Below are 72,089 nucleotides of genomic sequence, written 5' to 3'. Positions count from 1 at the left end.
CAGTCTATGGTACACTTTATGCTGTTTTATTTTAACACTAGTCTATTATTCTAGGGATCTTGCTGAATCTGCCACAGTTCTTTTTTTGCCAATAATCTCTGATCTCGGTTTATAATCTAATATGTTACTTCCTTTACTGACTTACTGGAATTAAACAACAAATTCTAAATAAAATAGTGTGCCGAAGACTTTTTTTTTTACTTTATATTTCAGCTCCATCCTATTCCAGTTTTCTTAAAACTTGAGAACATGTTCTGACTGATACTGTCCATGAGATGTCAAATTAATGACCTTACAAAGATTGAACATATACTCTTGGTGGTAGGTTTGATTAGTTCAGTTAACTCTCGTAACCTCCTTTGCTCCACTAGATGCCCTGGACTTGATGCCTGTCTCAGGGGTCAATAGGTTGAGTTTCTTTTTAAGCCAGGCATTTAGCATCTGCCAAAGTATTTATCAGTTTTGTCAGTTCTTGAGTAATAGCAGCTCTCCTTTACAGGGGGAATTTATAGGCTGCCATACCTGTACTGCTATCCCTGCCTAAACAAAGATAGATATCTCCTCTGGGGCAATATCAAACATATTATTTTTACAGAAAGGAAAAAAAAAGTTACTGACTTTGGTGATAAAACTGGATTCCGCAAAGGCACTGGAACTAAATACTGCTATATTGACTCCAAACTATTGTAAAACCCAGTGGAACTGAAAACACACTCTGGGCGAATTTACGATGGTATCTACTGTTTACTGAGGTACATGGTACCTTTAAGTACCTGATTTTAAGATTTTATTTCCAAACATATGGAAGGTTTATGTAGGTCTAATACTAGAAAAATATACGGGGTTTTTTTGGTGTGATGAAATTTCTATGATTCAGACTCACACTCTGTGACTGCCTAGTGAATTCTGATGCTGTTTTAGTACAAATCGTGATATAATAAATTATTTGTTCATTATATTTACATTAACCATTCATACCACTTTATCAAAGTCTCTCATGCCTACTCTATGCCTAAACAAAAATATACATAATCCAAAATTTCCTTCAGCAAGCAGAATTGACCACACATTCTATCATAATCTGATAGAAATATAAATCACATAATGTAGCGTGTTCTGGAAATAAGTGTATTACACTTCTTAATAGACAATGGGATTTTATTTCAACTGTATTAATGCAGTCAATGTAGAAAATGGCAATGGCATAAATGGCACTGAATATTTGTGGAAGAATTACACTAAAATATTGCTTAAACATCTTAAACTATAAAGCTTTGACCTTATAGAGACAACAGATATTGCCTTACTGTATTAAATTTGCTTTATATTCAAAGTTCAAGTATATATTCAAAGAATATAAAGTATATACAAAGAATATAACTGTCAGATCAACCTTAAAAGGTCTGGTGTTGTGAATATATATTTCATTGTTATGTTTATTTAGTTGGTTAGTGTCATTATTGGGTGTGAACACAGTAATTAAGTTGGTGAAATTAAACCTATTATTATTTTTGTTTAAAGAATATTACATTCTTTAAAAAAATACATTTGCATGCTATCAGAGTTAAGATTTTCATCTAATAACACATCATGGTACTGTTCACACTTCATTATCACTCATAACAATAAGACTTCCCACTTCCTGAAACTTAACAATATGTACAATCACTATTAGTCTACCACAGTCTCATGGCAACATTATAAATTACCGTAATATATTTTACTTCTACTCAAACTGGATATTTTACTCTTTACTTTGATTATGTTTATTCAAAGTGCATCATTTACTTACCCTTCATCTACCCTTACATTGTACATATCTTGAAACTTTCATTTTATTCATAGCCACTTACTTACTTCTTGCTTCATATCTCCGAGGTTTTGCATAATTGTGCTATTCTACATTGAATTTGTGGATTCCTGACCAATTAATAAGTAAATCTTGAAGCTCATGATGCATATAAATTTTAAGATCATTTATGTTTCTTTCTGGAACAGTACTGATTGAATATATTTTAATATATACTACACTGTATATAGTATGGTCAGTATTTCAAAACCCTGTCCTAGTCATGCCACTAATACCAACATTATTTCCACCACAGCGACCACAGTTTAATGTGTTCTGTCTTTTTATCACAGACAGCAACAGCCAACACAAGACTTTGCTATTTTTTTCACACCATTGTGCAGATACGACTCATACAAAGTCAGTTTTTCATTCTCTTGAGCAGTCTACTGCTATGGAGGCTCATACAATGTATCCAGGGTTATTACAGTGTGTCAGGATCAGTTTCCGCTAGCGTAATGAGATTGGAAACTACATTTTCTTTATGCCCTAGCAGAGTGTCAATGCAGGAAGAAAGTTCATTCAGAAGCTAGTAAGAGCAGCTATGTTTCAGGTACTGGTTCTTTTGGAATGCGTATATGCAAATGTTTGTTTTGATAAATGCTAATTTCTTTGAATATTTATCTCATGGTTTATGGATTATCACAGAATTACAGCTAGAAAGACACATTAACAGAACATCTTCAGTTTACTAAATACTGTTCATTGAGTTTTTAATATGTTGCAGCAGGAAAATATTTATATGTAATATTTCCATGGTTTCCAACTTTCATGCTATTGCCATAAAGCTGATATCTTTTTCAAAACATTGTTTTTTTCTCAGTCTGATTATGATGAGGAAATATATCTGATTCTTTAGAGTAAGATGCTTTATTAAAGATGAATAATGTAGGTTAAATATAACACAGCGCAGTTAACATTCATTAACAAAGCATACACTCTTAGAAAATGTAGACCCCTTAGGGGCTCTTTTCGTCAACCCTACAGTTGAAATCTCTTAATTCATTCAATCATTTTCAGTAACTACTTTATCCTGGTCAGTGTGTCAGTGGATGTGATGTCTATCACAGGGCACCATGCACGCACAATTAATCAGCCATTTACTAGTGAATGACATGTTTTGTCAAGTTTATAATCCAATTATTCTGCAGCATATTGTAGCCTGATTCCTACTTCACTTTAAAGTTCCACACTTCATACTGGATCCTTTCCACATTTAAATTAATTCATAGCAAGAGCTTCATATTTCATAACCTGCGTACTGCATGGTCCATCCACATATTTTAAAAGCACCAGTCATTATCTGTTGTTATTAGTTTGCATATGCAGCCTATTTAACATTATCATTTGCATTGTAATTAACTGAGCATACATAAAACCATCCCATTAGCAACGGTTCATGGAGTCAGGACTGATTCCAGAGAAAAATTAATGGGATAAAATAAACATAAAATATCATAAAAGGCAGATTACCATGCTCCAGGCTGATTATTCTGAACCACTTTTCTCTACCATGTCTTTAATGCTAAGGACAATAAGTTTCTTCTCCAGGAGAGAAAATGTCTGCTTGATGCATGACATTACTTCACTGCATGAGCTTAATTCAGAGTGCAGTGAGTCAATGAATCAGTGAACAGTGGAATGAAATGCTTCTCAGCTGAACCCAAAATCTGTATCAGCTACATTACAATTAGCCATCCATTGATTATTTTGTCTTAATTATTTAATTATGTCTTTTGTATTAGTGTGTCAGTGCTAAATACACACTCAGCGAGCACTTTATTAGGTACACCTGTACACCTAATTATTCATGCAATGATATAATCAGCCAGTTGTGCGGCAGAAGTGCAATGCATAAAAATGTGCTAGCAGCTTCAGGTAATGTTCACATCTACCATCAGAATGGAGAAGAAATGTGTGATCTCAGTGATTTTGACTGCAGCATGATTTGTGGTGCCAGACGGGCTGGTTTGAATATTTCTATAATTGCTGATTTCCTGGGATTTTCACACACAACAGTTTCAGAACGGTACATTAAAGAAAAAAAAACATCCAGTGAGCAGCATTTCTCTGGATAGAAATGCCTTGTTTTTGAGAGAGGGGAACTGACAATTCAGATAACAGCTCTGTAAAATGTTGTGAGCAGAAAAGCATCACAGAATGCACAACATATTGAACCTGGAGGCAGATGGACTACAACAACAGAAGACCACAATTTCACTTGTGTAAGCTAAGAACAGAAAGCTGTGTCTGTGGTGGGCACAGGCTCTGACCACAACCAGACAGCTGAAGACTGGAAAAACCTATCCTGGTCTGATGAATCTCTCTTTCCGCTGACACACATACAGTAGATGATAGGGTCAGAATTTGGCACCAACAGCATGAATCCATGGACCAAACCTGTCTGGTGTCAACAGTCCAGGTTGACAGGTGGTGTAATGGCGTGGGGAATGTTTTCTTGTTACACATTGGACTTGTTAATATCAATCAATCGCTTGAATGCCACAGCCTTTTGAGTATTGTTACTGATTATGTGTACCACTTCAAGGCCACAATTTACTCTGTAATAATAGAGTCTTACTTGTTTATTCAGAGTGTTATTTGTTGGCTTTCAAATGGATATGGATAGAATGGATGATATATTCCTTTACATCTTCTTTGTGTTCATTGTGAAACTGACATGTTCTTACGATGGCTTCACTGGGACCTGGTTACTGTGTTGTATATTATTGGAAGCCTAATAGTATTTCTATGGCTTATTAGGTTCTCCTGTTCACATCATTTCTCTCTTCATACAAAGTACTCTTGGAAATGCTTGAATGTTCATTTACAGAATAATCTTTATAATTAATCACCCATTTAATAGCAAATGACATGTTAAATCAAGTGATTAATTAAATCAATTTGGTAGTCTATTGTAGCCTGCAAGTGATGATAAAGTTGACCTCCCAAATGATTCCCACTTACACTTACACTTACACAAGTTCCACACTACTTCACTCTCACCTTTATCCTTTTAATTTAAGGCCATTTCATTCTTCTTTTTGTCTCCACAGAAGAAGCTACATTAACCTTTAGCAAGAGCCATACCGCATAACATGAACAATGAATGCTCACTGCACTTTAAAGGCATCAGTCATTACCTCTTGTTATTAGTTTGCATGTGCAGTTTATATAACATGTAGCATGATAAAAGGCTACATGTCTACACACTTGACTCCATTTTTATTACAGCTGTAGCCACCCACTCATGTTTTTCCTGTTGAGGGCTGAATTGAACAACATGTTCTATTGTGCTGGTGAATGCTGGAGTGTCCAATGCACTGGCCCCCTGTGTAATTATGAACCAGTGCCTATCCGCTTGAGTTTAATTTGTTATGCTAAACAGAGGTGCTCCATCTTCACAGCCATAAACAATAACCTGATTCTTCATTCTGTCACAGGGAACTCAGGAGAGCCCAGAAAGACCATCTGCTCTCACAAAACCAGCTACTGTGATGAATTTTTCAGCCATATGAACCAGCATGGATCTGAAAACTAAACAGTTTTTTTTTTGGTAAGAAAATAAAGTTTGTGCTTTGGGGGAAATGATACTGTATAATAGTCAGCATACACATACAGTACATGGCAAAAATAAGTGCATTGCCTCTCAGTGGAAAGGAAGGGTCAGAGAAAGCCACTGGCTATTTCTTTTAACAGTAACATACTGCTAGCAAAGTTACTGCAGCTAGTCCAGTACAGTAACCTTACTGTACTTGTTAAACTCATATAATTCATCCTTATGGCATGTTACTGTAGAGATGCATATTTAAACTATAGCTAGCATTAATTCTTCTGGTATATTACAGTAGATATTGTATGAATAATCACTAGGCAGTGTGTAACTGTTGACAGTTTCCCCAAAATTAGCATTAACATAAATAGAAATGGGAAAACAAATCCAAACTGCAATTAAGTTAAAACTTACATCAAGGTTAAATTTCATATTTAAATGTACTAGATGTACATGTAACAGCATCTCAATACGTTTTAATCGATACAATATGAAAAAAGGTACAGTTGAACAAATATATCTGCCATACACTTCAATTCCCTCCTGATCTGACATGTATCACTTCAGCACTGGTAGGATTTCATTCACGTCTGATCAAATAACATTCGGTTTAGGTAAATTGAACATGCACTGAGGTATAATAGTTTTGACACGTTTCTTCACAAGTAAGTTACAGATACCTTACAAGTTCTCACCTAGAATACAAAATGTGTAAAACGTTGGTGAAATTGGTGCCTTTATTTCTCAGAGTATATTGACTAGTATATTGATTATTGATCTAGTGTGTCTCTTGTGCCTTCGAAGACTTTGGTTTGCGGCTATAAAGTTCTGAAAGTGCAGCGGAGCATATGAATTAAGTAGTTTGTGTGGTTGAACAAATATATCTGCAATACATTTCAGTTCCATTCTGATCTGATGTTTCACTTCAGCACAGGTATGATTTCATTCATGTCAGATCAAATAACATTCAGTTTAGTTAAATTGAACATGCACTGAGGTTTGATAGTTTTGATACATTTCTTACAAATTTTTAAATTGTATTTTATTTATTTTATTTTATACAGCATGGAAGAGGGTTACATAAGGCAAGTGGTGAGGTGTTTGGTGCTGAGGTCTGTGGATTTTATGGCAGTTGTGCAAGTTTTGTACATAACAGAACTTTTGTGGAGACTTCCTGCCGAGTCTTTGTTGAATACCACAAAGTTCCAAAGTTCTGTTCTGTTCTCTCTCTCTCTCTCTCTCTCTCTCTCTCTCTCTCTCTCGATGTATGATGGCAGAATTGGATTTTCTTTTAACCATTTTCCTTCTTGTTTTGAACCAGATACAGAATTGTAAACTGATTTTCTGATTTGTTTTTCCTCCAATACAGCTTATTTATTGGACAAAAAAACAAACTTTTTCACAGCAGTAACTGTGAACTCACAGCAGTTTTTAACTCACAGCAGTTAGAGCAATGATCTCATGACAATACTAAAAACTACTACTACCCTTAATACTACTATTAAAGACTGAGGCAATGGCATTGTTAAACATTTAATTAATATTATTTCATTAATATTAAATGAATATTTATTAGGGCTCATAGCTCATTTAGTGGGACAGTTACAATATTTTGAATTGCTGTATTTACCTTTGGCAAAGAATGATAGCATCAGAGTAATATTTTACCGCAGAGTTAATCAGCATAATCAAGACTATTGCTAATGATAACTAAATCCAGTCAACTAGAATGAGTTTGAACTTAGATTCAACTGAGATTCTATAGCTTAATCCTATATAAGTATATGTATGATATGGAAACAATGAGGAAATAGAAATACTTCCAGTTGCAAAGGACACAGTTATTAATTACGTCAATTTGTCTGTAATTGGCAAACAACACAGAGTCTCACTGACCCTATGAATTTAACGGATGTTGTTTTACTAAAGATAGTGAGCTTCAGATATCATACAGGTTCTCACCTAGAATACAAAATGTGTAGCCTTGATGACAAGTAAAAGGTTGGTGAAATTGGTGCCTTTATTTCTTAGAGTATATTGACTAGTATATTGACTATTGATCTAGTGTGTCTCTTGTGCCTTTGAAGACTGGTGCAAGTTGCTGCAGTTTACCTGTGGTTTGCGGCTCTGAAGTTCTGAAAGTGCAGCGAAGCATATGAATTAGCCAAAAGTAGTTGGCATATGTTTGGTGGTGGAGCTCCCATAATCTCCTGTGTGGAGGCAGTCTTTAGCATTATTAAGACCTGCTGATATTCGCTGCATGTTCTCTTTAGCAATTCTGTCTTCCTTCCTATTGAAAGTCAATTCATTGTAGTTGGCAAAGTATAAGATGTTGTCTCATTTGCTTGCAATGATTTCTTCTTAGCACAGGGCATCTTTTTTCTATGTGAGCCTCATTAACAAATAGATAGAGTGAAGCAGGAGAGAACTCCATTCAGATCATCATCCTAGAGCGAGCTGTCAGGCCGGCCTCTGGGGAGGAACTCACACAGATGTGCTCTCTGTTCTGTCCTGTTGTTTCACACAGAGCAATTATTTATATGTTATAGGATGTGACAGGCAAAACAAATCATTCAGATACTCCAGGTACTCAGAGTAGCATGAAAACACAGCCATGGATAAATGCTGTATGTGGAAAAAACATGCTTGGGGCAAATACTAATTGTCATTATTCTGATATTCTCCAGTGAAAATATCATGCTTTTAAACGGCCAAAATGCTAATTGATTGACATTTTAAATGAAAATTGCTTGGAGAAATATCTTTTTGCAGCCTGAAATAGTCACTGAGATTAGCAGTGATGTAATAGATACTTGTTCCTCTCACTTTTACTTGATTACAGCGATACCTTCTCAAACAGTGGCACAGTGAAAAAAATCATAAAACATAATAAACTTAAATAACCTAATACCCTGGTTAGTAGCAGCTCATAACCATAGATATTGGTGGATCTGACATCAGTAATGACACCGCCTCAAACAAAAATAAGCTGAAAGTCTATCAGACATGACTTATGCTCTAGGCTACTCTTCAGTGAATTTTAGAGTCACTCCATAATATAAAGTTGAGAGTCTACAACACTGTCATCCACCATGCAGTCTAGAAGAAAAAAGGTAATTAACTTTATTTTCCTGAGGCTAACTAATGACATAAGGAAATTGATATAGCACTTGATAGTACATCCATGGACTAACTATACCAAGTATTGGCCTGTAAAGTATACTGGCACTATTAGATTACATAGATTAGCTCAAGAATTGGGTTTTATGTCCCAGCTGAATCTGTTCTCAAGTCTTCTCATGCCTGGTCTATTCCATCTGACTATATGAGCCAGTAAAGTCCACTGAGACTTAAATGCACTTGATCCAATGTTTCTGATCTCTATTACTGATTTCTAATTATAGCCAATGAGTAAAGGGATTAGTGCTGATAGTGAAAAGATTATTTTATACTCTTTCACAGTGAGAACCAATTCTATTTTAAAAATTGTTCCATGACCTTTCAGCCTTTGAAAAATAAAAAAGCAAGAGGGGGTTGATTTTATTATATCACTGTGCTGATGAATTCTTAAATCTGAAGGTTTCTATAACTGCATAATAATTCAGATTACAGGTATACTTGAATGTCCTTCTTCTAATATTACCTTTTCTGTCATAGGAGAAAAATTTACAGTTGCAATAACGCAACTGATAACATTGTCTCACAGATAATAGTCGTGACTTCATGAAACTATAAACAGTTTGAAGTGAGTTCATTTGAACACTTTCATTAATATTCTTTAATAAATCTAAATGGTAATTGTACTAATCACTAGAACATAATACCTGTGGAGAATCAGGGAGGTATCAGTAACAAAGACTCCTATTTAGATTATTTTCCTGTAATATGTCTTGTTTGATTCCTTACTTCGCACACAGTATATCAAGTACTCATGTTTTTTAACAGAAAGAAAAAGACAGAGGGAGATTTTAGTAACCTTTGCTTAACAAAAGCAGACACCTATATATATAAAATCTAAAATCTAATTTTTCAAAACTGATTCAGTGGTATGCACACTCACTATGAGATAATGGTGAAACAATTTAGATAGTTGCAGAAAATGGTGAATGAGGAAATACACGACTTCGGAACATGTTTAGCCCATGGCACTGTGTGCATGCATGTACACAGACACTTCTTGTCAACACTGCCCATGTCCAGCACCTGTAGGAGCAAAACCACCAATGGTGAAAAGAAAAAACAGCCAGTTTGATTGATTGATCCAGCTTTTCAAAGAATTTTAATGCCAATACAAGTATCCATTCTTAACAATATAACCAACGGCTATATATACAAATGTATATTATTATCAGTCATCAAGAACAAATTGTGACACCAAAGACAACATGCTAGTGCTTTATGGTGTTCACAAGTGACAACTGTGAACATAGCTCATAAAATAGCACATAAAATGCAATAGCTGATAAAACACACACACGGATGTCTAGGTGGAAAAACCACAGTATACACACATACAAACATACAAACTTAGGAACTACAAGGATTATGTACAGAGGCAGCAGTAATGTCTAACACACAAAGGTGAATTTCATTAAGAGGAGGCAAACTGGGACAAAGTAGTCAGGACAAGCCAGAAGGGCTTTGTCCCCTCTGCTATGTCTACTCTAATTAAGCTATATTCAAGTGCCCTTCTTTACAATTTCCCCTTCTCAAAGCATTATAAATGTGAACCTTCTGTCAATTGTGCATAACAGCAATGTGGTGCTTACATTTTGATAATTTTCAACAACTGAATTGGAGCTCAAAGCCTGCAAATATTTACACGTTTGAATTTCTGATTACATTTTGCTGTGTGAGATTGTGCATAAAGCATCAAATTAAGTACATACTTGAATATTTTCCCCAAATGGTAATCATTTTTAAAACTGATTACACTTACTGCTTGAATGTGGCATTATTTTTTTTTCCAGTAACACAGTACAAGTTCATCACTGACATATCTGATATATTTAGTTCTCCAAACATCTTGGAGAACTAAACACAGATCTTCTGTGGATGTAGATTGCCTCTTTATGTATCCCACACAGACCCAATGATGTGAGGTCAAACCATCACTTTTAGGATTCCTTGTTCTTCTCTACACTGTAGATAGTTTTTACTGACATTGTCTGTATGCTTGGGGTCATTGTCATTCTGCAGAATAAATTTGGGGCCAAACAGACACCTCCTGATGGTATTGCATAACGGATAAGTATCTGCCTGTATTTCTCAGCATGGAGGACACCATTAATCCTGACCAAATCTTGATCTCCATTTGCAGAAATGCATCCTCAAACCTGCTAGGAACCTCCACCATGCTTCACTGTTGCCTACAGTCATTGATTGTTGTACTGCTCTCAAGCCAATCAGCAAACATCCTGCTACAGCCAAATATTACAAATTTTGACACAGCAGTCCAGAGTACCTGCTGCCATTTTTTTGTTTTTGTGCATGGTTGCTTAGCCTTGATTCCACATTGGAGGTATCGCTTTTGGGCTGCAATTCTTCCATGAACATGACTTCTGGCCAGACTTCTCTGGACAGTAGATGGGTGTACCTGGGTCCCACTGGTCTCGGCCAGTTCTTTGTTGATGGCACTGCTGGACATCTTCCGGTCTTGAAGGGAAGTAAGCATGATGTGTCTTTCATCTGCTGCGTTAAGTTTCCTTGGGCAACCACTGTGCCTAGAGTCCTCAGCATTGCCTGTTTCTTCTTCAGTATAGCTTGAACAGCACATCTTGAGACCCCAGTCTGCTTTAAAATCTTTGCCTGGGAGAGACCTTGCTGATGCAGTATAAGTACCATGTGTCTTGTTGCTGTGCTCAGTCTTGCCATGGTACATGGTGTTTTCCACAACCTCACCTTAGTAGCAGAGTTCAGCTGTTTCTCGCCCAGTTTTAAGCCTCATACAAAGCTGTTTCAGTTTCAGTCAATGACTGTGTTTCAGCCTACATATGAAAATGATGATCATTAGCACATGCTTGGTATAATTGGTAAATCATACACCTGACTCTGATCCTACAAAATCCCTGCAAGTGTAAAAAGTGTGCAAGATGCTGGTTTGAAACAAAAGAGTAGTCACACCTAATATTGATTTGATTTAGATTTTACTTCTGTTTGCTTACTTTGCATTTTGTAAATTTAAATAAACATAAACAAATCTTTTTTTTTTTCACACCTGCCAAACTTTTGCACAGTACTGTATATATAACAGTACTGTGCAAAAGTTTGAGGAGAGGTGAAAAACAAAAACAAAACAACAACAGCAACAACTACAGCTCCAGGGTCTCCAGTTCGAGGTCTCCGGGTTACTCTGGTGAGTTCCTTCTGCATCCCAAACACTATATGTTAAAAAATGATAGTGTTCATATTACCACTTCGTTCGTGCCCTGTGTTCCCGAGATAGACTGTGGATTCACCATGACCCTGACCAGGAATGAATGAACAACTGACTGAATAAATATTTTAAAGACATTTACAAATTCAGGTTATTGAATACTAATTCTGTTTGCTTTAAGGCACATTAAAGTTGATTTGCTATTTTGGAATAACCCACAAATATTACATAGTCTGAAACCAAATACTAGAAAGATAAATATTCCACAAGTTCCTATGTTGTGAATGAGAGTGTGGTTTTGTGACAGCAGTCCGATCCGAAGGGCTGTACCGTGTTTTACCGAGCGCGCAGTGGCGCGGTGAGGATTGGATCCTCCATGCTTTACATTACCGGGAGGATGCTGGGAGGATGAAGGCGCTGTTGTGTTCAGGCAAACAGCACATGCAGCCGGCGATTTCTGCCGGTCAGACCAAGCCTCTGATGATGATCAATGAATAAGGAAGCGTTATGCCGAGCAGAAATATCGCACTTGACTAATTTCTGGCTCTGTGGACGAATCAGGATTCGACCTCAGTCTTTAAAATGAACACACACACGCTTTCAGTGTTGGGACTGTGAATGACAAGCGGAACGAGAGCGGAATTTCAATGATCGCATTTCTTGCTTTAATGCGGAATTTGTGCAACTTTGTCGCCGATGTGTTTTGATCTGTCAGCGTGTGTTTGAGAGACGTTCAGCAGTATGAAAAGCAGTATGGCACGGATATAGCTTTATTTAACACCGCTGGTCACTGAAACAGCGTCCTGATTGTGTCCTGATGCTGTAACGTGTAAAGAGATTAAATCGTTAGACTTGTTTATCTAGGCTAATCGAGTTCATTGTCCTGATAAACACGTCCGGAAAGTCTCGCAGTGGCTGATACATGACTGTAGGGAAGTTAGGAGAACTCTGCCAGGTCTTCATTATTATTATTATTATTATTATTATTATTATTATTATTTGTTTGACTATCCAGGATGGCGGATGTAGCTGATGTCAAATAAGACATGTGTGGTTTTGAAGGCGTCTTCTGAACTTACTCGGATCTCGCCTCCTAAAGACAACATTTTCAAGCTGGAAATCGCTCTGGAAAACATTCTGGGTTGGACGAGACGATGTTGTAGTTTTTTTCAATGGTCAAGAGCGAGTCATAATCCGATCTCTTCATAAATAGGTTTAAATGTGAAGATTTAGAAGAAGAAGAAGAAGAAGAAGAAGAAGTGAAATGTGAGCCAATTCCTGGCTCTCTAGTGTCAGATGGGCATCGCCTAAGTGTGAACACGGCCGCATTTATTGGCGATTATAGACCAAAGGACTTTTAAGAACTGAACAACAAACATTTAACGACTCTGTCTCTTTTAAAGTGCACACACTGTGCGATCTACGGTGGAAATCACGGGGCATCACACACAGCATAAAGGCAACACGCAGAAGACCTGGAACACAACGATCATCTTTAACAGGGTGTAAAGAGTGGTAAAGGTTTTCCTACGATCTTGGTCGTTTATCTGGGACTTGACCACCAGGGCTACAGGGTTATGGTGTGTATTTAGCCCTATGAGAGGTCTTTTTGCTAGAACTGCACCGTGGACGGAAACCCCGACGCGTCGCCCGTCCGCGCGCTGAAGCGGAGCTGTCCACCAACGCGGGTTCTGACGCAGAGATTCACACTTTACTGACAAGCTAAACACACACACACACACACACACACACACGTCCGTCCGTCCCGAAGGTTTGCCGAGACTGCCAAACGGAGCGTGTCAGCTCTCAAGGTAAACAGAGTTTTACTGTACTGTACCCTATTGCTAAACCGAACTGAAAATATTTCTATCCGATGAAGCAAAGCTTTATGTGGAGTCTCTCTCTCTCTCTCTCTCTCTCTCTCTCACACACACACACACATACACACACACACACACACACACAGCACACACACACAAACAAACAAAGGTATATACAGTATATGCAGAGATTTAAAGCAAATTAAATAGCACAGTTCATAGGTCTTCAGAAAGATATTCAAGATGCTTTACAAATAAAAATGTGGTCAAAGAGAGAGAAAAAATACAAATAAAAACAATTAAAATAGAAACGTTAATGTGAAAGTACAAAAGCACAATAGTAAATATATTATTTAAAAAGTTAAAGAAACATACGATGGACTGTAAGTTAGTTGGAACGGGAAAGTTTTAAAATGTCTAATATTGGGGTCTTCTGTGGCTCTGGATTCATCTAAAAGCAGCATGAAAACTAAAAGCTTCTGCTTGAGTAATTTTGGTCTGCAGTGTTGGACTTTCTGCATATCATAGTCTTGCATTTATTTAAGCACAGGAGTACAGACCAACATACAACTATATGTTTTATATAATGACTATGATGCATAATGTACATAATATATCCATCAGAAACAACATGTTTTGTCGTTGACATATCTACTGGGTTTAACATTACACTAATGGATATTTTTAATTGACAATATCTTTTGATGTATATATGTTTTGAAAGTGATGGATAGTATTCAAAAACTGGTTAAAGTGCATTAAAGAAACTTATGTGCATCTTACATATATACAAAATCTATGCTGTTAGGATAGCTTCGTGATTGAAGTAAATTAAGAAGTTTTGAAATTGGTGATTAGGTTCATGTTTTTGTGGCACTTTTCATGGATAACCTCGCTTGAGTTCTTACTTCTTTTCTCACATGACCTTCTTTCCATTGATGCTCATGAAAGAAAATTCAAAGATATATGATGTCTCACACAGAAAGCTACAGGTATCCTAATAGTACTGATATTTTCTAACTTCTCAGTGTATCTTTTAGATGCTGATTTTGGATCCAATCTTGTATTATTAGATTAAAATAATATTCATATGCAGATATACAAAAATGTGTTAGCAATATATTTGTATAAACATGCCTGTATTTTAATACATGTGAAGAATATTACATGGAATGAGCTCAATTGCAAATGTAGGCTTACAACAATTTGGGTGTATGAAAGTCTTTAAAAAAAGTGTGTGCGTGTGTTCAGTTTGACAGTATTTCAATATTTACATAATTACTCAGTTATATATAACTGAGTGCCAACGAAATAGGCCTGTCACTTTAATTTCTTTCCAAAACCTAAAGAAGTCGCAGCTCTTTGCATATATAATAAAAAAGCAAATAAACAAAATTAGCCCTAAGCAGATGTCCAGTATGTCTCCAGAATATTTTATGAATGGTGTCTGATGAATGATAATTTTGTGCCACAGTGAAGATCACATTTCGGCTTGTGAAATAATTGTTGAACTAGTCAGATTTGAGGCAATCCAAAATGATTTTTTGTATAAAATCTGTTCCATGTGAATAATACATAAAACATAATCATAGCCTTATTTCCAGACCCCACTTATCAACAAGACAGCTTGCTGTTCCTTTCAAGTTCAAGATCAGAATGACCAAAACGAGGTCAGCAGCTTTGCATGGGTAATTATGGTGTTTAAGTAGACCTTAAGATGATCCAGTGCCTGTGTGCTTGGTCAAACTGAACATCATCCATATGTTTAAACTTCTCTCTGCTCTTTTCTCCCTCTCCCTGAGAGAAGCACCATGCTCCCTAAAGACTCTATTTGTAGCTGAGGAATTTAATGAATGTTCTATTTCCTTGACCTTATTTCCTCCTCCAGTTGTCATGAGCTCCATGAGCTATTTTCCCACAACCTTTGATTGAATAATAGGCTATTAAGCTGAAATTTTTTTGTGGTGTCATGTCTCAGCTTCAGTTTGACTGTTGTGTTGTCTTGCATGTTCTAACCAAGCTGTGTAGGTTTACTTCAGGCTTCTTCCCACCTTCCAGAAACTATTGTCAATATGTGTGTGTGTGTGTGTGTGCATGGCGGGCTGTGATGTATTGATCCCTTCAAGGATATATTCCCACTTAGTGTATTGGGATGAGCTTCCTATACACTTTGGCCCTGTCCAGGATAAAACTATGACTGAAGATCAATGAATTAATAGTTATATAAATATTAAAGGTAAATTGTGCCACAGACTTTTGGGGAAAAAAGAAAACCACAACTTAGATGTGAAATTCGTTGTAATTTATTCAGATGAAGCAGCTGATAAAATTGTTTTGTGTAACTATGCAGGTTCACACCTCTTTGTCCTGATGATATTTTGTATATGCTGCATTTGAGATTTTGCCTTAGTGTTGCATTTACACAGTGCTGACTCCACTGCACAGGAATAGACTCTTACTTTCTTACTCTCAGACACATGGGCAAGCATTCAAGTACTTGTGTCCCAGTTTTTTTCTTCAGTTGCACTGCATGATTGCCTGCTGTTTTACACTCATGTGGGCCCTGACTCTCCAAATGTGTGTTTAAGTTTCTCTAAGCCTCACACCACAGTGACTCAACACCCAAAGATTAAAACTTTAACCAATAAGTAGGTTTTTCTTCACTTTATCTTACCCTGTTATTAATACTGATACATGTTAACTTTCAGAAACCACACATACAGGATACAGAAAGTCAACACACCCTGTTAAATCATGGCTGATCATTTTTCACCTTTAATGTGATATAGCAACCAAAATTCATTGGAAAAGAATTTTTTACTGACAAAATATTCCAGTTGCATAATTGTGCACACACCATAAACTAATAATTTCTTGAAGCACCTTTTGCTTGTAATACAGTACTTGCCATTTTTGGTGAGTCTACCACTGTAGAACATCTTGGTTTGGCTATTTTATTCCATCATTTCTCACAATAATGCTTCAGGTCTAACAAACTGTGAGGGGATCTGCTGTGGACAGGCCTCTTCAAGTCATTCCACAGGTGTTTGATAGGCTTTAGATTTGTGTTCTGACTGGGCCATTCCAAAACATTGATCATCATCTTCTGAAGCCATTCCCTTGTTGAGATGGCTTTGTGCTTTGGGTTTCACTGGAAGGTAAATTTTTTCTTTAGCTGTCTAAAAGAGCTTTGTGCCAATATAGATTGCCATTTGGAGCTATCTGTGATTCCCTCTGTCTTGACTAGAGCTCTAGTCTCAGCTGAAGAGAAGCAGCCACATTTATACAACCAGGTTTTTGAACATTGTCACAGTAAAGGTGGAGAAATATCTGACATGATTTATCCTCAGTTCATTTTTATATCTCATAAACCTTCATTTTGAACAAGATTTTGTAAACTCTTCAAAACCACTGTATATGCAGTATTCTGTTTTCTTTCTTCCCTTTTTCTTCACCAGTACTCGCATTCTTTTCCACATCTTAGTTATTCAGTAGGTTTACTTGTATTCAGTGCTGTGGAAAAGACCTTGAAGTCTGTGTAGAGCAGAAGATATAAGCAATAAGGGAAGCAATTGTAGCTAAATAAATTCAATGCAGGCACAGTAGGCACTCACATTTTAATCTAACTGTGACCCCACATGAGTCACTCAGAGAACTGAGGAGTCAAGGTACACACACTGCATGACTCAGTCTCAGCAGAACACTTACTTTCTATGTGGCTTTATTCATGATGAAATCTTATCACACAAGCTATTTCACACAACGTCATTCAAGGGTAACTTTGTACAGTAGTCTTCTTAGTACAGGAACTGAATACACTAAAATATACAGTTTTATCTCGATAATATAGAACTTTCTTTCTGTAATGGACTTGCATAACTTTGACCTGCCATTTACCAAGGTGAGGACCTGTTGGTGCAGTGCAGTAGCATTGCTACTTAGAGCTCCACAGTCTTGGGTTTGATCCTGAACTTGAGTTACTGTGTGGCATTTAGCTTGTTCTATCTTGTGAACATTTGGGTATCCCGTGGGTTCTCCAGTATCCTCACACCTCTTAAAACATGATAGATGATGTGGGTGGATTGTCCTGAAATGAGCTGGTACACCATCAAGGATTTCCTTGCACCCCGTGATCCTGTGATGGGTTTTAGATCCAATGTGAGCTTGACCAGAATGTAGTGCTTACTGAAGATCAATGAGTGAGTCAATGAATCAGTAAATGAAGTCATGGTTGCAGGTTCTGTTCAATCAAATCTTCCTTGCACATTTGAATTCATTGATAATTTTCAGGTGATTGTGTTAAAATAATTGTATTTTGATCACATTTTAATATCTAATATCAAATACTATTGACTGTTCAGTTTATGAGAGAAGTTAACTGGTTAGCATTAGATATTGGCTTTTTAGATGTTGGTACATCTAGCTTCACTTCTCACATTTAACTAACTATCTATCTATCTATCTATCTATCTATCTATCTATCTATCTATCTATCTATCTATCTATCTATCTATCTATCTATCTATCTATCTATCTATCTATCTATCCATCCATCCATCCATCCATCCATCCATCCATCCATCCATCCATCCATCCACCCATCCCTTCCTCCCTCCACCTTTTTTAATTGAGTATTTGTGGGTGATTATTACATATTTAAAAGATCTGACTAATACATTACAATTGTCTTGCTCTGGTAAAGATTTTATACATTTAAAAGAGCATTGGCTTATAATGTACAATGTAAAAAAGGCTGCTTTCTCTTGATTTAAATGCAGTATAGCGATCCTGATAAAGCAGTTCTGGGAGATGAATGATTGAAATGTATCATTTTAGATAAGCACAAAGAATGAATTCAAAATGGAACAAAATCCACAAAGGCTGTATGAAAAATGGGTTCTGTTTTTTCCCTCTAGTTGGGTGAATGAGTCAGATGTGTCTGATGTCATGTTGCCAGTGGGGCATTCAGTGTCACAAATCTAATTTCTCCATGCGTGTGACCTTTCAACAAATCACAGTTCAGAGTGTCTGGATGGTAGCAACAACTGTGAGTTCAGGTTTTGGCCATTTTCTCTTTCCCTGTTAGGTGAAGACGGATTTCGATCTTGCTTATTTTTCTCTGCTGTATAATCATGATATCAGACTTTTGTCTATAGCATGGAAAGCTAACCAGTGCAAGCAGATCAGTATGTTTGAAAACCGCTAAAACACACCTTATGGTAAAACAGCTAGCACTTTGTGAGGTAAGCATAAGCAATGTGGCTAATATATAACTGCTGTAAGCAGGGGCTAGGGCTAGGAGACAATTTCATCCATTCTGCCAAATTAGGGTCATTTTCTCACAGGGAAACTTCATCAGTTTCTTCCAGCAATTTCTTTGATTGTGAATGAGTATGTTCACTGGCATGGTTTCTTAAATTTGTTAGAGTTGGAGCTGAATGATCTTGCATAGGTTAACTCCTTAGAACTCCTGGTATATGGTGACACTGTGTAGATTTTTCAACTGAAGTGAAGATAACAAAATCCCTCCTTTTTAGAAACTTTCTTTATCCGTTTATATGTTTCTCCTTTTCTTTTAAACCGATTTATTTCATTTGTTCTGACTGTATTTTTCTTCTGTTTCTATCATGACTAACACACTCTTCTCACCCTAGTGGCTAATTGATAAGCATTTTTTTTTTATCAGTGCTGTAAGCACTGCTTCATTTTTATGTCGCATATAAATATCAAAGGCTCTTATAGAACATAATATAACATTTATTTTGTTCAACAAAAATTGTGGACTCATATTTCAGCCAGCATGTGTAAGTGTACATTATTAAGATGATGCAAAATGAGATGGGTCATTCACCGGGTGTGTGCGCTTCAGATGTGTAATGTGCTAATATTTTTTTATTAAGGAGTCAAGTAGACCTATGTGTCATTTCCAAGAGAACGATTTGCATAAGTGGAATGAGTTTTAATGTGGCATTTGATAGCCTATAAATCATAATGGGCTCTGCTGTTGCTGTGGCTCACTGCACTGTAATATGACTACAAATTGATTAGTTTGTTCCATCACCACACTTGGTTTCCCTTTATCACTCAGGTACAGTTATGAGGAAAAGTCTTTGTAATCCTTGAGCAGGAACTCAAAGTGAAAGTCAAATTTTCCTACAGTGGAATTTAGTGAAAATCAAGAACCTTATAGAGTACATTTCAAGGATTTTTACAACAGTATGAACGTGAATGATCAAATATAATACAGATGTAAATTTTACCTCATTGTAAATCACATCTTTCAAAACTTGAAGCAACTTTATAATGTTTATGTTGAAAGCACTCTGGATTCTTGTAGAACCTGCTAAGATCAAGAATCTGATATCCTTATATATTATCCTTATAGCTAATGCCATCAAGAGAACGTTTTTGTCCAGACACAAAAGGCAAACTCTGTAAGAAGTAATATTATGAAACAATGACATGCTAAACGTTTTCTACTAAATGTTATTTAATCTGCTTATAATAGACAAATGAAGCTGCCTCTGGTCTTTTGTTAAATAATATGCACATCTAAACCTCTAAAACACAACAAATCATTACCTGAAAATTTAAATCTTTAGACTTCCAAGTAGCTGTGTGAATCCTGCTCTTGGAAATGGCTCAATTTCTGCACAACCAGCTCCTTAAGTATGACCCTAATCTTGTAAAGGGGTGGGATATATTAGGCAGAAAGTGAACAAAGTTGTTGTGTTAGAAGCAGGAAAATGGACAAGCATAAGGATCTGAGCCATTTTGAAAAGGGCCAAACTGACTAAGCAATTGGGTAAGGGCATCTCTACAACATCAGATCTTGTGTTGTGTTCCTGGTATGCAATATTTAGCACCTAACAAAAGTGGTCCAAGGACAACTTGTAAATCAGCAACAAGACACTGAGCGCTCAAGGCTCAGCAATGCGCATGGGGATCAAAGGCTAACCCGTCTGGTCCGATCCCATATAAGAGCTACTGTGACACAAATTGCTTGAAAAGTTCATGCTGGCAATGATGGAAAGGTGTCAGAAGACACAGTGTATAGCAGCATGCTGTGTATGGGGCTGCATAACAACAGACCAGTCAGAGTGCCCATGCTGAGCCCTGTCCACTGTTGAAAGTGCCTACAATGAGCCCGCGAGCATCAGTTCTATAGCATGAAAGATGGTGGCCTGGTCTGATGAATCACAGTCTTTTACATAATGTGGATGGGCATGGCAGCAGGATGCAAGCCAGCAGAGACAGTGTGATACTCTGGACAATGAATGTTATATCATGTATATCATGCCCTTATTGATAATAATAGGAAGAAGAAGAAGAAGAGCAACAACAGCAACAACAACAAGAAAAAGAAAAAAAAGAGTTTAATATATCTAGAGGCTTTCTCACACCCAAGAATATTGAAAATTACCACAAAAAACCCCCACAAATCCAGATCTCTTTTCAGTGGCATAGCTGCTCATAATCCCACTGAAGGCCTACACAGGTATGTCCACACAACATGCATAGCTGCAATGCCACCAGGCAACAATTCTTGGAACACTGTGCCATGGATCCACAAACTGATTACAGGCACCTCACCCCACAGAGCACTAAGCAGTCTTAAACCCATTCAGAATGATCATACAAAGTCTAGACCATTGACAAGAGCAACAGGCACGCTGTAATACATAAAGAACTGGTGGACACAATCACGCATGGTGGATCAAGGCCTGGGGAAACCTGCCTCTCTAAATTGGGTCTGGAGCTCCGCCACCACTGGTACCCAGCGGAAAAAGGGACAGAAACAGAAAAGCATTAAAACAGAAATCAAATACACAAACACAGAAAAAAAAAATGAAAAGAAAATGCTTCATGTTGTAAAAAGAAAATTAGAATAAAAATTATAATCACAAAAATGAAGTGAAAGCTAAGAAGTTCACAATAGATTTATTTTGTCCTCACAAGGCTAGACAAGCTTTTGTGTTGTGTTTTGTGTGTGTGTGTGTGTGTGTGTGTGTGTGTATGTGTGTGTGTATGTGTGTGAGAGAGAGATTCAGTGCCAATGCATATTTGATCAGACTTCTGTTGACAGACTGTATGCTATGATGGTGTTGCTAAGGCTTTGTAGACCTTGTTTATAGATAGAGTGACTCTTTATCTCTGTATGACTGACAGATAATATTCCCTTATATCAGGGTTCTACAGATATTACAAATTTAACATATATCATTGTTGTAGCCTCTCTAAGATGGCACACTGGCTCAGGATCTATGATAAATGAGCAACCTTTTTCCTGATTTGGTATTTAGTGGGTGAAGGGCACATATATTTTGTTTTAGCATTCTGAACTTGATTAAAGTTTTGATTAATTCAGACATTTTTATTTGGTAATCAGTCTGTCTCATTTACAGCTTTCACCATTTCAGCGGTAATCTGCCAGAATTTGCTTCTCTTTGCTTTGATTCTGTTGTCTGAAACAGAAGCAGGGGAAATGCAGACTGTTCAACAGATGGCTGAAGGATTTGAAATTAATTTGAATTTTGATGAAGCTCTTTAATTCATTATTTGTTCTGTTTATGTGGATTATGTGCTTCAGGTTTAATAAAAGTTACAGTTCTTACAGTGTGTAGAATCCTTAGTTCAACTTTTCTACAATATTTCTATTCTACTATTTGGAGAATTTTTAAGTAAGAGAATGAGGGAGATGCCAGCGAGGACAGTTAGACAGAGGAAGACGGATTATTTTGCTGTCCTTGCCGATGATATTTTCACACCTATTTCATTTGCTCTGTACCAGCATTTAATATTTTATGACATTTTTCATTTAGTTCAGATGTTTTACATTGCATAAATTTTCACGCCCACCAAATTGTTTGCATACATGAATGTTCATGAATTCGTCATGAATTTGGTAGCATGTCGTTTGATGGACTCTTCTTATCAGTTGCCTCGAGGGTTGTTTTTACTTTGCATGTCAAACATGGAGGAGCATTTTTAATAGAGAAAAGTCAGAATACTACAGTTAATTACCAAACAAAACCCTTTTAATATTGCTAATAAATCTACTTGCACACGTAGGAGTGTTTTAGAGCCATATCTAAAAGCCAGTAGCAAAATATTAGGTCACTAACAATTTAGTATTGGAGGCATGGATTTGTTAGCAGCAGCTTCCACAACACATTCAAACGCTGAAAAGATTAATGTTGAAAATGAAACTTTTTACAATGGTGGTAAACAATTACTATTTAACATGCTTTTGGAATAGAAACAATGCTCACTTGCTCTTTCTCCTTCTAGTTACATTTTAGCCTCATACAGATAGACATCTGCGATTGTCAAATCAATTTGCCTCAATTCTGTTTCCCATTAAGATTGCAAAAAGTTGCAATCTTGCAGTCTGATTTAATGGGTTATCATAATGGGAACCTCACTTCATATTTGCATATGCTACAATATAATGATTGTCTGTTCCAATGAATAATTTTGTAATCCAATAATGGGTTTAAATCACCATGTGTTACACAAACATACACATTCATAGCAAATGAAAACCCACTAATTAATTCCTAACCATCTAGATGTGTGGACATTATTGCAGAGGAAACTTGCAAATAATTTATTACAGTGTCAAATTGTGAAAAGAATTGCATCCAAATAAGACTGTAGTGACCTTTTGAATTGATTTCAGTTGTCACTGTAAGAGCGTGATTGTGCATGAGCTACATTTTCACAAAGTGGTGTGAACACAAATGGGGAGGACATGACAGTGTAGATTATGTTTATGGTAATACCCTGTTTTGTTTCTTGTCCTCTTTAATTCTCATTGAGTTTGTGGTTTTAATAAGGGAACTCTTATATTATGATCCCATACTAGCACTCACCTAATTACTTAAAATATGTGTTTATTTTTCAGCAATTTATACTCTGCACATTGCTAATGTTGCTGTTAGCTAATCTGTAGCATGACAGGCCCTTGTAAATGTATCTGATTTCCATTATCATGTATGAGGTAAACTGTTGAATTTTAAGGGTTTTTTTTTTGCCATTTCTGTGAACTTTTGCCATATCAAAGTTATAGGATACTGCAACAAATGGCTAATCACTTAATAAAGATGCCCATTTTCATTCACAACCTTAGGATATTTTGTATTGAATCAGACCAGTTTTCTGTAAAGTACTATTTTAATATCCTATATTTTATTTTGGGTTGAGTTTTGGGTGGATGAATACCCTAATCCCCTTTATGCCAACAGGATGTTGGTTAAAACATCCTGTAGCATGTTAATGAATGTCTAAGTAAGATAATGGAAAATGAACCACTTTACATCTCTAATCAATATGTTTTCTCTGGACGAGCCAGGCTCAATTTTCCCCAGCATAGCATCAGAGCGTGCTTTTCAGAATAATTGCCTCCGCTTGATGAAGAGATGAGGATGGGGGTGGGGGATTCACAGAATAGGGGTCAGAGAGAGAGAGAAATGGAGAAAGAGAGCCATGGTGAGATGGAGCGAGAGGACTCTCTCATCCTCAGTTACTAGAGAGGAACCTCAGTGGAGGCTCTTCATCACTGAGATTCTCTTTCTGGCCACCTGACAGAACTGCTCTCTGAAGCCAGGAAAGCCACACAGTCTTTCCTTCTATCTACTGTGAAAGAGATTAATAGACTTCTCCAATTACCTCACATGGTGGAAGTGTTGTATTGGAGCAAATGTGACAGGCTTAATATGCTGGTTAGGACACTACAGCACAGCATGACCTACTTATACAGTCTGTGCTGTTTCCATGTGGCCTTGTTTTAGGAGCTAATTAAGCAAAGGGGAGAACCATTCAGTACTCTTAAGAAGGTGATCAGGCTTATAAAGTTACTTGCAAAAAACACAGAATTTATTAGGTTGCTAATAAAGGTAGTTTCCCAGAGACTGGGATCCTTGATTATATTTTTAATGGTTACCTGAAAGGAGACATTCTGATCTTTTTACATCTAGTAGCATGAAAACCTGAATAAAAATTCCAAACCCACAAAGTGCTAAGGTGTGCTGTACACATGTGACAATCCTGTGTCCATTTGGCATTTGGAAGGTGTACTTTACAACCTACCAGTAATTCCTGCAGTTGCACAGCTACCAATATATCCAGCCAATATATTGGTCCATCTTTTCTTTGGATTCTACCAGTAAAATCTTGACATTTGGTTAGACCAGGATGTCTCTACTGCATGCCCAGGTATGTAGAATCCTAGAGAGGTTACTCTAACAGTGTTGCATGACACAAGTACAAAACAGGCAGTGGCAGATACTGGTTAAAAACTTATTCAAATGGACTCATTGAAAGCATTCTCACCCACTGCAGACTGTGACTGTGCCTCTAAGTAAGGCATGTACCACAATACATCACTGCAAGAAGAAGGGTGGAAACAAACCAAAACTCTTTCTGCATATCCAACCCAGAGAAACCAGTGCAGTTCATCTGCTGTGTAGAAGATGCACTAGCAGGCTCCACTGAAGAGCACAGCAACATAGAATCAAATGGTCCCACATCCATATACTATTCTGCTGTCACAGCCTTTGGAAAGACAGAGTGCAGAAATGCTTACTGGTATGAGGCCAGCTGGGAGGTAATGGAGCCAATGACTGAGGCAAAAACAGAAAGCTCTGCTGGCGTACTGTAACAATCCCAGCATCAGCACATGGGATCCCCTGAGAGCTGCAAGAAGCAAAGCCCAACTGCCTGCCCACTGATGCACAACAATTACTGGATGAACTTGTGCAATTGCATACAGACTGCAGCAGAAACAGGATTTGCAAGAACAATGTATGAGGGCATTAAAAATGCCACTGCCAGCAAGACTGCCACTCTGAAGTCTAAGCAAGGTGGGAAAATTCATCACCGATGGAACCTGGAGCAGATGGAACCTGATTAATGCACATCTTAAGATGTATTTAACCCAGAAAGAACTTACCAGAACTTCCTTGGATGCCTTCCCAGATCTGCCAGTCATGGAGGAGCTAGACACACTGGCAACAGTAGAAGTGCTCAGCAAAGATACTGACTGCCTAGCTTATGGGAAGATCACTGTTATAATGGCATTCTACATGAAATCCTAAAGGGTGGGGAAACCTCACTGCTTCCAGAATTCCACAAGCTACTCTGCCTCTGCTAGGAGAAATGATATGTCCCACAAGACATGAGCGTTACCAAAATAGTCATTATGGTGACTATTAAGTGACTGCAACTATTACCATGGCATCTTCCTTCTCAGCACAGTGGGAAAGGTCTTTGCACTTGTCCTCCTGAGACAACTACAAAGAGTAGCCTTCTGTGTGGTTTTAGAACTGGCTGATCCACAATGGACATGATCTATTATACCAGCTGCATTATAAGTCCTGCAAGCAGAACAAGCTTCTTGCATTCATTCTCCTGACAATAGCATTTAACCTGGTCAAGCTACAGCATAACACTGACTGTCCTCCCAAACTGCTGGGCACCCTTACCTCCTTCTACAAGAAAATGACTGCTTCAATGTTGCAACATCTGACTTCCCAGCAAGTACTGACATAAAGCAGGTCTGCATCCTAGCCCAATCCATCACCATCAGTAGCCACACTCTTGAGGTGGTTGACAACCTAGACTATGTAGTCACTTTGTCCCTGGATGCTGAGAAAACCAGCAGGAGAGTTTGGCAGCTGAGAGAGAAAAGCAAACCACTGGTCTACCAGGCCTGTGTCCTCAGCACACTCCCCTACAGTAGAGAGATCTGGACGATCCATGATAGTCAAGAAAAGAGATTAAAAAGCTATAATTTCTGCTGTCTCAGATGGACCTTCTTGATGGCATGACAGTACCCATTACCCAGAAGTCCTACAGCACACAGACTTGCCTAAGATGTTCACCCTTCTCAGCCAGGGTCTGCTTAGTCCGTGTCAGAAGCATAGACCTTAGTTTGACTTTAGTACGCTGAGCTTGCCAAGGGTACAAGATCAGTTGGCTGACCATACTTCTGCTTTAAAGATATCTGTAATGAAGACATGAAGCTTGCAATATTTTTTATTACTCATCACTAGCTAGCTAGAGAGCTGAATGCTAGATAGCAGGGAAAATTCTTGTTATGTTTTCTCTAAAACACAAGAGAACATAACAGCAGGTTAACAATTATTGTATAATAAAAAAGAAATTAGAAACCAATATGACACGATAATTTATTGATCCTTTGTATTTTAGTGCAAAACACCAGTGTAATTTCAGAAGCATAGGCTATGAAAGATTGGCATTAGTTATCATTCTCTAGAGTGCTACCTCTAATCAGCTGTGGCAACACTGACAGAATTTCTCTCTTACAAAATGTATTTTCTTTTACAGCTAAATATCTTTAAATCAAGTTTTGCAAGTCATTGCATATAGTCTTAAAGCTATAGTACTTTTATTCGCTGCTCTTGATGTTCTGGGCTCTGACTGCACTTCTTAATTTATCTCCCTACATTCCCTGAGCACCTGTTTCTGGGTCAGCCTAGTTTCTGCCATCCATCTCATCATCTACTTTAAAATTAATAGCCATGTCATTCACTTTTATAGCCCTCCACTATCTCCCCAATGCACCTTGGTCAGTTGAATTACATAGACGTCTTCAAGATAAAAATGATACAACTGATATGGCTGGTGTTTCTAGAGGAACCACTGAATGAATGCCTGAACCTTAGGAACGCAGCAGCAGCAGCCTTATACTTGTTTGTCATTTTGTCAGGTCACCGTAGTTCGCCTGGGGCTGAGGGTAAATGTGAGTCTCCTCAATTGGAGGTTAAAGGATGAACCCAAAAACTGCCTGCCTGAAGTGGCAGGCATTTTGGGTTGTTTTGGATTACTTCAGGTACCTTTTTCAGTGTTACTTACTAATGCAAGCAATACTGTGGTAATAAGCTTTGAAGAATCAGTACCTACTTAGGTTTCAGTGAACTAGCAATACTTAAGGCAATAATCTCTAAGCAATAATCTTTTTTTGCAGACATGTTTGTATGACAAATGGATAGTGATGTTTCCTCTTATGGGAAAAGCATTTTTAATAGTTTGAATGAATTATACACTTCTTTGATTTTAGTGCACTTACCTCTTTCAGCTCTGAGCTGCTAGTAGGAATGGCTTGAAAGCTCTTCTCTTGTATAAGCCAAGGACTAGTGCAATCTATGTTTATAGTCTGAATATGTGCTGCTGAGTGTGTGTTTACTATTGGTAAATCTGGTTTCAGACCAAATCATCACAATCTTTGATTGCAGAGTGTGTCAGATCCCCAAATCCTGCTTTTTCAAGAAAATGAAAGAGGCAGCTGTCTGTCATGTGACTTTGTGTCTATTGTATACAGAAAGTGCAAAAAAAAAATGTGTAAGAAGGCTTAATTGGGGAAAATGCAGGCAATGAGAAACGTCTGTTCTGCGAGAACCGGATGTATTTTTTTTCACAAGGAAGCATATCTATTTGTGTTTATTGTTGCTGTTCCTAACAACCATGCCAAATAATTTCTTATAGAAACAATTTTATTGTGCTTGCCCTTCCATGCAAATAAATAGGATACACTGAGATAAAGGATCTGCTGTGCATGGCAGCAGATGAATCTGAATACTTGCTGAGACTTTCACAGGCATGTTTCTCACAACTACTCTGAGTGTTTAAGACTTCGAGAACATTACAAACAATGCTTTAAAACACTGAAGCCTCTGTGATCAGATGCTGACTGGAAAAAATCTGCATTGCTGAACCATAGACTTGAAATGATCTTATCTAAATTAATTATCAAGAGAACAGAGGTTGGGGAAGACGGTGTCAGATCTAATATTATAGCATTATTATACTGTATGCTCTGTTAAGATAATATCTCTACACACATATAGTATACCATGTATATCATTTATGTGACATAGGATACACCATCCATTCTTCTTAGACTTGCTAAAAAATCTTACCTATGCAGTGCTGGTATTTGAAAAAAAGTTTGTTTGGCAGTTTAAGCCTCCACAACTAACCATTTTTCAACACAGCTGGGTAGAATACATAGATTCTTACTTAAATTCATCATGAAAACAGATTAACAAAGCAGCAAATACTGCAGCAGCAGCAAAGTATTAACAAGCAGGAAAGTATTAACAAGCAGGACAAATGGATCATTGGCTCCATTTGTCTCCACTCTGCAGCTTTTAAATTCAAAGCTCTGCCTTATTGCTATGTCTGTATTCCAAATGGTCAGGACTCATGTATTGTCCGTTGGCCATGACAATGCTGACTGACAGAAAGACGTACTTATGGAGAGACTCAGGGGAAAGATTAAACATGAAAAAAGAGAGAAAACACTTAAGCAGGCACTTGTCATGTAACAGTGAGCTGGTCTAAGGAAATGATATTTTAAAAAGAGATTTAATCCATGAACAGGAAGTTTGATTCCATATACTGTACATCCAGAACAATTCATATAAAATTTGCTTATCGTCTTTCCTTTTACCCTTTCTTTTTTCTTTTTTTTTTTTTCAATTTCAGTCAATGCCATGCACCCCCCGGCTAACACCTGCTGCCCAAATAGAGGTCTGTCAGCCTCCTGAACGCCCACTCTCTTCAGTGCAGAGGATGCTGGGAATGTGTCGTGGGCGCAGGAAGTTCCTGGCAGCCTCCCTCATCCTGCTCTTTATCCCAGCCCTCACCTGGCTCTACCTGTCTGCTACCAACTTCACAGGTAGGAAGTCTTTGCTTGTTTCCAAAAAAATATCTCTATGCTTTTCTCTGTTTCTCTCTCTCTCTCTCTCTCTCTCTCTCTCTCTCTCTCATGCTCTGCTAGCTTTTATGCTTATTTCCATCTGAATGAACCTTATATGAGATGATTCCTGAAAAAAAAAAACAGCACATTAAACATTACTGTGAAACCTTATAAAGAATGTTTGCTTTTCATAATACTATTTGACAGTTTGACCTTTGTTGTTCTTATGCTGTTAGCTAAATACAGAGAAGAGTGCCTTTACATAACCAAAGGCTCGACATCAATCAGAGTGACCCAGAAAGCAAACCCATTAGACTCAGCAGTAATCCAGGACAAAATGCTTTTAAATGGAAGAATTATAAGAATTAGAGTATGTCTACTAAGCGTGTTTCTCTATATGTGCATATTTTTAGCCATTAACTCTTGTATTACAGTTTTAAAGATTGTAGTGAAAGCTGATTTTGTGCAATAAGATAAATAAATTCAAGATTTCCAACTGTTTACTAGTATGCTGAGATTGGATTAATATTTTGTGTGTGTGTGATCCATTAAAACAAATTAATTGGGATTCATTTCAGATTATATATTCATTAATTCATTCACTCATTCATTCATTTACTTAGCTAAGCAAAGTAGTCAGAATGAGCTGAAGATCAGCAGTATCCTCTGTGGCTTAACTATTATGAATTTTAAACCACCTTCAAAAAGCAGGACTTTTTAGTTCATTTGGGATGGTCAGTATAGACTGAATTAGACTGGTATAAAATGTTCTGACTCTGTCTTCCTAGTAATAACACCAGTACTGTATTCCGAACTGTTGTTGGACATAAAAATACGTACATAAAAAATCCACATGCCCCTTGTGACTTTTGTGAAGTGCTATTGAAGTTCTATGTGCATTCTCTTTCATTAATCATACATAAACCTAACAGACCTTGCTTAAAAAGGATGGAGGCAAAAATATAATACATTATTCTTGGATGTTATATTGAGGATTTAAAGTAGAAGTAACTGTTATCCCAGAGGGCTGGAGGTAACTGGAGGGCTGGAGCATTTTTTGCAGTTCTAAACCTGATGAGTTGAATTAGATATGTGTAGGAGAATCAAAACCATCCAACTGGGCTTTTAAAATCTTTGATGAATGTCTGATCTGAACCTCGGCATGAATCATTACAGCTGATTATTTACCTATAGGTTTTTCATTTTTTGGCTTTGTTTATTTGGTTCCGTTTAAAATCCATGCAATCCCTTGAATTTGCTCTCATTTCTGTGGCTGCATAAGAATTTGAGATTGAATGAATATCTTAAAGGGATTTCAAATCCTTTCAAAAGCTCGGTGGTGGTTTATGTTATACCTATTTATCTAATACAGTGATTTTCTGTTCTGTTCTCTTGCTATTTCCAGAAGTGAAAGTGCCGTCCACTGATATTGATGGAGCAAACGTGTCAGTGAAGAGGTGTTTTAGAACCCTTTACAATATTTATTTATACACCACTTCAAGCTAGCTTGTTCAGAGATAGCAAATGCAGCAACTGATCCTGAAGAAAAAATGTATTATATATTACCTAACTCTAAAGATTCATAATCTGATTTGTGTGAGACTCCTTTCTAGTAATTCTGGGCAATATAACTTTATGAATTATTCTTTATTATTATTATTATTTAATTGTTTTGTTCTTACTTTGGTTCATTGATTGAGAAAGAAAATATACAGCACTCATGTAAGTTTTCAAACCTGTACCAATTCCATTTCTTTCCATATAATATTAGAATCTTTTGTTGCTATGAGCTGAGTGCTCAGTGAAGTGCTGCCTGTTTATCTTGCCATGCAGTGTTGGGAGTAGTGCAGGATGTAGGAGGCGTTTATCAGGTTAAGAAGGCTGAGTTTTTCCTTCGGGCTATCCTATCTGGTTAAACTTTAAAATTGCATTTAAGGGTGTTTCTTAAGGAACATTCTCAATTAGAAAATTTCATAATTTGAATGAACCTTGTTAATTATCAAATTTGCCCAGCTTTCTAGATCTTCTGCTCAAGCACATGATAAGACAGGACGTAGTTTTATCATTTGCTAGGACATAGTCTAGAATGTACCTACCTTTTTGTGTTTTGACACATAACTCAATTTATTTATGTCTTTACTGTCGCTGGGCCCAGTTGCTTAGTCAGTTTACCCTCTGGCAGCATGACAAGAATGCAAAATCATTTCCCTTGCCCTTTTCCAAGACATTTTAATCTTGGCTTGCAGCCAAAAGGTAATTGCTTTACCCTTCCACGGAGGAGCATTGACTCAATATTGAAATAATATTAAGATAACAGTGATGTAATGCTATGCCAAGGTCATGCCTCTTTTCCTCCGGTCCCCTCCCGAAAGCTCAGGGCAAATATGTCTGAATACAAATGAACATGTATTGAAAAGCTCTGAAAGAGTATTATGCTTTCCCTCATTTGCACAGCTAAAGATAAATAAAGAAATATAACCAACTTTTAAAAAACAGAGCAAGCCAACGGCCCAAGGATTAGCTAAAAGATCAGGCCCAATAAAAGTCTTGACCTAGACAAGTTGTTCCTTTGCTGTAGGAATGCTGTAGGCTATTCTCCTCTCAATCTACCTTGTTAATAATTATTCACATCAAGAGGAGGAGTTGGATGAGGTCTGGCAGGTCCTTTCCAGGCCTTGATTAACTCTCTCCGTCTACCTATTGGACTGTGGGTGAGACCAGGTTAATTCTGGGTACAGGTCTGAGAGGCTGCAGCAAAATGCACACATCTTGATCAATGCTGGGCCATCAGAAACATCTGCTAAGAAATACTAGGGTGTTGGTAAGCCCTAGATGTCAGTTGAAATGTGTGGTACATAAAGTTTACCCCATGGTTCCCCTCCTGGGTCTGCTTCGTGTCACAGGGCCTTTGGAATAATAAGTCCCAACTCACAGATCCCACAATACATTATCTTGCGAGTACAGATTTGGGCTCTGACTCAGATGTAGGAGGATCCCACTGTCTACAGAAGGGCACCAGGCATTAAGTTCTCAAATTAGTAGGGCAGAAAGAAATCGAACCTGTAAAAAACAAGAGCCCACCTGACCCCATCAAGAATTGAGACATTAGGAGATCTTGATATATGTCCAGTTGTTGTGGTAAGGCCACAACAGAAATTGTTGCTTAGCCAAAAGAACCTCCATTCTTCCAGTGTCAACTGCTAGCAGTTTGTGATTCCCACTGTTATACTCATGCTCTGTAGGGGTGTGGTGGTCTGAGGAAAAAAAGCAAATAGATTTTGAATATTCTGGTCTTTCAGAACCCAAACGTCAAAGGCATCAACCTCAACCATAAAAGGTGCAATGGGATCAGGCAAGCGGAGCAGTGGGGCATTCATGATTCAAATTTTAAGTTCCAGGACTGCCCTCTAGACCTCAGTTGTCCACTGAGACTTCTTGGTAAGAGCAGTCATTGGGCTTGTGACTGAAATGAAATTCCAGACAAAGCATCAGAAAAAATGATCAAAACCCATGACGTGCTGAAGAAGCTTGACTGAAGCAAAGTAATTAATTAACAAATTGCCACTGATTATAATTAAGAGTCTGCTCTCTGGCTCCCCCTGGTGGCAAAAGATACTCTGGCCGTGTTTCTGGTTGCTCTCTGCTTCCCTGCAGTCAAGGTACAAGGCTGAGCCAGTTGTCCCCTTACCATAAATGGCAGATGCACTATGTGGTTTTAATCTGACCCATACAGCACTTTACTGGGTTATAAAATAAAACGATATTTGTTCCACTATTCTGTACCAAAAAAAATGCTCCATATTTACAGTCACTGCTCCATAAAGCTCATGTAGACCTTGTGCTGTGCACAGAACAGAACAGCATAACTCTGCTGGGTCTCTAAATATTTAATTCATTTTCTACAAAAAATAATTAATTAATTTTAAAATTATTGTAAAACTTGTATGTACATTGCTAATGTACAATATTATAGTGATATGCCATTTAAAGGGCCGCATTTTGACTCATAGAACAACTGTACTTCAGCTTTATGGTAGATTCTGATAGCAGGTCCTTTTTTGATTTTTATGGAATGTAAACAAACCCAAAAAATTAAATCAAAGCAAAGTAAAGCAAATATTGTAGTATTAGATACAGATAGAAAACAGAGCACAATACAGATACCGATACAAATACAGATAATGACATTGCATTACACCCATAATAAGTATGTATGAGGACCCACTTTACTGTGACTGGATATAAGCCACAGACTCAATCCTTCAGCAAATTGATTAGAGCCTCTAAAAGTGATAAAGGACATAGTAGCAAGGATCATTTAGCCAACGCATTGCTCCAAAGTAATTTACTGCTGCATTTATTTCACCTCTCATGACATGGCTGCAGTTAGAAATCTCTCCCTCTTGTTGTGATGTGAAATTAATTGTGCGCATCAAAAAACAAACCAACAGTAATCTGTTTTTAATTGAAAGTGGGTGTCCAAGGCCAAGTGGGTAAGAGCTGTTCAGAATGAATCGTCCACTCTGTTAACTAAAGGGGCTACATGCAATATTAGAGCTACTCTAAAACCCTTTACTGCCTTGAGTACAAGCTCAACCAACAAAAGAAGGAGAGACAAAAGTCAATCACACAACACATGAGCACACATTCACCAAGAGAGAGGACCTCTGTTTTTTTTTTTTTGCGTTGCTATGCATTGTCTCTCATGTATCTGCCGTTTTCTTTAATGGCTTTTTCCTTGCCCAGATGATCTCTGGTGTCAGATTTGTAAATGAATCTAATTTAGACTTTGTATTACAGCCAAAGCAGCCTCTTGATATCCTGTTATGATTCTTATGTACAGTATCTATTAAGACTTTCCACCAGGGAAGCCTGAGAAAAAGAGCTTTCTTTAGGCATTCCTCAGGTTAAAGAATGGTAGATTAGGAGTTTATTGAAAATGTTCTTAGAGTAATAAATGGCTTTAGCCACAGTATCCATATTATTTTTTTCCATTTTCTGTGCTCTCTGTTCAGTCCCTGAGGAAGGCTACACAAGGGAGTTAGTGTTGAGATGAGTGATGATGCCATACATTAAGCTATCTGTCTTCTGACCATGATCAATAAGAGCAATAACAGCTTACACCCCCATTTACTTTGCTGCTGTATGAATGCAATCGCATGTGTGGGTGTGTTTTGGTGTGAAATTGGAAGACAAGAACATTCTCTGGCCTTTATTTACCATTGTAGTGTGGGTGAAATTTCTGGTCCTTGTTGTACATTTACATTGTACAGAACATTCCTTTTAAAGATTCCATAGTTTGTGCCTCTTGGGAACTATTATATGCTGTAGATAGATACATCATCAAGGCTTTCCCTTCTCATAACCAAGTGTACCAATCAGTCAGATGTATTTACACACACCTTGTAATTTGCATTTAAAAGAAAAAAAGTGAGTGGTTCTCTTCTGTTTGATTGTTCAGCTGATTTCTGTAAAATATAAACAGGACCCTTTGAAATTATATGATTATAACCTTTTGAAAATGCTAAAAAGTACAAATTTAAAATGGGCAAATTCTTTCCCACAGTGAAGCCACTGCCTTTGTCTCCACTGGAGCCTCAGTCCTCTACGCTGGCCCTGGAACTACGGGTACGGGAGGTAGAAGAGGAAAACCGAGCGCTCAGGAAAGAGCTGAGTCAGCCACCCAGGAACCCCACCCATGGTAACCAGTATGGCAGTGGACGCCATGGCAACCAATCCCACGTTGGCAGAGAGGGTTCGAGACATGCAGAGGCTCAGAGAGGAATCTCTCCAGGAAACAGCTCTGACTGTGTGTCTCAGCCTGTGGTGGATAAATGTGAGGTAAGGCATGGTAAAGACATCCAGCCACATGGACTAAAATAACCTTTTTGCTTCCATTTATTTATTTATTTATTTTATTTTTTTTATTTTTATACATTGTTATTGACAAACAAAAATTATTCATGTGTGAATAATTATGTAGGTCTGTTCTGCAGGATGCTGGATGACAATTCAGCAAGAGCTCAAAAACATTTGTACATACTGTCCTAAAATAGCATCCCGAATATTCTACTTATGATTCAGGCTTATTGTATGATCCCATAGAGCATGTGTATGCTTTAATGCATCATGCTTCCACAAAACCTCTAATCTTTTCCCCATTGTAATGCAGTTTTATATATTGTAGTGATTTAGTAGTTTTGACTTTGTTTTTATGTCCAATTAGTTTTAGTATCAGAATCCTATTGTGATCCCATTTGGTCACAATATGCACCACAAGCTAGAGTTCATGTTACATGCTATACATTCATCAAACTAGCATTTTGTGGCAGATGAAACATATGAATTGACTCCAAATTTCTGTATTTAATATTTGCCAAAGATTTTGCAGAACTTATAGATAATAAAATGGGATAAAATGTTTGATGAACAAACATTCCCAAACAATGGCATCTAATATAGCTACAGTAAGATTCGAATATAAGTAAAGCCATTATACAGTATATCTGTTTTACTGAGTATCCTAGTTCCTGAATGTTGGGCAAATCTGAAATGTCTATGGTCACTAAGTCTTCTTCTTGCTGACCAACCTCACTAATACTCCTGGTATTAAAATAATAGTTCTATAAAACTGTGAATGAATTGAAAAGAATCCTCATAGCCATGCTCCAAAATCTAGTGGAAAGAATGTATTTCATCTGTAATTGACTTAGGAAGCAATGAAGGACCACCTGAGACGATTGACAATAACAGACTTTTACATTATGCATTTTATATTATAATAAAGGTTACTATTACAGGATTTGATTTTGTATGTATGATTTTGCATTTTGAAGTTATTATGTATTTTAAAATCAAAGAATCAGATATTGCTTGAAGTTACAACATACTTGCCTCTAAAATATTATTGACTTAAAGTATTGTATGTGAAATAATGTTCAAAGTAGGATTTGGTGTAACACATTTCAATACATTTACGTTTACAGTTATGGCATTTAGCCCATAGTGATGTATAAAAGTGCTTTTAAGTCTCTATCAATTAATACATCAATGAACACATATTGGTTTAATTATCTATCAGTGATATAATAAAATCCATGACTTTAACTATTGACAAATATGATTAATGAACGTCTAATGTATGCACTGAGCATTTGAGAAGTGTTTAAGAGGAGAATTTTAAAAAATCACTTTGAGATTTATATAAAGAGTCATCAGTGTCCCCTTTAGTGGAGCTTTGCAGAAACAAATTGGTACTTAGGGTTTTGAGATCTCCAATAATGCAATGCTGCTTTATAGAAACTATTTTACCTACTATTACTGTGAAACTATCTTTCTCTATTTGTGTAATCTCTTGTTCTTGCTCTCTCCAGACAATTCATATGGCCATAGTGTGTGCCGGGTATAATGCCAGTAGAGATGTGGTGACCCTGGTGAAGTCTGTCCTGTTCCACAGGTAAGGATTTCATCATGCTTTGGTACACACTGCACCTTCCAAGACTTATATGGAAGTATCCTTTGGCTTATTTTGTAACTCCTGTAGCCAAAACCAAAGGTGGTGTCATGCCATTAGCTGTGGACCACTTCAGTGTCTCAGCTTTTTCTGTCAGTTCAGCAATTTCTCTTTTCCAACATATACAACCACCCACCCACACTCTACACACACACACACACACACACACACACAGACAGACAGTCTCTATCTCCTGCTCTTTCTCTCCGTCTCTCTGTGCCGGCCTTGTTGTTGTCCTTTGCTTACAAATCTGAATATGCTTCTCTCACGACGGCAGACTGTTGCCTGGCAACGTAACCTCCATGAACTTCAGCTCTCATCCAATTTCTCCTCCTCTTCTCCCAAACAAAGTCCCACAGTGTAAAGAGAGAGAAACGTAGAGACAGAAAAATATATAGCAGGAGACATAGATGGCACAGGGTTGTAAGAACAAAACAGGCAACTGTAGAGTGGTGTGTAATTAAACTGTGTAGGGTTTGAAAATGAAAATGCTCATTCTGTGGAATTTACAGGATGCTGACCATTATCATTTCAAACAGCGTAGTGATTATGTGGTAAGATTACTTAATGTGCCATAGCAGATGCCAAGCTTACAAAAGCCTTGAAATATCTGGAGGTTATGACTGCACATTGGCCATTTAGTTTAAAACAGAAATCTAATGGTACATTTTAGCACTTACTGAATTTCATTATATCCTTGCCCTCCATGATCTTGAGGAGTTTTCCAGCAGTTATAGTATCAGCTAGCTAGCTCAGCTAGTTATAGAATCAGCATATCCTGCACTCTCACTACACTCTGTCGTTCATGTACTCTGAATTGAATGTGTGAAACTGTCGTGAAAAGGCTGTCCTTCTTTATGTTGTCTGTCTGTCTTGCAGCCCCTATTTATAGTCCTCTGTGCAACTTATTGTTTCTGTCCACTCTGCCACTCTTCCATTTACAGACGATTAAACTTAATTGTTATGTTTACACTGTCAGTAGAGGGAGAGGGCTAATGCTAATTTAAAACTGTCAACCAGCATCACTCATTTAGATTACCAATTAGAATGCACTGTACATAATGACGTAACTTCTGATGTGATGTTTAAACTCATTTAACTTTAGTTACCACTTTTCCTGGTCAGACTTGCAGTAAACTGAGAGCCTGTTCCAAGAACACTGGATGCAAAGCAAGCATACAGGCTGGAAGAGACCAGTCCATGGCAGACCACTATGCAAACATGCCCTTTTACACACTCATTCATGCCCAGGGGCAATTTAGTGTAGCCAGTCCATGTACTGGAAGGGTTTTAGGACATGAGAGAAAAGGTGAGAACCTAATGCAGTGAAGACATTTTAAGAAGGTTAAACTTAGAAATGGAAGTACACCTGCTACCTTGGGATAACCTTTGTCTGAACTAACAAGTAGTCAAGACAATGAATTACATTAAGTCTAATTTTTGAAGACTTGTCATGACAATTGGAGGTAAAGAACAGAAATAAGCTCAAATAATGTACTGGGGCTATCGTGTTTTACAGCACGGAAACCAGTGGGTAACTACACATGGGCAGATATACAAGCTCAGAATCATACTGCAGACCAGAGAGCTGTGAAGACCACAAAGTTACCACTAAAATTCTCTGTATAACTTAACCCAATAAACAATTATTTGCTATAACATTATTATAACCGTTACATCTAATTTTTATTATTATTATTATTATTTCATTTGTAAAAAGGATGTATAGGTTGTACCACATTATATGAGAATTGCACTGCAAGGACTACTATATAGTGACAATAAAAGAATCTTGAATCTTGTTTCTACAAAGTCTAGTAAACACTTCAGCACCTTTTACTTTTATTTACTTATTTTCATTCGTTTTATGCATTAACACAAACTTATGCATTTTCTTATTTACACTGATATTGATTACCACAAATTAATGACTGGACAGAACTGAGACCTAACCACATTTTATCTACTACATTTAATCATGTCACCAAATACATTAATGTTACTTTGAACATATAACTGAAACCAGGACATTAAAATAGAAGTTTAATCTGAAAGTGCTCCTAACATCTGCCATTAGCTCAGAAGGGCTTTATTTTTTGTTGGATGACTAGACAACTAACATGATTTCTGAATAAATATTTAGCTACTTAGGGTCAGCAATTACCCTACTGACACAGAGTCTTTCCAGCTGCTTCTCAGTGAAATAAAATGTTAAACAGGTCATCATCTCAGGATGCATTACAGTTAAGGCTCTGGTTTACTGACCAGAAGGTCAGAGATTCAAGCCCTAGCATTACCCAGCTGCTACTGTTGGGTCCTTAAGCAAGATCCTTAACCCTCTCTGCTCCAGTGGTGCTGTATCATAGTTGACCCTGCAATCTGACCGCAGCTTCCTAACAATGTGGGAAATAAAGGCTTCTTCGTTTTCTTCTTCTTATTATTGTTATTCTTCTAGTCATTTAACACTCTCAATGCTACATACAGTATTTTCCCACATTAAACAATATATAAGTGTAAAATACTGTGAAAGAATAAAACATTTTCCGATTAAAATATTTATAAAATTATGGCAATTTTTCATGCTTTAACATAGACAAGTAGCTTTAATCCCAGTAAAGTAATACAGTATGTGCTCTAAGATGCACAATATATGGTTACAACATATGGTGTATTCATTTGTGTTCAGTGGGGAAAAATTCACAGATAAGAAGATAGCCTCTTCTTCCAAGTTCTTGAGTCGTTCTACTTACAGTATGACTATATGACACAACATTAATGAGATTAGCCTCCAGTGATTTCTCTATCAGAAAGTAAAGCACGGGAGGCATAGGTGAGGGTATATATTATATGATTGCACATTCTAAAATTAGTTCACACGTAATAGCATTTTATATTGCCTAAGGATTTTTGACTAGTGGCCAAAAGTGTTGGCATTTAATTTGCTTGTGCTGGGTCCTTTTGAAAGTCTGCTATATATGTATATAGTTTCTTACTAAGAGAGGAAAATACTAAGGTCATTTTGGAAATAGCTTGAGGTAGTTTCCTGGTTTGCAGCACATTAAGCTGTTTTATGTAATTATGGGTAACACCAGCTCAGGATCTTACCTGCCTGTAGAGCTCCTGAGTTCTAAAGTTACCCCTGACCACCAATTTCCTGTTTCACACATACAGTATAAGTGCATGGTTTTTAGTATCATTGTGAAGTTGCCCACATTCTAAGCCTAGTTCATGCCTGTTATCCGTAAATGTGTCTAGACTATTTGCCTGTTCATTTGATTACTCTTAGGATTATCCAGTGCTTCTCTCCTTTCATGTCTGATTGTGTTTGACTTGCTGCTCTACCTTCTTGTATTTTGCATATTGATCCTTTTAGTCCTACATCCAAAACATTCTCCTGAGTCCAGAGTATTTGACTGCTGTTGAGCTCTAGCTGAAGTGCTTTTTAACTGGTTAGCATGGTCCATGGTGAAAACCCTGCCTTGGTGGAAATAATGACTTTGTCTTTCTTACTGCCTCAGTGAGAAATCATGAGTCCTGTTCTTTTGCCTGGAGCTGCAATATAATGACAGTAGCATAACACTTTAATCCAAATCATGACATTCCACTGGCTTTCAAGTCTTCACAGCATCATGACAGTCTAATAGTGTGTCTGTTTCCCAAACATAGCTTCATTTGAGAAGGCAGCTGATAGAAAGGTACATGGTGTTTGTTTAAAATATTGTACTGAATTGTAAATGACAGACATCTGCAGAGACTTTTTCCAGTTTGGAAAGGCATCAAGGATCCCATTCAAGGGTTTTGTCTTTTTACCTTATTTATGGTTCATATAAATCATCTCTTGCCAAAGTGCAAGCAAACTAATTCTGCCACCATACTGGAGGCTCTTTCATTTTACATAAACAAACATCCTTCAGGTCAAAATGCATTGCATCTGACTGGCATTACTTTAATATTAACACAGTTTATATGTGGTTTCTCAATGAAAGTTCAATTCCATTTGTGAAATAACAGTGTAAAGAGAAACAAGATTTCTGGACAACACACACACACACATACTTGATGCAATGTTTTCAAATGCTCACCATGTCATATACATTAGTTGTGTTTGTACTAACTGTCCATCACAGTGCATAAATCATCATGGCCACTGCTCAGAGATTTGATTGGATGCAAATTGGGGGAATACATCAACAATATTTTACAGGATTTCCAGAAACAATAAATTACTTGTCAGAATACCAAAAGACTCATAGCCCTAAAACACATTTTTGACATTACGGGTATTTCATGAGTGAATTATTTGTGTGTGTGTGTGTGTGTGTGTGTGTGTGACAGACGGAACCCTCTCCACTTCCACTTCATTACAGACTCCATCGCCCAGCAAATCCTGGCCTCCCTCTTCCACACCTGGATGGTGCCAGCTGTCCAAGTGGACTTTTATGATGCTGATGAATTGAAGGTGAGTCCATCCAATTACACTATTTTGGTTAAGCATTAATATTTAACCAAAAAAATATATGTGACTATACTTTATCAACAAAAAATAAAATGTGACTATACTTTATCAACGATGGATAGTGGTGTGGCAGGTAGTGGGTTGCTGGTCCACAAGTTCAAGATTCAATCTTCTAGATACTGTCTGTGTGAAGTATCTTTTCTCTGAGCACTCCAGTTTCCACTGACCTCCAAAAACTTTCTCAGATGGATTACCTACAGGGGTGTTTATGTGTAAGATGCCTTCTGTTTCCCACCTTGCATCCTGAGGTTCCAGGATGAGCTCTGGATCCCAACCATTAATTACAAAAATTAATTAAACGAATTAATACTTTATTAATTCTGTATTGTTAAAACTTGGTATGTGACAAAGTTGTTATTTATTTATTTCCTAAACATGTATAATGCTAAATATTTTCTCTTTGTATCTATGTTAGTCTGAGGTGTCGTGGATTCCTAACAAGCATTATTCGGGTATCTATGGCCTGATGAAGCTGGTCCTGACGAAGACGCTGCCATTAAACCTGCAGAAAGTCATCGTTCTAGATACCGACATCACCTTCGCCACAGACATCGCTGAGCTCTGGGCCGTCTTTCACAAATTCAAAGGTATTTTTCCACTTTTATCTGTTCACTATTTTAAAGTGTTCTACATTCATTAGGTGCATCATTATACCTGCTCTGTGTTTGATTAGATAAAAAAAAACTTTTCACAGAAGATGAAGGTCTTATCACTGAGCTTATTTTAAAGTCCCCTTGCTCTAAATGTATTCTACATTCAAAACATGAATGAAAAAATGTTCTTTTTTTGTCCCCAAACATTGTAGGGAAAAGTGGTAGTACACTTCATGCCAAGCAGCTAAGAGAGTTAAGCTGGCATTCAGGAAACCGTGTAGAGCCTGGCAGGATTATGGAGAGAAATCATAGAGGGAACTGGGATCAGCCTGGCACTTCTTCAAACATTTCTCTAATGCTATTACCCCCTTGGCCATTTGCATGTACATCCTCATACAGCATGTAGGAACCTTACAGCACTTAATTCTGCAAAATCTTCCTCCCTACAACAGAGGAAAGATTGACAGGTCAGTGTTTTAACAAAAAAAAAATGAAGCTGGAGGAAATTACGGAAGGTAGCAGGGAAAAAAATTCATGAGCCATTGTTTAAGGGCAATCTTGTTTTCTGGTATCTGGATAAGTCTTTATTAATTGCTTAAAGTCTCAGCTTATTATTTAGTCATTCTCATTAAATTATATTATCAGTAGCTATTATTTGTTATTCAATAACGTCAGTGAAAATAATAGGAAATAGGTGGCTAAACTCTCAGGGGTACTGAAATGTAATTATCCTTTTTGCTGGGCTGTTTTGTTTTTTTTAAATGCTGTAAAATGCTGTATATAGTAAACTTACTCTGAAAGGTATTTATGGATGAATTATATACTTTATGTCTTTTTTTAATGGTACACTGCATACCAGTTATAGGTAAAAGTTACATATTAAAGGTACAAAACATACCATCCTTAGTGACAAACAAGGGTACAGTTTAATACCTTTTTTCTCAGTTTTTCTCAGAGTTTATAAGAGTGTGGAATGTAAGCCTGAATCTAACAAAGGAACATGGGAGATTTGGAGTACAGCAGTCATTCCACAAACCAACAATTCTCCACTCCTGCTCTTGTTTTTACCCCCTGACCGAGTAACCAGCTCATGTGTATATGGGTATTTCTCTAGAGGAGCCATTAACACAATCAGTGGGGTACTAGAGGGACCAGAGGGATTTTAGGCTGCATTTCTGCCCATTTTAGCTCATTAATAGCCTAATGAAACTGAACCTAGTGAAATCTGTATAGAGAGGCCTCAGTGAATAGCTTGGATCTTAGACTGAAATTAAGAATATTAAAGCAAAGTGAAGTGACACTGAATGCTATGATTATTACTTTTGTAAAACAGCTAGGTTAAAGTAATCTAACACGTATCCTTCTGCAGGGCAAATAGCGCATGATCCCACCAACACTACATAATCAATGAGTGATATTCTATTGCCACAACTAGACAAATGTAAAATTGGTGAAATAAATCATGAAGTGTCACATTTCTAATCTATACTCTGTGATGTATGCCTCATTATAGAAAACAAATGTGCTACAAAATGTACAAAAACAATAAATGCACCATATTTGTAATGGCCCAACATACTTGGAGCCATTGCTTGCACTTCCACAGTAAGTCTGATAAAAATAGACTGGCAAGGAATTATTATAATAGTGCAGATATGCTCTGCGTATGAAGACCTGATGAAGCCATGTCTTTCAGATTTCATAATTTGTTGTTATGCCACACTAACTGTATATGAAATGTATGCCATTAAGCTTATTCAAACCAAACCCAGAGTCACTTCTGCCTCAAACAGTAACCTCTCTGGCCTTGAAATGGCTAATTAACTTTCTCTGTTAGCTTCTCTGCTTATTGATCCTCAAATCAACACTGTATTCACTAGAGGTCTGGCCTCTCAGACGAAAGCCAATACAGGCAATTTAGGGATTTATAACAGTTACAGACAGTAAAACTTTCCACGCAAAATTGACATTGCCTCACAGGCCAATAAAAGTTGAAGCCATATTTAGATTTCTGCCTGTTAGGAACAGCTATTTATATCTCTATGTAGAAAATCAACATAATGTATCACATGAATATAATTATCAGAGCCTAAGCCCAAGGAGACCTCTATCAATCTACTGCTGTAATAAAGAATTTCTGCTGCGGAAACACAATAATAATCAGTGGCAAGGTCACCACAGACAGACAAATTCTTCTATCCAACTTTCCCTGAAGATTTCCTTTTAGGATTTATACAGTCAGCAGGTTTGTCTCATCTTATAAGGATATATTCTGGCCATGCATTCAAAAAATTTAAAAGAGATAGAGTCCTTGCGGTGAAAAATGAAGCAGAAAGAAAGTAAAAGATATTTTATGAGATTGGATGCCTTGTGTCCTTGAAACCCTAAGAAAATAAAATGAAAAAAATATCGAATCACCCCCCAACAACCCTATAACTGCTAGACAAATCACTGGGATGTCCACCCCTAATATACACAACCTTTACACATACAGTAAATTTCTCATTAAAAAAGCCTCGTCAGATGGTGGTAGGTTGGTCAGTCATAATCTTACACATGTAGATTAAAAACAAAAAACAGATAACAATTTAAAAACTATATTTAAAAAATATTATCAAGAATATTTTTTCCCTGCCAGCCTCTGGGTATGAAACCTCTACCTGGAGATCTTAAATCTCCTGTCGATCTCTATGTAACAGCTATGAATTTATGATTGTCTCAGCAGATCTTCTGTTCCCGAGGCAATTACAGACACACATCTCATCAGTACATGAGAGTTTTGACAAAAACCATATGGAAATAAATAAATCTACAGAGTAAGCAGTAAGGTCATTGGTGTGAATAATAGAACCTAGTAAATAATCCATTTTGATTTTTGTGAGCAAACATTTTGTACTCATTACTTAGATTATCAAAAATGTCTATCCATGAGATGTGAGCATTGCCTTTAAGCGAGTTATTTTTTCAAGCTCTTGTTGTCACAGTGAAAGAGAAATTGAATAATGTTTTTAAAGTAGATGAAAACAGAGCTGCTATTTTTTATTCAGTTATGGGGTCTGGTTAACTGTAGCATTAATTCTGTCCTTAAGAAACAATAGTTACAGACCTTTACAGTGGGAAGAAGCTCTGCATTTTAACATCAGAGAATGCTGCTATAAGTTATCGCTCAGAAATGTGCAAAAAGTGAAGTTCTTTTCCCCCCCGAATAAAAAGATGAGCCAATCTCAGTGTAATTCAGGAATGACTGACAGTTACACAGAAGTTTTCAACTGTCCTTCTCCTCTCGATTTTCCTGTTGGAAAGATGTGTTAATGTGGCACCCTTGCTTTCTGTCAAGGTAAATGCAGCATGTGAAAAAATATATATAAAAATGTGTTCAACCTGGTCAAAAATAATAAGGAACAAGGTGATTTTCAAAGATCAATGCTGTCTAATATCAAATAGGCCTGCAAGTATAATAATACCAAAAACACTGCTAATTATCCTCCTCTCTGCAGCCTATACACTGGGAGTGTACATATATACAGCGTTTTACAATAAGCACCATGCAAGTGTTCTGTTAATGCTAGATTGTAATTGAATAAGAAAACTAAATGAAGTCATGTGAGACACTACTCCTACACAAATCAGTAAATTGCACCTTTCATTGTACATGCAGTATATATCTCTTGGTGGTTAGATAGCTTAATGTAGAGTGATAATGACTACCAGGTCATAAGTTACCATACTGTCCTGTATTACTTATCTGGTATATAAAGAAATCCCTGATAAAGGCTCATCAGTCTTCAGTGGAACAGAATTTCATTGAGGAAAGATCCACAAATGTTTTCTATTACTAAAATGCAATAAGAGCTTTGATTATTCAAGATTCTCTGTGTGTGTGTCTTTTCTCTCAGGTCAGCAAGTGCTTGGGCTGGTAGAGAATCAGAGTGACTGGTATTTAGGGAACCTATGGAAGAACCATCGACCATGGCCAGCTCTAGGCAGAGGCTTCAACACTGGTGAGTGATGGTGTTACAAAAAACTTGAAAAAATTGAAAAAAGATTTGAAAAAAAAAAGTATTTCACAGAATCCTAGTCTTAATCCTAGCGCTCTGGTTCGCAAGACTTTGCTAAACCACAGGCTTTCACATATCAGTCAGTTTCTTGATATAGTTACTTTTTTCACAAACTCATTCCCCTTCAAAAAACAGTGTCTGACGTCAGGCAAATGACCTCTTCTTGTGAAAGCTGGTTGTTTATTGTTCGTTTATCAAGCAACAAAATACACCTGGAAGATTTTGTTCGGCTGCCCCCTGTTCAGAATCGCCACAGCGGATCATTTGGTCAGTGTATTTTGGGTTGGAACAGGTTTTACAACGGATGCCCTTCCTGACACAACCTTCCCATTTTATCCGGGCTTGGGAGAGTTAACTCTTCAGTGGCTGGGTTATCTCCCTGCCTGGGAATCAAACCTGGGCCATGGCAATAAGGCCTACAAGATTTAAATAGCTTGTATTACTACATTTCTCTCACAGAGCAAAATGTAATAAAACAAGCACATTTAAATAATCCATTATTTCATTTCAAAATTCCTCTTAACTTTTAACAATTTAACAAAGTCCTGGAGCAATTTAAGATATGTATGAGCTCTTATAAATAAATAAAAAAGCTTGGATCAGTATGAATGTTTAACGAACATGTGCATGTAAGGAAATATGTAATGAAACATTTAATTCATGATAATTCATGATGTGGTTTGTGTGTTTATGTGTTACAGGTGTGATTCTCCTGCTGTTGGATCGTTTGAGGAAGCTCAGATGGGAGCAGATGTGGAGACTGACAGCAGAGAGAGAGCTGATGAGCATGCTGTCTACATCGCTAGCAGATCAGGTACACACACATACACAGACACTTAGTGCCGCTAAACATATTATTTACACCATGAATTTAACTAGTACTTAGAGCCTCTTTCCCGCTGTCCCTCGTTTCCATTTAAAGCATGTTTAGAATGGCAAAAGACATCAATTATGCGCTTGCTAATAAAGCATTCAGATTCTTCTATTCACTAGATAAAAAGAAGTAATGTGTTACTGTTTATTACTATAAAGATGTTAAAAGCCTATACTCTGTTCTGTCAGTCTTCTGCTATGTTCCTTCTGTCTACAAAATCTCATCGGCTTGCCATTCACTAGCCCCATTCATCACTCTTTTATCACTTTCTACATTATCTGGATTATAGCCTTTAATGTAGCCAATTGAATATGTGAGTCTAAGTGATATGGTGTCTGGGAAGGCTTTTGTACAGCAGCTTTTCATACTGAAAGAGACGCGTCCAATTCAGTAGTGTCCACAGATGTCTGGGGATGTTTGTAGCTGATGGAATGTTAAGTGTAGGGTTTTTTTTTTTTCCGCAGGATATCTTCAATGCTGTCATCAAACAAAACCCTTTCCTGGTGCACCAGCTGCCCTGTTTCTGGAATGTTCAGCTGTCGGATCACACGCGCTCCGAAAAGTGTTACAGAGACGTGTCTGACCTCAAGGTGAGGGGCAAGTGAGATAAAACAAAGTGTTAAAATGATGGCCAGAAATTCATAAATGGATTTTTTTTTACTGATTCATTTATAGTTCATATCACTGTTATTTCTAATAGAAAACAAATTCTGAGCATATATATAAAAAAAGAATATTTTTACTTTATTATGTAGAAAATTTCATATAATAATAATGTTCTCAAGTAGTTGGAGATGATTTACTCAAGTAGTTGGAGGTGATTTACATTTTCTAATTTCCTTGAATTTGCTGTCAGTATGCATGGAAGTGTTAAAAAGAAACAGCTTTCCAGAAATCCAAATGTAGATGAGCATTGAGCAAGCCGGAGGTGACAGTGACAAGAAAAATCTCCTTGCCAAAACATGAGGAGGAAACCTTGTTCAACAAACCTCGACTCTTCTGGGACTATAGGATAGTGGGATTATGTATCATTACAGAATATTACAGTAAAGGCAAACAATAAAAAAGTGTTGTAAGTAAAAGTGCAAAAGTCTGTTGAAAGGATATTGCATATTTTTAATAAAACTCCTGGGACGAGCTTGATAATTATAGTAGGAGTTCCTAAAATCCTAAAAGTTCCTTGTTGAGAATATTTGCAGATACAAGGGTGAAACTTGGGCATAAACTGTTTTTGGGAAATGCGACTCTTTGTGGTATCCATGTGGGGTGATCTACAGCAGCAGTGAGTCACAAGTGCAGCAGCTCCATGCAATCGTAGTATCAGGATGAATCAGGCAGATCCAGAGGGCGAGAGGATTCACAGGAGTAGAAAGGTGTCAGGATCAGATACTGGCATCATTTCAGGCAGCAAGAAAAAGTCTATGCCTAAACATGCTGGCTGATGAATAATAGATTTTTTTGGCTGTCTGAATGTACAGGTGATACACTGGAACTCTCCTAAGAAGCTGCGGGTGAAGAACAAGCATGTGGAGTTTTTCAGGAACCTTTATCTGACCTTTCTGGAGTACGATGGCAACCTGCTGAGGAGGGAGCTATTCGGCTGTCCAAGTGAAACTGACCACAATAGTGAGAACGTAGGTACATATAGAATTATCCAGAAGAGTGAGGGTGAGAGATATACACTAGAAAAAGACAATGCAGACAATAAAACAAATGATATCCACAGGATTCATATACTGTATATGTAATGACTGATTGATTGATTGCTTTATAATATTTTATGTACATTATTAAGATGTTTGTGGTGTTTCAGCTCCAAAAGACTCTAATGGAGCTGGATGAGGATGACCCATGTTACGAGTTCCGGAGAGAGCGCTTCACTGTGCATCGCACACACCTCTACTTCCTGCACTACGAGTACGAGCCCAGTGCAGACCAGACTGATGTTACACTCGTGGCCCAGCTCTCCATGGATAGGTAAGAGCAAGTTAATAACATTCTGAACATCAGAAGTATTTTATTTTGCAAACTTCTGATATTTCTGGTAGTCAGTCAAATAATTCCTTACCTATACCAATTATTATTAAAGCTTTTGCATTGCTCAGCTTAGAATCCGCAACTCTGATGATATGGGTGGATGGAGAAAATATAACAATGACATGCACAATTGAACCAGCTTATGACTCACCTTAGAGGTGAAAGATGCAAAGATACAAGGCAGCTGCCAAAGAATTTATTTCTCCAACAAACAACAGGGTGTACCACACACTAGTAAAAGTAGAATTGGGGACAAAGGCCATGCTGGGCATCTCAAAAGAACAAGTGTAAGGGAGGTCTTGCATTAGCAGCAAGTAAGTGCCTGTGCCTTTCTCAGAGAGGCAAGGATTTGTCTCTGCCTTTGGTAAAGTATTTGGGCCCCAGATTCAGGGTGATAACACACTTTTGATAGTCTCTTAGTTTCAGCAAGCCCAAGGGAATTACCACTGTGGTTGCCATCAACAATCCTAGAATCTGCAGCCTGAGATGGTATCACACATATTGGTTTGCTTGAATCCGACTGGTGAATGAAATAATGTCCACTTCATGTTGGGGTGAGAGAGAAGCTAACATTCTCAATAAATCAAGCTTTTTTCAGAGTTTACCATGACACAGAGAGCGATAACACAGGCCAGGAAGGTGGACATGTCATGAATTGCCTGCTCCTTAGTGGGGGTGCATAGTCAGTTGTTAAAATATGGCACTGCTGGCCATCAGAAGAGACAGGGCCACCTGCATACATCTTTAAAACATCCATACATAGCACTAGAGAGAGACTGAATGGTATTACTTTGTTGAATTGGCACGTCTCAAAAAGCAATCGAAAAATTAGACAAATAGCTTCAACTCGTGCATGAACTAGTCCTGTTTTTACATGGCATGAATTACATCTGACAATTTTAATTCATATTGAGGGTGAGTGCTTTTATGGACAAGTTCATCCATCTCCAATTAATCCTGTCTCTGTTAAAGAGGGAAGAGCAATCTTGTTAGGGTCTGATATTGACAAGTCCCTGAGCTCCAGACATGTTAATAGTTAATGGCAGAAGCAACTAATTATTAGGACCTAATAATCTGATGACAACTGGCCAATGTTTTTTCTTGGTAAAATGTCCCACAGCCAGCCCCTGTACTTGGGTGTGTGGAGCCCTTTGCGCTGGGGCCCTTTACAAGTGGATGTGCTGCTTAGAACCCACCATCCAGAGTGAATAAGAACCATTAGGCACTCTGTTGGTGTGATGCTGCCTGCCTAAAGCTTGCATAAGCTGGACAGGACCTCATGCGTGTCTTGTTGGAATGCAGAACTTGGTTGTGGTAACCTAAAGCAATGTGTCACTGGTTTGTTTGGTCCTGCTGATTTTGTGATTTTGAAGCATTCACTCTCTGTTCCAGGGCCATTTTGGCACAGATCTGAGAAGGCAAAGTGCGCTAACAACACTGATCCCACTGAGTGTTGGACTGCTAGGCATTGTGTTAAAAGGTGTTCAGTGAGGATATTGTGATTAAATGTTTGTTACTAGGGGCATATATTAACAGGAAAAATAATCAATACTATCGGTAGATAGGCTGCTGAGGATGCTAATATGCAATTAATTGCAATAACAAAGGGCTCCAGAAAACACACATATGCACTATGTGCATATTTAGGATAAATATCACATTAAGACTATAAGACCATTGTGAGACTTCTTTAAACATGCTTTAAGGGAATACATGGCTTCATTACTTTTAAGTAATTTGAATTTTAAGTCCTCTAAATTTATAGCAGGTTCTTGTTGTTCGTATATACCATTTCAATTCTATGTGGAGGGTTTAAAAGTAAAACTGTTGTGTTACCTCAGGAAAGAAGAAACTGTCTGAAAGCCCTCAAAACAACATACCTATGATGCAATGTTGTTTAAATCCTGGTAGTTGAAGAAACCCCTCAGTGTCAGGGCAAGTCCTTTACACCTTAACACATGTGTTTTTTTGCTATTTGCATGCCTTAGGCTGCAGATGCTAGAGGCCATCTGTAAACACTGGGAAGGACCCATCAGTCTGGCTCTCTACCTGTCTGATGCTGAGGCACAGCAATTCCTGCGCTATGCCCAGGGTTCTGAGGTGCTCATGAGCAGAAGCAATGTGGGATACCATATCGTCTACAAAGAGGGCCAGTTCTACCCCGTCAACCTGCTGCGCAATGTTGCCATGAAACAGGTCAACACACCCTACATGTTCCTGTCTGATATTGACTTCCTGCCTATGTACGGACTCTACGAATACCTCAGGTAAGATGATCCTTATAGCAAGAGTTCGAATGCAGTACCTTTAAAATGCCACACATGCACATGTTTATTATGTTCCAACTCCCCACTCACCTTAACTAAGTACCGGTGTCATATGATCTAAAGCAAAACTAAAATTGGACAAGCTAGGGCTTCCAGATAGCTGGATTTAGAACCTACCATAAGAAAATATGAGGCAGGTGGAACATGAGGGTTAGCAATTTCACACTCAATTCCCAGTCATGCAGTATAATGTTTGTCTTGCAGGAAATCTGTAGTACAGCTGGACATGGCGCACACTAAAAAAGCTCTGGTTGTGCCTGCATTTGAGACTCTGCGATACCGGCTGTCCTTTCCCAAATCCAAGGCTGAGCTTCTGTCCCAGCTGGACATGGGCACTCTCTTTACCTTCAGGTGAAAACTTTGAACTTTATTCATTACTTAAGAAAGAAATTGATAAATGTTTCAGTATTTAGGGTGATATTCAGATTTGACAGCATAAAGTTGAATAAAATGTACATCAGTACTTAGAATAAGGAAGGTTTTCCTTATTCAGAGTTAACTTATGCAGATGTTAACTTTTTTTTTGCTTTTTTCTTTGCTGTCAGCTGAAGTATGATATAACATGAAAGCAAGAGACAATTTATAAAGAAGCAAATAAAAAAAGACTATTACATTATATGGTCACCATTACCCATACTCTTCTGGAAAAGCCTTCCACAAGATTTTGGAGCATGGCTGTGTGGATTTGCTCATCCATCCACATGAGCATTAGTGAGGTCAAGCAATGTTGTTGGGTAAGAAATCTCCAGTTCATCCCAAAGGTGTTTGAGGTCAGGACACTGTTGAGGCCACTTGAAATCTTCCACATCAACCTTATGGCTTTTGGTCATATTGTGTGTAAATGAGTAGTACTGAGTAGTATTGAATAGTCATCAATACAGACTGGTTTTCGGAAACAAGTAAGGATAGAGTTGAAAATGTCTTTAAAAACCCCCAGATGCTGTAGACATTCCATCCTCCATCCATCATTAAGCCAGGATTTTAGCATCATTAAGCTATACTGTTAGTAAAGCTGTGCTACATTCACAAAAGTACATTGTAAGAATTGATTAAATAGTGTTACATGATACACAGTTTTGTACATTTTATTGCACCAATTTATTTATTTGCATAGCAGTGTAGCCTAAAAAGAGCAATGAAGCTGGAAATTGATATGGAAATTTGTTGCTTTTGCACAAATGTTAACTGAAATACAGTTTGCCACAAAATATAGCAATGTTGAAAAGCTTTTTGCATTAAAAAATTTCTAGTCATGCAACACTTAATGTGTGGATGAGATATGGGCTATTTTACAATGCTTTTAATTTACTATTTTTATTTGCAGAATTAATAAAGTAATGCTTTGCAGAATTAATAAAGTAATTAACAAATGTTTTTGTTAATACAATGTACTCTATAAAAAATGAACCAACATTTTAAAGAATAAGCTGAGTATTTATCTGCTATGGTACCAGCTCACGTTTATATTTTATATTTACATTTAAGACATTTGGAGGGTGCCTTTATCCAGAGCGACTTATAGGAGTACTTTGAGGTCTTTATTTTTGAGGTCTCTAAATACATCATCATACCAGTTCACTAGGTCATGGACTAAGAGTTCAATGAGTCTTAAAGTCTTATTAGGGAGATTAATGTAGTAGAAAAAGTGTTTAAATAAAAAATGCGAATTTAAGTACTTCATGAAGAGGTAGGTTTTTGTCATATGAAGGCAGCCAGTGACTCAGCTGTTCGTTCCACTACTTAGACACCAGAGCAGAAAATAGCATTTGATTCATGCCTTCCGTGTATGCTGAGAAATGGTGGGTCCACATGAGCAGTGCTAGAGGGTCACAGGGAGCGGGATGCAGTGCAGGGTGTGAAAAGCACTTTAATATAGATGGATGCTGGTCCACTTTTGGCTTTGTATGCAAGCATCATTGTTCTAATCTGATGTGGGCAGCTAGAGGAAGCTGGTGGAGGGATCGATGTGGTGGTGTGGGAGAACATGGGAAGGTTGAAAACAAGTCATGCAGCTGCATTCTAGATCAGTTGCAGAGGTCAAATAATACTCAGAGGCAGAAGCATGTTGCATTAGTTCAGTCTCAAAATGACAAGGGACTGAACAAGCACCTGAGTGACCTCTGTGGATAGAAATGGAAACATCCTTCTGATGTTGTGAGGGAGAAACTGGCATGAGCATGTCAGTTTAGCCGTTTGAGATGAGAACAATTGATTGTCCATGGTTGCCTCAAGGTTGCCTGCAGTGACAAGAAGTAAGATCTGAGAGTTGAGAGGAGATCACATGAAATCAAGATTCTTATTTGGGGATTTATCTCCTGGGATGAACAGCAGTTCAGTTTTGTTGGGATTCATTTCAGCTGATGTGCTGTCATGTATGATGAGATGTTTGCCAGTCATACATGAATGTTTGAGGAAGAAAAGGAAAGAATGAGTTGAGGCTCATTCGCATAGTATGATATGACCTCACGTGGGAGAACAGAAGGGAACCAAGCATGGAGCCTTGTGGGACACCTGTGGAGAGCCTGCATGGAGCAGATGTGATTTCCTGCCATGTCACCTGATACAACAGCCTCTCTATCTAGGAAGCAAACCATTTATATGCTGTGCCATGAATTCCAAGACTCATGAGGATGGACAAGAGAATTTTGTGGTCAAGGCAGATGACTACTGGAGATGAAGCAGCATAGAGTTTCTCAGTGAAGGCCACAAGTGTAGATTTTGTGGAATGCGTTGCTTTAAAGCAAGACTGGTTAGGATCTTGTAAATTGTCCTGGGTGAGAAAAAGAGACAGAAGATCGTAGTCTGTGAATTTGAGGGTTTTATTAAGTGATACCTCTTGGTAGTTGCTGATGTCTTAGGGATCCAGAGTAGGTTTTTTTAAAGACAGGAATAACCCTAGCTGTCAACAATGCAGTTGGTACCATACCAGATGTTATGGAATCATTAATGATAACAGGTAAGGATAGTAGTAGTATGTCTTGTCAATTGGTCTGGAACATTATGGAAGGGATGGGAAGGGACCCATCTGGCAGGTGGGATCTGGTAGATGGGATTGCAGTACAAGATGACTTGCAAGATCTCTTCTATTGATAGAGGAGAAAAAAATTGTCAGAGAAAGACAAGTTAATCCTGTGTAGTGTAGGAGTCAGGATTGGAGAGACAAGAGAATGTGTCACAATATCAAAGTTTCAGATGAGTCAGTAGGTCAGTTGTGGGCTACTTTAAATGTAAAACTCTTCATTACTCTCCATGCTCAACTCTCCAAATAGTCTATATGTGCCCTGTTTTCTAATCCAAGAATAACATGGATGCATGATGAATTTAGTAGCCATCTATAGTTTTGTATCTGGGGCAAGTCCTTGAAGGCTCGGGCTCATCTCTTATGAGCACACAATGTGATTTATGGTCTCTGCATTCATATGAAAGTCAATTGACACTTAGCTGAGTTGGTCTATTTTTAAATGGTTAAATGTGTCTGTTGTTTTTATTAATGCTTTATCAAGTAATTTTACAACTTCAAATCTTCAAATCTTATTTCTCAGGTACCATGTTTGGACAAAAGGTCATGCTCCAACCAACTTCGCAAAATGGCGGACAGCCACGACGCCGTACAGAGTGCAGTGGGAGGCTGACTTTGAGCCGTATGTGATGGTGAGGAGGGACAGTCCAGAATATGACCGCAGATTTGTGGGATTCGGCTGGAACAAAGTGGCTCACATTATGGAGCTTGATGCGCAGGTAAACCAACTGAACTGTCTGCTCCTGCAGACATACTGCATATCTAGATTACAATTTTCCCAAAAGATTCTAATGCTCATGAAGAAGCCAGCTAGCTTTAATCTGATGTATTCATGTGATGTATTTATTGAACTTCACAAGAGACAAAACCAAATATCCATGTGATGGGTTTGATGTAATACATTATAGAATACAGCATACACTGCTTTTAAGGATCGCTTGCTGCTTTCATCTACATCAAATACTGTATTTAATGTGAAAACATGAAATATCAATAAACCCATTATGCGCCACTAATGAACTTACATGACTTGTATGAGAACATATTTGTGTTGATGAAGTGGGGTGAAATTATAGATCAAAAATCCTCAAATTGTAGAATTTATTTCTTTTTATGCTTTACACAACATGTATTATTATTATTATTATTATTATTATTATTATTATTATTATTATTATTATTATTATTATTATTTAAAGATCCAGAACTTAAGTGTGCTCACAGCAATTGATTTCTGACCTGCCTGTATTTAAATCACTGTTTTTCAAATCCATTTTTTATATCTCCCTCCACCATTTCATATCAACTTTTATTTCTATTTTAAATTCACATGTATTGATTAGGTTTTTGTTTCGGAACAGTGCAAACTTCTGCTTTCAGTACATCGATTCAGTAATTCTCAAACTATGAAGAAAAAACCCCCACAACGTATAACATCCTTCTTCCTGTGCATAAAGCCTATACTGACATGTTGTGTGATGATACATTGTCTTCTAAGGCTTATATATTTAATTTTTACTTTTTTAATTTACGTTTCTTTTTCTTTTGCAGGAATACGAGTTTGTGGTTCTACCCAATGCCTATATGATCCACATGCCTCATGCGCCGAGCTTCGACATCACCAAGTTCCGGTCCAATGAGCAGTACCGTGTTTGCCTCAAGACTCTTAAAGAAGAGTTTCAGCAGAACATGTCCCGCCGCTACGGATTTGCCGCACTTAAATACATGACTGCGGAAAATAACAGCTAGCACCTCTGCCATACTAAAATCCTGCATGTGAGATGGACAAAACGACTTTAGATTAACATAAAATAATGGCAGAAATGGACAGTAATAAGTGATGGAAAGTAAGTGGACAGCAGTAAGTGATGAAATCTTCAAACCACAGAGCGGCTGGTACGCTCATTAAAAACAGACTTTAGACGGACAAGTAAATTAATTTCCATAACGCCCTACAGCTCTACACCTCTGACTAGATGGATGGTTATTCCAGTACCTAACTTCAAACTGCAAATTTAAACCTTTGACATGTATATTTTTTCCAGGTTTTTCCTATTTTTGCCTCAAATCAAAATCAAGGTAGCAAAACTACTTCAAAAGCTTAGTTTTGTTTTGCTTTAAGGAAGTCATCTTTAAGGTTGTTTTGACAGATTTAAATACACTGTTTTCACCTTAATAGATAAATAAATATTTTCCAGGGTATTAAAAAATGCAATTATGTACAATTAACCTAGTATGAACTAGACTGGAATAGATGAAACGGTATCAGCTCCAAATTTAGCTGAACAGCAAAGAGTAAGAGAAAAATGCCAAAACATACAGCTACAGATTCAACTACCCAACTGCCAAGAGATCAAAATATGAAACATCAAATACAGCAAAGGTCTGAAAAGTAATTGAGCCTAGAAAGGAAATATGATTCATTACTTCGACGAAAAATGTCACTGGAGAAAGTAATTATGAAATAAAGCCGGTGTTCATACATGCAACAAACAGAAGAGAAACAGACAGATATTTATATTCCTTTAGATAATTAAGGTTATTCCAGATAATCAAATCTTTTCTCCATAATATCATGCTGTACTGTTGTATACTATGATGAAAACAATGTTATGGCATTAGCGAAGAGCTGCAAGCGGTTCCTCTGAGCCAGTGAAAACCCCAGAACAATGTTGTTAAAATGAATATGTCTATTTTGATAATAAAAAAAATCTTAATAATTTGTTTTTATCTTCTTGATCTGATAGTGGTACAATAATACATTCTGATTTACACCTGCTTTATGTAATGACTGTATAAATCTGAGTCACTGCAATTAAGACAGTGGTCTGCGGTTTAGGTGACTGACACGAAAAGGGGAAACTCATTCACTACCTGTCTTTAATGTCTTTGAACAGACTAACCACAGCCCCAAATCCCAACCTCTGAATTTCATTTAACACTTATGTCAGTGTGCATGACTCTGTAAACTGTTAAGAAAATACATTTTCCCATATATTTATTCAGGCTTTTTATCACAGGCAAAGTTGAGGAACTGTGAATGGGCTGAATGACTTTACCACTTTAACAAGACACAGGATTTTATATATATTGTGTCATCCAACAAGGCCAGGGGCTATGGGTTTGAAAAGTGAAAGCTGGATGACAGTATTTATTTAATTATACAGCATGATTCATGGAGTATTGTGTCTTCCATATTGGCTCTTGGGTTGGCAGGATATATGTTGGAAAAGGCATCAGCTTTGCAATTCTTCAATCCCGATCTGGTTGGTATTTTAAAACAAGAAAAAAGCTTGAAAAGACATTCTGCTGATTCAAATTCTCTTATGAGCTTTTATGATCAGTGAATACAGTGACAGGATGTTTAGCCCCTTGTTACCAACTGTGCCACTCTTGTAAGGGCTCTTTGATGGCCAGGTTCCTTCCAGGTACAATTTTTTAAAATAATGAAATGCAGTGGGATGCATCTTTGCTGAAGAGCTATGATGCTGACATAGAACACCTTCACCCCTTCTTATGGGGCATCTACATTGACTATTAAAGGTCAAATTTGGGATAAGACGGATTAGAAAGTGTGCCATAGTGAACCTCATCTCTGGACATCTCTGGATGTGTGTGATTCTCCAGAATTGGAGTATATCAGGATTTGTCTATATAGGCTGTAATGAATTTACCTAGCATGTCCTGGAGAACATAATTTGCAATTCCCTGGAACACTAAGGGGGACATTGCCTTGTGGCATTGCCAAATAGTCACAGTAACCAGAAGTAATAATGAATGCTGTCTTCTTCTTTAATCATGACAAAATTATATGCACCATGAATGTCAAGTTTAGAAAAAAAAATAAAAAATACACAAATAAATAAATAAAAGCACTGAGCTGTTCTAAGACTGAGGGCATGGTAGAGAGAGTGAATAATGATACTTGACTGTAATTTGGTTAAGGCTACAAAAATCAGTACACAGCCTGAGGCCTTATACCTTTCTTTTACTCAAAGAAAGCTGCTGGAAATCATGCAGGAGATGTGGAATGGCTGCTGTAGCTTGGTGCTGTATCATTGTACTCTTCCATTACTTTGCTTTCCATGTTTATCTTTGTCTTTATCGAATTGGAGATGCAAGATCAGAGAGCAAATCAATGGCATAGCCATAATATCTGTCAGGGGGATCAGCATATGTTTTGGCCTTACTGAATGACTCCCAAAACATCTCCCGTCATACCACTCGGAGATGCTATCTCACACATCCACTGTGAGGCATTCAAGAGATGTGGAGGCAATGTTATAACAAAATAAACATATCATGGTAATGGGAGAACCAGACAGTTTTTCAGACCTGGAGATTTTTGGATTATATACACTATATTGCCAAAAGTATTCGCTCACCTGCCTTGACTCGCATATGAACGTAAGCGACATCCCATTCCTAATCCATAGGGTTCAATATGACGTCGGTCCACCCTTTGCAGCTATAACAGCTTCAACTCTTCTGGGAAGGCTGTCCACAAGGTTTAGGAGTGTGTTTATGGGAATTTTTGACCATTCTTCCAGAAGCGCATTTGTGAGGTCACACACTGATGTTGGACGAGAAGGCCTGGCTCTCAGTCTCCGCTCTAATTCATCCCAAAGGTGTTCTATCGGGTTGAGGTCAGGACTCTGTGCAGGCCAGTCAAGTTCCTCCACACCAGACTTTGTCATCCATGTCTTTATGGACCTTGCTTTGTGCACTGGTGCACAGTCATGTTGGAAGAGGAAGGGGCCAGCTCCAAACTGTTCCCACAAAGTTGGGAGCATGGAATTGTCTAAAATGTCTTGGTATGCTGAAGCATTCAGAGTTCCTTTCACTGGAACTAAGGGGCCAAGCCCAGCTCCTGAAAAACAACCCCACACCATAATCCCCCCTCCACCAAACTTTACACTTGGCACAATGCAGTCAGACAAGTACCGTTCTCCTGGCAACCGCCAAACCCAGACTCGTCCATCAGATTGCCAGATGGAGAAGCGCGATTCGTCACTCCAGAGAACGCGTCTCCACTGCTCTAGAGTCCAGTGGCGGCGTGCTTTACACCACTGCATCCGACGCTTTGCATTGCACTTGGTGATGTACGGCTTGGATGCAGCTGCTCGGCCATGGAAACCCATTCCATGAAGCTCTCTGCGCCCTGTTCTTGAGCTAATCTGAAGGCCACATGAAGTTTGGAGGTCTGTAGCGATTGACTCTGCAGAAAGTTGGCGACCTCTTCGCACTATGCGCCTCAGCATCCGCTGACCCCGCTCCGTCAGTTTACGTGGCCTACCACTTCGTGGCTGAGTTGCTGTCGTTCCCAAACACTTCCACGTTCTTATAATACAGCTGACAGTCGACTGTGGAATATTTAGGAGCGAGGAAATTTCACGACTGTATTTGTTGCACAGGTGGCATCCTATCACAGTTCCACGCTGGAATTCACTGAGCTCCTGAGAGCGACCCATTCTTTCACAAATGTTTGTAAAAACAGTCTGCATGCCTAGGTGCTTGATTTTATACACCTGTGGCCATGGAAGTGATTGGAACACCTGATTCTGATTATTTGGATGGGTGAGCGAATACTTTTGGCAATATAGTGTATCTGTAGTCATGACAACCCAAGTACCATGAGGTTGTTGGGAGACTCCATGATGAAGGGAAGTCGCCATGCACAGTGGAATATTTTGGTGAGTGAAAGCGCATTCACAGGCTGCTTTGCCATCCTGAGATTGAGTGTGGACTGGATCTTTCACAGGTTATAAAGGTTTCATGAGCTAATGAGCGGTATTGGATTCATGCAAAGTTTCTGGTTGCTCCTGAGCACAGAAAGGCAGGATGTAGTGTGTGAATGGTAAAGTACGACTTGTTTGCAGAAAGATTGTTCAGAAAGGAAGTCATTGGCCATTTTGAGCACTCGCTGTTAGAGTAATCGCTGGAGAATTACTAATGTTATATTTATTCAGGATTTGTGTTTGCCAGTTTGAGAATAATTTAATCCCTGTGCTGATTTGTCAACCTCTGCTACTCTGGCCATAATGCCAAATCATCAGTTATACACTCAGCACTAACATCACTTTTTTCTCCCTCCACCACTGTCCTTCTCACTGTCCTCTGAGGAATCATTTTCTTTAGTGTCTACACCTCAATCACCTTCTTCGCAGGACCTAATTCTACATCATGTCGCTACTAACTCCTCTCTCTGGTGTAGAGAGCCCTCTACAAGCAAGATGAACACAGGAAGGATATTAGTCTGAGCCAGAAATGGCAGGTTTGATATGTCCTCACGTTCAGGTTCATGTGCATAGTATATTGAATAGTATTTGAGGTAGTAATGGCACTAATACTTGCTTAACACATGCTAATATATTTAGGCTTTCATGACTGTTATTCAGATTGTTTTTGTGGCTATTATTGTAAATTAATACATTCTGAATAGTTGGTATTTATAAAGATGGTCGATATATATATTTGCAGTCCAGGCCAAATGTTCTTTCTGGTAAAAATGTTAGTGTGTTAAATCTTACAAGTCAGGGCTTAGACTGACTCACATCCACAGCAACATTAACAGGAGCAGTGTAATCTTGTGATGGGTCTGCTGCTTCACTTTCTGTGACTGTTAACAAAGTGTTTAACATGTTTAATCATTTTTCATTCGCATTATATTTTCCAGTTTCTTATTATGCCAACTTAATGTTAAGTGTGCTCAGTAATGTTTCAGTGAAAGATTCGCACAGTCCTTCTGTATTTACGTTTTAGTAAACGTTGTTTACATATTGTTTTCCACATTTGCTAACATCTTATCTCTAAAGATTTGTCTCAAGTTCAAACACCTTATGTTACCTCAGTGTTTAGAGGGAGATAAGAGCAGCTTGGAAACATATTTAGGAAAATGCAGACTAATATACAGCACACATCTATTTACACAACACAGCATCAGCATATTAGGTCATTGTTGCCTCTAACAATTTTGTTCTCACTTGCTGTCTTAGGAAAGAAATTTGGGAGTAGTCATTTCCCCTCACTTTGTTTCTTTTTCTTCTTCTTCCTCTCATTCTTTTACTGGTATCCCGATTATTGTTGTAAGCGTCGCAACTCCAAAATTCACCACACTCACATAACTGCTTCTGTCTGCTGAGTCCACTCTCTCACAGCCAATTAGTGTTTGGAATTGCTCCTAGACAACCAATCAAATCATGCAAATTGCATGTATATTGTGCTCATGGGAGGTTTGAGCAAAGACATGTGCCAGAGCTTGTCAGACAGGCCAGATTCAAACAGACATGTAGCACAGATTTGGCATATATCTGAATTAATAATAATAATAATAATAATAATAATAATAATAATAATAATAATAATAATAATAATAATAATAATAACAATACAGTGTCACCTTCGATCCAAAACACCATTCGCTCTTGCCAATGGCCCTGATTGCAACTGTTGCAATCTATTTTTTTGCACACAATATCATACGCACTGAGAGGTAAGTTAAAACATATATCAAAATGGGAATTTATACTATGGATAGTGCTGATACAAGTCTCTGAATACCTGGAGATTATTATTATTATTATTATTATTATTATTATTATTATTATTATTATTATTATTATTATTATTATTATTATGTGTTTGCAATTCTTTGCCAAGCTTTATTGGAAATACTTCTTGTTTTATTCAGATTTGGGGAAGCTATTCTTCCTGTTCATGTGTCTTTTGGCAAGACATTGCTAGTCTATTCAGCATTCATGATTACATTAAGAATAAACATTAATTAAGTGTTATCTAAACAGCTACCCATAGGCTATGTGGACCTCATGCATGTGGCATGATAAAAACTTGCTTGTTGCCCCCACCCCCTAAGGTCTTACCCAGTGTATTGTTCAGGATAATTAGCCATCATTCTTTTACAATGAGCTAGGGATCCTGACAGGATAAAAACAATGATATGTATTTTATTTATAGCTATACAGAAGTACTTTTCGGGATCAAAATACAAACCACCTTTCTTCAATGCACCCTTACTAAATCTAAACTAAACACTGACAAAAAGAGCAATGTGAAATCCGACTCTCCAACTCAGGTAGACAGGGCTGCTAAATTTGTTCCACCTTGGTGCATCACCAGTTTCACTAATGATCTCTTTAACAACAAAGAAATTTTAATTAGTAAAAGTGGCTGTTGATCAGTTGAAAAGTGATTGCAAATTTATAATAGAGATCCATAGCCACTGCAGCCCAGAATTTTCAATACTCTCATCTAACACCTAATTAATACATGCAATTCAATACATAACAGTGAGAACTTCTTTGTTTACTTGTCACAGTAAACAGCACATTCTCACTCGCCTACCTGTCATTCACACTAAATCTGATGTGACTTAATTCGAACAGTTAATAATTCCAGACAGAAAATATGTACAGTTTAAGAGTCTTATAATAGCACCCAAATCAGATGGCTGTTTCTGTTGCTTGGTAACTCCAAAGTGATGATGACAGCCTAATTACCACCCTGTGTTAATCTAGCTGAAATTTTTTATTCCTTTAGCAACAATGAGAGTTTGGATATTATGTTGAATGAATAGTAAAATTCATAAATTGTAGTATATGGAAATCTTCACATTTGGATCAGTAATATTTCAGCGGACCACAGATCAACTTGAAAAAAAGTTATTGCCCTGAAAATCATTACAGGTACAGAGATTGCATCTGCAGAAAAAATAATGAGAAATCTATCTTAATTTTAACTTAATATTGTAGTAGTAAAGAACTAATATTATTCAATATTGACTGCATATTTGCAGCTCGAATGCCTTAATTGCATTTGAAGATCTCAACAGAAATATATTTATTTTAGTATTGTTGTGCGCTCACAAATTCTCATCCCAGTCAGAAGGACATTTAGTTCCGACACACTCAGCATAATCACATTACATCTTACAGTATGACAAACGGCAGGTTATGCGGGTGATTCTCACTCTTCCTGACAGTTAGAGACAGTGAAATAGAACACTAACTATTTATTTAGCGCTTGCTACATTGTGTAACTGTGCTTCCATGAACACTGTATAACTCTTTTGTGTGAATGCAGACACATCCTGAGAACTTTCTGACCATATGGCGTAGTTTTTTAAAATAGATATAAGTTCATCTGTATAGAAATCACTTCTCCCCCACATCTTCTCATGTGATCATTAGCAAAAAGGAAGTTTATAGTCATTTTCAGTTTACTGTGGCACTTGATGCTGACCTGCTCCTCTGAGCTATAGTTTGCAATAAAGTTATAAGGCCACAGTGAGATGCTATTTGTGGATCTGTGGTGTGATGTAATGGCTGCCACATACACCTTTACTTCAGATGAAGACTTGCTCACCCAGTAGGTGCGAGAAAGTGCATCTTGTCCTGCCCCAGGCTGCCGGGCTGTACTCCAACATAGTCAGCATAAAGTTGATTTGGCTTTGGCTATGGGATCCACTTGTGTTTTGTGAAGCTTTAACCAGATATGGGACACCACTCTCTTGGGTATATGCGTTGCAAACTGTCTCTTTCGCTCTCTCTCTCTCTCTTTATATATATATATATATTGAATCATTGAATATACACTATATTGCCAAAAGTATTCGCTCACCCATCCAAATAATCAGAATCAGGTGTTCCAATCACTTCCATGGCCACAGGTGTATAAAATCAAGCACCTAGGCATGCAGACTGTTTTTACAAACATTTGTGAAAGAATGGGTCGCTCTCAGGAGCTCAGTGAATTCCAGCGTGGAACTGTGATAGGATGCCACCTGTGCAACAAATCCAGTCGTGAAATTTCCTCGCTCCTAAATATTCCACAGTCAACTGTCAGCTGTATTATAAGAACGTGGAAGTGTTTGGGAACGACAGCAACTCAGCCACGAAGTGGTAGGCCACGTAAACTGACGGAGCGGGGGTCAGCGGATGCTGAGGCGCATAGTGCGAAGAGGTCGCCAACTTTCTGCAGAGTCAATCGCTACAGACCTCCAAACTTCATGTGGCCTTCAGATTAGCTCAAGAACAGTGCGCAGAGAGCTTCATGGAATGGGTTTCCATGGCCGAGCAGCTGCATCCAAGCCATACATCACCAAGTGCAATGCAAAGCGTCGGATGCAGTGGTGTAAAGCACGCCGCCACTGGACTCTAGAGCAGTGGAGACGCGTTCTCTGGAGTGACGAATCACGCTTCTCCATCTGGCAATCTGATGGACGAGTCTGGGTTTGGCGGTTGCCAGGAGAACGGTACTTGTCTGACTGCATTGTGCCAAGTGTAAAGTTTGGTGGAGGGGGGATTATGGTGTGGGGTTGTTTTTCAGGAGCTGGGCTTGGCCCCTTAGTTCCAGTGAAAGGAACTCTGAATGCTTCAGCATACCAAGACATTTTGGACAATTCCATGCTCCCAACTTTGTGGGAACAGTTTGGAGCTGGCCCCTTCCTCTTCCAACATGACTGTGCACCAGTGCACAAAGCAAGGTCCATAAAGACATGGATGACAGAGTCTGGTGTGGATGAACTTGACTGGCCTGGACAGAGTCCTGACCTCAACCCGATAGAACACCTTTGGGATGAATTAGAGCGGAGACTGAGAGCCAGGCCTTCTCGTCCAACATCAGTGTGTGACCTCACAAATGCGCTTCTGGAAGAATGGTCAAAAATTCCCATAAACACACTCCTAAACCTTGTGGATAGCCTTCCCAGAAGAGTTGAAGCTGTTATAGCTGCAAAGGGTGGACCGACGTCATATTGAACCCTATGGATTAGGAATGGGATGTCACTTAAGTTCATATGCGAGTCAAGGCAGGTGAGCGAATACTTTTGGCAATATAGTGTATATATATATATATATATATATATATATATATATATATATATATACATATATATATATATATATATATATATATATGGAGAGAGAGAGAGATAGATAGATAGATAGATAGATAGATAGATAGATAGATAGATAGATAGATAGATAGATAGATAGATAGATAGATAGATAGATAGATAGATAGATCATCTGGAATTGATCAGTTGTTTCAAGAATCAGCTTATTCACCTGCATCACTGAATCTGATCACTTTCATTACAATAATATTTCATTTATTAAAAGTTTCTAAAGAAGTGTGCTCTACAATAGAGAAAACTTGCACTGCTAAGCTTGATTTGGAGACTTAACTTCACTACTTAAGACTCTGTTTCAAGAATGATTCATAGCCTCTATGTTTATGGCACAAGGGTATTTTATTATGATCCCTTTCATGTACCCTGAGACAGCTGAGATTTTGCTGTAGTAAATCCATATTTTAAAGGGGCCAAGGCCTCTCTCTCTCTATTACCACTGATGCTCTTGGAACACAAGCTGTCCTAATGTCCAGAGTAATAAATCATACTATTCCATATATCCTATTCCTAACAGCTTTCTCTGACTTATGACCATGTGATATGGGGCCTCTGGCAGCCAGTGCATTGCTCTGTTCTTAGATGAGCTGTAGGGTGGCACACAGTCCCAGTATACAATAGACTGACTTGCTCTTTCGTCTGTATTAAATCTTCATGTCATGTGTCATCTTGTGTGACTACAAAAATAACCCAATAAAACTATACAAATAAAATGGAATTGAATATTCAAAATGTCGCAGGGTATATATGAATTTAGCAGCTTTCTTGAGCAGGTGGAAGAGATGTGTCTCAAATGTCAGAAATCATTTATTATTTCAAAACCCCCAGGGACGTCAGTGAACCTGCAGTGCATGGTTTTGAAACCATTCTTGCAACTCGGCAGTCATAGAAGGATTCTGCACTGAATTTCTTTTTTTTTCTACATTCAACACTTGTTTTCAGACAGCCCTAAGCAATGCTAAACTTCAATTGGATCATTTATGTCCAACCATGGTTTTGACTGGTTCACTATATTTTTGGTCAACGATTCAAAGATTCAGTTACAGTCTCTGTGGAATTTCTCATGTGGGTTTTTTTTTCTTCCAGATATTTCTGTGTGTTCTATGTCCCAAAAACAGGCCTGGCATGCACATACACACTTGTATATAGTAAACTTGGTTGAAATACAAAAATCCTGTAACTAATTTAGCAAAAGTATTCAAATTAAATGTATGTCTATTACAATAGTGCAGTGTTTAGAACAACACCAATTAATCTGTAGTAAAATGGTTTACTACAGTGTGTGCTAATAGTGCTAATAATGCCATTCCAGTGGTCAGGTTAAAAATTTCCTTTTGAATAAACTGGTCTATAAATCACAGAAATGCTGATTTGCATATTTGATCTATTTTCTGCATGGCAGGCTGAGTAATTAAATAAAAGTTGCTTTTTAATCTACTTATCTTAATACCATGTGCAGGATGCCACAGTCAACTAAGAGGTGTATGGTGACAGCAGGGCAGCAGGGTGACCTTGCAGATCAGCAGGACTATCTAAGTCCTGCCATGATCCTGATAACCAGCATCTTGTTGATTAATGGCAGGGATAGACAAGAGACTTAAACACAGATAACCTTGCGCTTTTCCATGCAATTCCCATTGGCTGTGTTTTCCTTTTGCAATTCCTTTCTGACCAAACCCTCTTCACAGGACACATAAATGCACTTAAGGGGTGCAACCAACACAGATGGCTTCCCAAAGCATTTGCCAACCTGCAAATTTCTTCCTAGTTCAGTCTCACCCAGTAATACCTGTAATAATTTGAAGCCCTAATTTGGTGCTGATAATTTATGAATCTCGGAAATATTACAGTTAAAATAACATCTTTTCTGACATTGCTTCACTTCTTTGGTAGACACAACAGATGGGGAATATTTGGGTGTGAAATACTGGCTGCTTTTTCCAAGATAAATTGCCATAAATGGACATGTTTTCTCACCAGAGGCCTCTTACAGGAGACAATATTCAAATGAGCTTACTAGATTAGGCTTCGGAGTCATACTAAAGCAAATGCAGGGCAGGTGTCAACACACCAGAGAAGTAAAGGGAGAAACAGATGAAAGGAAGGAACAGATTTTTATGCCATAACTTATCAACTTCCCAGGCCACCCACTCACATGCTTCGAAAATTTGCCTGAGCTCTGTGGGCACGCTGCTTATCTTTTCTCACTGAGCTCCCTTTAGCTTGGCTGACATTGACGCTTTTTCTGTAATGTTTTTGGGTTAACATAAAAGCTATATGCCAGGTTATGAGTACAAGTTATTGATGTTAATGATATGTTTCTCATGTTTTACCATTCCAAAGAATTTATCATTCAAAGAACCCAATGAAAACAAACATTAAATAATTTTTTTGTATATGTGTTCATTCATTCATTCATTCATTCATTCATTCATTTATTCATTCAGCCAGTCAGTTAGGTAGACATTCAGTCAGTCAGTCATTCATTCATTCATTTATTCATTCATTCTTTATCTTGTTCAGGTTACAGTAGATCTGAAGACTAGTCCACAAACACTACCTGAGGGCATGTCTGTTGATGAGATAGGAGTCCATTGCATGGCACCATGTACACAAATTCACACATTCATTTACAACTAAAGGCAATTTAGAGTAGACAATCCAAACTTGCTTGGACACACAGAACAGGCACAGAAACTTTACAGATGGCAACCTGATCTAATCATAAGGATGGGCATCTCATGTTATACTCATGAATAAAACAGCCTCTTACAGATACATCTGCTTACTTGAATATGTTTATAGGCAGCTGGAATTGCACCAGAGAGGGCACCCATGAGCAATAAAACACTACCCTAGCAATCTTAATGAACTTAACCCACTTGGCTATATTTCAGCAGCAGAGTTGCAACAAGTGAGTCAGTGGTACATTCAAGGTGTTCAGGGTTGCACTTAAGGCACATATGTTGTCCTGCAAGAGCCACTCAGGGGCCATATAAAATGCAATTATTGCATGTTTATTGGATACTTGTAAAATCATGTCAGAAAGCTCTAGGTAGAAAAGGTCCATCTGTGCAGAAGCGTGCAAACACTGTCATCAGTACTCTTGTTAGAAAAAGTTTGGTCTGACCAACTACCAGCAGCCAAAACTCTGGGTGATGGTCAAATTAAGCCCCAGCACCACCAAGTTGCCACTGTTGGGCCCTTGAGCAAGGCCCTTAACCCTCTCTGCTCCAGGGGCACTGTATCATAGCTGACCCTGCGCTCTGACCCCAACCTCCAAGGATGGGATATGCAAAGAAAAGAATTTCACTGTGCTGTAATGCATATGTGACAAATAAAGGCTAATTATTATTATTATTATTATTATTATTATTATTATTATTATTATTATTATTAAAATTAATAGGCCATCTTTGCCAGCTGATAGAAAGGAAAATAACACAGTTATTTGATCACAATCAACAATACTCTAGACATCTAGGTAAATATTTAACTGCAATGTTTATGTCTGGTGATCACAATGCAATGGTGTTGGTTACAGTGTTTATGACAAAGCGATAAAAAAACAGACAGGGAATCTGAGGAAGAAATGTGTGCTGATGCTATATAGATTTTTGACAACAGTCAAATTTTAATTCCATTGCACAACCAACCCAGTCAGAGTCAATTATTTTTCAGCCTCAGTTCCTTACTGAAATTACAGAGATGTCTTTGCAAAACATCAAGAGTGGAACTGAGACAGGAATTTAATGAAAATGACTGACGTGCCTCTTAATATTTAGCTCTGAAAGATAGCATGTAAAATGTTCAGAGAATGTCATCCATTTGTACCTAACTAAAACGATGTGCAATAACTCAGCTATTTACACTGCATCCTGAAAAAAGACTCAGCTGCTGCAAAATCTTGTGAAATAACACTTGACAGCATTATTTCATATGTTTTATTCTATATCCTGCATCATGGGACAACCCACTTTCTTAATAAGATCTTATCAGTGTAGGATAGTTTTAAAGATGTGATAAGTAATTAAAGAAATACCGATTAAAAACAATGTGGTGATTGGGCATGGGGTGAGAAGGGAGTGAATTTCTGTTATGACCATAGCGTTTAATATTCTCTTATAATTCCTGAAGTGTGCTCCATATAGGGGAGCCTAAGGGCCAATAAAGACTAGGATTCATTTATTTGATGCTTAATTAATATGTTGTCTCATCCAAAACACACATTCCATGAATTTTACAGGAAAAGACAATTAACTGTGGACAGAATCATGCATATCTAAGGCACACCTCTGTTTTAGGCAAACTCCACCCTGCCACATAACTGTCTCAGTAGCACTTACGTCTGTAGACATGTCATATGTCAGAATACAAGTGCACACAATTCTATTATTAATCCCACGTGTACACATAACGCAACTCTAAATAAGGCCCTTTGTGCTTTTATCAGTGGAAATGAATGCTGACTGTTAAATATAATGTCTTTCATGTTTGTTTTTTAACAAATCACCGTGTGTCATGGGAAAATGAAAGGTCCAAGCTTCAGAGCTTTATTCATATTTATTGCATTAGTTATAATACTATAAAACAACAAACAATAAAATGAAAGGTACTGAGATAAAAAAAAAAGTGAAAGAACCGTAAAACTCAGCCTTTTACAGTCATTTCCTTCCTTCCTTCCTTCCTTCCTTCCCATAATTTAGTCAAGGTCAATTCCCAAACTCCACATAGGGCTCCCCATCACGTGACTGCCAACAAGGAGGATGAAGGCTATCGTGTGCTTCTTCCGAGACACATTAAGCCAGCAGACCGTATCTTTTCAAACTGCTGCTCGTGCAATGTCAGGGGGCGTCCTAACACACTCATAGGAAAGTCCTTATCTTCCCACTTCCTTATGCATGAACTCACAGATGCCCATGATTTGCCAGAGTCACTGTGATAGATGGGAAGACAGTAAATTTATTCCTTAATGGATCTTTCACATTCATATAACAAAATGCACACCCATTTGCCCTTTATGCATGATAACTTAAAGCTGTACACACCCAATCAGATATTAATAAGTTGTGAGTATAAGTTTAATCTTGCTTGTCAATCCTACTAAGACCCTGTTGTGTTAAGAAAGTACTCAATACAACAAAATAACACATTTTAGAAATAAGAGACACATGTATATTGATATGTTGATGTGTTTATTAATAATAATGATAATTATTTTTTTCTTTACCAATTAGAGCCTAATTTAACACTTAAAATACAGTAAGCGCATCAAGATAAGATAAAGACTTTCTCTAGATTCATGACTACATTACATTCTACAACATTTCTATATGTCTGAACTGATACATCAAAGTATGCACAGCCACAATCCATTCTCATTTATAATGCATTAAACTCATACCTACATTCATGTCTAGGGTTCGTTGCTTGTGTTGTCTCAAGAAGAATAATCATTCTGTGTGACATGCTGCGTGCACTGCTGTGAAACTAAGAGCTCATCAGGGTAGGCATCCTACAGTATCCTGTACTCTGAATGTCCGTGTTTTCTTTATTGACTTGCTATTTACTCTGTGTTCCAAGTAGTGATATATAGATCCCGTATTACACTACATCAAATTCAGATAAGGACATAAAGTTTTTTAATTAGAACTGGAACCAAACTTTAGATGAGTCCATAGTTCTCTCCAGTGATATGGTTGGGCATAACGTCTTTACACTATATGAAGGATTTTAAAAGCAGTCCCTTTGGCATTCCCAGATCTAGATCAATTAAAGGAAAGGATGGTTTTGCAAGACAGAGAATGTATACTTTTTAAACGGCATATTGATTAATGGTGTCTGATAAACTATCAAAAGTTCTTGTTATACAGTATATCAATATTGAATTTACATAAAAAAGAACAAATAGATAAAAAAACAAAAAACCCAGATAAATCCACACTGGCAGAATCCCAGTGAGTCATTAATCATAGGTGATGTGAGTAGTGGAATCACTTTCAGCATCAAAGGTAGAGGTACAAGACAATCTGGAAAGTAACTGCCACGAGCTCCTATGTCAACAGCAAGAAGATAAACAGATCACAGTGATGGATGAGAGAGAATAGGAGAGAAATAAGTATAAAGTGAGATGTGTGGAGGACACAGAAATGCTGAAACTTAAGTTTTAGTTATTGATGGAAAACTCCTAATCTCCACTTTATAGATGAGTGAATAGTATCCACTTCCCAGTTTTATTAAAACTACTTTGTTTTATGAGAAATCTGTGCCTAGTTAAATATAGTTGAATTATGATTTTATACAAATAATATATAAAAAGGTATTTTAACCCATCCAAAACTTTAATATTACCTCTGGTATCTTTTAATGCCAGGTCAGTTTATAGGGCAGTGAGTAGCTCAAGTGGTTAAGGCTCTAGACCGTTGACTGGAAGATTGGAGTTCAAGCCCCAGTACTGCCAAGCTGCCACCATTGGGCCCTTGAGCACCCTGCTTCAGGGGTGCTGCATCATGGCTGACCCTGCGCTCTGAACCCAACCCCCAAGGATGGGACATGTGAAAAAAAATAACTTCACTGTGCAGTAATGTATATGTGACAAATAAAGACAATTTAACTTAGTATGATCTTCTAACACAGGTCGAGTCATATCTGTGTAAGACAATGTTGTATGAGAAGCATGGTGAAATATTTAGTTTTTAATTTTTTTGGTTTATTAGAAAAACACACATATACTGCTAGGAAAGAAATCAAGGAAATACACTATTTTGAGAAATCTGCTGTCATCTGATACTTCAAAAATAATTGTAGAGTTTGGAAAAAAAAAACAGCACAGCACTTGAGGATGCAAAGTGTTTATAAAGCAAATTCATCAACTACAGATCTGTAAGCACTTTTCCTTCACAG

At 37.7% G+C, this 72,089-nt stretch overlaps 1 protein-coding gene across 1 annotated transcript; it reads left to right on the top strand.

Annotated features, from left to right (window-relative positions):
- The first annotated feature begins 12,179 nt into the window (after positions 1 to 12,179).
- On the top strand, positions 12,180 to 56,957 carry LOC131369715 (xylosyl- and glucuronyltransferase LARGE1-like). Its single transcript, XM_058416543.1, has 15 exons — positions 12,180 to 13,589; positions 29,109 to 29,301; positions 34,889 to 35,163; positions 36,696 to 36,778; positions 41,171 to 41,294; positions 41,767 to 41,938; positions 45,841 to 45,945; positions 46,704 to 46,816; positions 47,341 to 47,466; positions 48,355 to 48,510; positions 48,690 to 48,853; positions 50,902 to 51,180; positions 51,445 to 51,591; positions 54,783 to 54,978; positions 55,811 to 56,957. Exons 2-15 carry the CDS (start codon positions 29,112 to 29,114, stop codon positions 56,006 to 56,008), a joined length of 2,328 nt encoding a protein of 775 aa, XP_058272526.1. The 5' UTR covers positions 12,180 to 13,589; positions 29,109 to 29,111; the 3' UTR covers positions 56,009 to 56,957.
- The last annotated feature ends 15,132 nt before the right edge of the window (positions 56,958 to 72,089 follow it).

This window comes from Hemibagrus wyckioides, linkage group LG19 (genome assembly GCF_019097595.1).
Source record: "Hemibagrus wyckioides isolate EC202008001 linkage group LG19, SWU_Hwy_1.0, whole genome shotgun sequence".
Taxonomy (NCBI): domain Eukaryota; kingdom Metazoa; phylum Chordata; class Actinopteri; order Siluriformes; family Bagridae; genus Hemibagrus; species Hemibagrus wyckioides.
This window is presented reverse-complemented; position numbering and strand designations above follow the sequence as displayed.

Bases quoted from the DNA above. Each gene is read 5' to 3' on its own strand.
- LOC131369715 (XM_058416543.1), top strand. From the start codon at position 29,112: ATGCCATGCACCCCCCGGCTAACACCTGCTGCCCAAATAGAGGTCTGT. The intron at 29,302-34,888 runs GTAGGAAGTCTT...TCTTTCCCACAG, and splicing joins GTCTGCTACCAACTTCACAG to TGAAGCCACTGCCTTTGTCT. The intron at 46,817-47,340 runs GTACACACACAT...TTTTTTCCGCAG, and splicing joins CTACATCGCTAGCAGATCAG to GATATCTTCAATGCTGTCAT.